This window comes from Adiantum capillus-veneris, chromosome 18, assembly GCF_014529385.1.
Source record: "Adiantum capillus-veneris isolate H3 chromosome 18, ASM1452938v2, whole genome shotgun sequence".
Classification (NCBI taxonomy): domain Eukaryota; kingdom Viridiplantae; phylum Streptophyta; class Polypodiopsida; order Polypodiales; family Pteridaceae; genus Adiantum; species Adiantum capillus-veneris.
The window spans coordinates 38,987,988-39,060,076 of NC_140948.1; the positions used below are offsets into that span (position 1 = coordinate 38,987,988).

Consider the following 72,089-nt stretch of genomic DNA (forward strand, 5'->3'; position numbering starts at 1 on the left):
AATTAGGAACGCTCTGTAGGGATTCATGCTCTTAATACATATGGAAACAATATTGAGAGCTTGTCTCTCAGGAATTTCCCGCATGGGAATGAATTGACCATCTGGAACGGAGGGGTTTTTCCGGTTCTTGTGCTTGTAAAAACATTCTCACGAATAAAGATTATCTTTAGGGGGGGGAAACCAGCCCATCTTCTAGTCCCAAATACTGTGTCAATCTTCTCCCTCGTCTCTTTTGGTTGAAAAGTTTATTTATTTTCAACTTGCTGATTATTCGTGTGCTCCCGTTTTTTACAGTGGTATCAGAGCTCGAATTCCTCTCTTTCTCTGGAAGGAGGACGATTCCGAGAAGAGGAACCGGAGGAACCATGATGAGCTACGGAAGAACCACTAAAGACGAGCTTTAGCAAGTACAAGTTCAACTTGCGGAATTGTAGCAACTTATTTCATTGTCAAAAATCTTGCCGGTGGTAGCAACCCGCAAGGGGAGAATGCGGAAAGTGGTGCCGAAGCGCCCAAGGGATCTCCGGATCAGGATAAACGGCCTTCCAAGAGCAAGGGCCACAAAAAAGAATTGTCTCTGATTAACGAAAGTAAGAATGTCTCTATCTCTTCTCCATCATACTCTCCTGATTATACTACTACATCTACTTCTTAAAGAGTATCTAAATCTTCTCGTAAGAAGAGAAGTCCTACTACTTTCCTACGTAATACTAAAGAAAAGTGGTGGAGAAGCTGACAGAGATAACACCTCTCAGCAGGAAGGCAAAGAAAAGTTGAAATCCAGCGTCGAAACTAAAAAAAGAGAGGGTTCATTAAGTTCGATGGACCTTGCTCGCTGCTTTGCTCTCCCCGCCTCACGCACCCCCCTGAGAGCCGCATTAGACGATGTGGTCAGATTTTGCGTGGTCGCTATGAGACATTTTGGTCACTTGCATTTGGACCTGGAGGTATCCAGGGAGGGGTTATGTATAACTACTGTGGACTCTTGGCAGCAGGCCATTGTGGGCATAGGTATTATTGTGCAAGGTAGGGCTCATGGATTACTGTGCATGTTTAGGGTTGCCTCATGGGTTCCCTTAACATATATGCACCCAATGTGGCAAGTGCACGAGCAGAGTTTTGGTCTCATATTGTAGAGTCTTTGCCGCATGCAGAGCAGTTGTGTGTTAGGGGAGACTTCAACGTGTTGGACAATCCCTTTGACAGGATTGGAGGTGGCCATGCTACTGTGCACGGGGCTGAGTTGGCAGCTTGAGCGTCTATGTACAACTTTGAGGGTTTCTGATGTTTGGCAGCATTTACGTCCCCTGACAGTTGTCCTTCTCTTGCTCTGACTGCAGAGTAGGAGGAGTGAATCTATCTCAGATAGATCGCTTCTACACTAGTGACCACATCTGTGACATGGGGAGACCTGTTTGCGTCCTCGCATGGAATACTTTCTCTGACCATGCGCTACTGATTCTGTCATAAAATCTAATATCTAATATCTAACCAACCCAAATGATTTTCTCATATTAAATTGATCACTTAATGTGGGAGAATAAACGGCAACAAGTGTTAAGATATAGACATGTGCTTATAGATCTATCTCAACACGGGACCAATGGTAAAGGGGCCCAAATGATAGATGGTCTATCAAAGATCAAGGCTAACAAATGGAGCATAAGACCTTATGGTTAGCTTCATTGAAGACCTCCAATAATGTGTGTAAAAGGCCTTTGACCTTAGGTAAGCTAGGGCTGATGAGCTTGAGGCGCGGGAACCCGACCCAGCTCGAGGTGGTTGTCTTGCTTGTTATGCTTGATGACTAAGGTGCTTGAGGTGCTTAATTATTGAGATGCTTGAGGTGCTTGACATGTTTGAGATGCTAGGGTTGCACTTGAGGCGAGAACCCAACCCAAGCTTAAAGTGCTTATGAGCCAAGCTTGTGGTGGGAACTGGGCCTATGCATGAGGGGCTTGAGGTGTCAAAAAGTCAAAGATTCAATCCCTACAAGGAGGGGGCGAGCCCTACATGAGGGGGGATGAGAGAGAACACCCACACACTCACACAAGGCATGCATGGTACAAATAAAGCAAAAGGGACACTTGTCAAGTTCCTCCTCATGTTGCCCTCATGGTGTGCCTGAAGCCTATTGGTTGGCCACCCAAGGGGTCCAATAATAATTTAGGAGATTTAATTAAATGATTTAGCATTTATCTAGCCCTCTCTCTCAAAGGGGAAAGGGGGACACTTGTCTCAAAGCTACCCTTGCTACTTGTAATGCCTCCTGCTTGTGATTGGCTAGGCCTGGAGGGGTCCAATGAGCTTCAAGCATGAGCTACAAGGGGGGGTCGACCCAAGCAAGCTAGGGGGTTGCTTAGGGGGTTTACTCACCCACACACACTCACAAACACTCTCATTGTGTGCTATGCAAAGTGCAAGAGCTCCCTCTCCTTCTCCAAGCAAGTAGAGGTTGAGAGCCTACACCAACACTCTTGGATATGGAGTGCAAATCCAACCAAGAGCCATGCTTCAATGCTTAAGCTTTCCATCTCCTTCTTCTTCATTACTATGCTATTATGTATGCTAGCAACAAGAGTTATGATAAGTGAGGAACTAATTCTTTCTCCTACCGAAATGTTTTTTCTTCCTCTTCCCTACCCTCATTCCCTGCTAGCTCTCTCCACCTTCGAAGGTGTTTGAGGTCTTGGGACTGAGGCTTGGGATAGTTAAAGATTTCTTCAAGTTTATGTTATGTTCGTGATGCATGAAGCTTTCCATCTTCATTGCATCACCTAGGTCACAAGGAACACAAAGATTGTATTGTAACAAGTCTCTCTTAGTGGGAGAAATCATAATACAAATGCCTATTGAAGGGGGGACCGGCTCCACATAAATCCGGTCCTCAACTGTTGTCATGTTCACTAAATTCTCTCTCTTGCAAAAGTATTGTTTATGCCAAGTTAGCTAATTGCTATGATTATGTTGCTATCTTCAATTATGTTCACCCGCTATGCTCACAAAGTTATTTCTAAAAAGTACTCTCATTAATTTCTGCTACTCTCAAATTAAATAGGCCAATTCTATTACATTGGTATCAGAGCATTTGGTTTCTCTTTTGTTGCTTAAGAAGAGAGGTCCTTAAGTAGCCTATAAATGGTTGATGTTGTTAATTATATTAGGGTAAGTGGAACAGGGATCTATTATCGTTTTTGTTGAGCCCACTATGTAGGGGATGGTGCACACCTCGGGAGCTTTGGACTTAATAATGGAGTCTTTTTAGACTTGCCTATGGCTTTACCATTATTGAGCCATAAGAAGTTCGAAAGGAGCTAGCCCTCGGCAAGTCTGCTATGTTAGACCTACTCCTCTACTCTCTATAATTAACCACTTCGAGCCGTGGGTGTAGATACCTAAGAGCCGATTTTCAAAGGCTAAGAGGAGTGGCAACTAAGGTTTTGAATTGCCAAAGCATACACTAAGTACATACATAAATTTTGTTAACATGGCTGACAATAATCAAGAGAGTAGAATGAACATTGATAGCTTTGATTTTGCACATGAAGGTGCTAATGATGATGCTCCCATGTTTGTGAATTATCTCGTCACTAGGATGGGCAACCCTGCTTTGCAAGCCGAAGTTACTCAACAACTTCGTGCTTATGGAATTTCCCTTCCTCTCCAAGAGGAGAGAGAGCTTAGGAGGCCCCTCGAAGAGACCCCCAAAAGAAGACTCTCTCCCATTCGAGAGGAGGAATCCAAAGAGCAAGAAAGCAATGAAAGTTTAAGTTCCTCTGAAGATGTGGCTCCACGAAGACGGCGGTCTAAACGATCGCCCACTCCTCCCAAGAGGAAAAGATCAACACATAGTCCTTCTCCTCATCACTCTGAAAGGCAAGAGAGTAAACAAAGGAAGCAAAGGGCTAGGAAGAGGTCACCCTCTTCTCCTTCTTCTTCACCTTCCTCCTCTTCCGACGAAAGTTATGGCTATTCCCCTAGAGAATACAAGAGGGGAGGACATCGCAAATCATTTCCTGCATGGCGAAGGTCACAAAAGCTAAAGAAGTTCAAGGAGGGAGGAAAGAGTATCTCTTTTTTCACCTATGATGGCACCTTTGGTGCTACTGACAAAGTGTTGGCCTTCATCCATCAATTTGATGCGGCCTTTGGAGACGAGGGCTTCACAGAGTCTTCCAAGCTACGCCATGTAGCTATGCACTTCCAAAAATCAGCTCATCAATGGTGGGCTAGCCTTCGTGGGAATGGTGAAGCCCCAAAGACATGGAAAACTCTACGAGTTTCCATCATGAAGCAATTCCTTACAAGCGATGCAAAAGAAAAAGTGCTTACTGAATGGCGCAGCTTGAAGCTTCTCTCTCATGAGTCTATTCACAAGTACGTAGACAAGTTTTGGGATTTACATCTCAAGGCTGCTGTCTTTCAAAAGATAGACTTTGCCGAGCAAAGGCAGCAATTTTGTGCGGGATTACCTGAAGAGATGGCCGAATAAATCAACTCTCAACGGCCTGGTACTATTACCGAAGTAATCCATCACACCATGGTTGCTTCACGCATCAATTTCCATCAAGGGGCTAGACGTAATGTCAAGCCCATGGAAAACAAAGACAAAAATGATGCAAAGGGGAAAACCAATGTTCAAAATACTTCCCAAGTCACTTCCAGCAAGAACAACAATCGGTCCAAGGAGAAGGGAGTTTACAAAGGTAAAAACAAACTCTCTCCTGAAGAGCTTGAAGCTTTTCGCAAGGACCATAAGTGTTTCAAGTGTGTGGAGCAAGGACATGGCTATCGTTCTTGCCCCAAGAAGAATACTCGCAATGAGACTCCTAGGGCTTCCACCATCGAAGCTCCAAAAGAGGATGCTCATTGCAAAGGATCATCACTTTCCTATGCTTGGGGAAAGGTAAGAGAGCATGATGCCTTCATCTTGTTTGACCCTGGCTCTACTCTCAACTTCATATCAACGGAGTTGGCCACCAAGTTGGACATTCAAGCTTTTGAGATGGGAGATATAGTAGTGGCTGATGCAGCTTTCAAGGGACAACAAGCCTCCGTTACTCCCTTGATTGGGAAGTTGAGGCTTCATGTCCAAAGCTATGTCGACAAAGAAGACTTATTCATCTCTCCTCTCCAACATGAGGATGTTATCCTTGGGGCACCATGGTTTGATCGCATGGTTGCCAACATGAAGTTCCCTGAAAGGAGAATCTACTTCACCTACAGGGCAAAGAACATGTATATAGATGCTAGTGATCGTTATCGCACTATTCCACTTGTAAATCCTCTTGCTTTTGATAAGTCAATGAAGAGCTCAGTTTTTGCATACATGATTTTTGTCAAAGAGTCTCTAAAAGATACTAATGTTTCATCAAATGTAAATGGTAGGAATCAAGAAGAGTTAGACTTGTCTAATTTTCTAAAAGGATTCCAAGATGTGTTCATCGATGATATCCCTATGGACTTACCTCCAAAACAAGGGGATGATGACTATCGCATTGAGCTCCTTCCTAGAAGCTCACCACCTAACAAGCCTCCTTATCGAGTCTCACAAGCTCAACAAGAGGAGATCATGAGGCAAGTACAAGAGCTGGTAGACAAAGGGATGGTGAGGCCTAGTTCCTCTCCCTTTTGTTATCCAGTCCTTTTAGTGCAAAAGAAAGATGGTACATACCGTATGTGTGTGGACTATCGAGCACTAAACCATATCACTATCAAAAACAGATTTCCCGTACCTCGGGTAGAAGATCTGTTTGATAAGCTACAAGGCTCTACCTACTTCAGTAGGATTGACCTTAAGAGTGGCTATCATCAAATAAGGATAGTGGATGAAAATATCTTAAAAACCGTGTTTCGCACAACGTTTGGTCTTAATGAATATCTAGTCATGCCTTTTGGCTTGACTAATGCACCAGCTACGTTCAATCGTTCGATGGAGAAAATTTTTAGACCATACCGCAAATTCACTGGAGTGTTCTTTGATGATATCATCATCTACTCCAAGTCTTTGGAGGAACATAAGCAACATCTCCAAGTGATTTTTCAAGCATTGAGGAAGAACAAGCTTTTTCTCAACCAAAAGAAAAGCGAATTCTTCCTTCAAGAGATTCAATACCTAGGTCATATTATCTCTAAAGATGGTATCCGAATGGATCCATCAAAGTTAAAGGTAATAAAAGCATGTTCTAACCCAAGAAATCTACATGAGCTAAAAAGCTTTGTTGGTATGTGTGCATACTATAGACGCTTTTTAACTAAGAAGAACGTTAAGTTTGTATGGACTGCTAAGGAGCAAAATGCTTTTGAAAAGCTCAAAGAGAATCTTACTTCCAACCAGTCCTCGTGCTTCTGGATCTCTCAAAGCCATTTGAGGTCCAATGTGATGCTTGTGGTGATTGCCTTGGAGCAGTTTTGCTTCAAGAAGGGCATGACATAGCATATGAGAGCCGAAGGCTCAATATTGATGAACAAGTCTTGGGCATTTATGAGAAAGAGATTTTAGTTGTTCTACATGCCCTAGACACATGGAAGCACTACCTATTGGGGACTCCATTTATCCTACGAACCGACCACCAAAGTCTCAAGTATTTTTATGACGCAAACCAAGCTTTCCGACAAACAAATGAGGTGGGAAAATTTTCTTTCGCAATTTAATTTCCATATTGCTCACATAGCTAGTAAGCACAATCAAGTGGCCGATGCACTTTCACGACGACCCAAAGTTAATACGGTGTCTATAGCTACTCACAATGATCTATCCTCTATGATAGATGAGTATGTTACTGACCCTGACTTTAGAGACATAATGTCAGCCCTTGCTTTGGGGAAGAAAGAGGAACCATTCACCTTGCAGGATGGTTATGTTCTCCACGGCAATAGGCTATGTGTTACCCATTCCCTTCGTGAGAAAGTTATGTATGAATCCCATGCTCCTCCATATGCGGGGCATAGAGGTATTCAACCTACTCTCCGAGGAGTAGAGACGTACTTCTATTGGCCTACCATGAAAGTGGACATACAAGAGTATGTTTCAAAATTTGTAGTATGCCAAAAGACCAAGTATGATAGAGGGAAGCAACCTGGATTACTCCAGCCATTGCCTATCCCAAATTCACCATGGGAGAGTATATCCATGGATTTCATCTTTAAATTATCCAAGTCTATCCATGGGAATACAGGAATATGGACAATAGTTGACAGGTTTAGCAAGCAAGCACATTTTATTCCTGTCAAAAAGACTATTAAGGCACATCAAATGGCAACTCTCTTCATATCTCAGATTTTCAAGCACCATGGATTACCCACATCCATCGTGTCAGATAGAGATCCTAGAAGGACCAGTAATTTTTGGAAAGGTCTCTTTGAAAATCTAGGAACAAGATTGAATTTCTCTTCGGCCTATTACCCACAAACGGATGGCCAAAGTGAGATAGCCAATCTTACGATACTCGATCTACTCAAGACTTATGTGACCGAAGTAGATCAATGCTCACAATGGGAAAAGTATTTACCTCTTGTAGAGTATGCCTACAATAATACTGTACATACTTCTACGGGAAAAGCACCTTTTGAGATCATTGAGGGAAGACCTAAAAGTCCCTTGCTACTCAAAGTACATGGGAAGATCTTCGCCGCCGATGAGTATAGCCGTGACCTACAAGAATCTTTTCAAAAGATTAAGGAGGCTATATCCATCTCTCAACAAAGGCAAAAAGTTGTTGGCTGATAAGCACAGAAGAGCCTTAATGTTCAAAGAAAATAATTGGGTCTTACTCAAGTTTCCTAAGGCTCGATTAAAGCAAACGACAGGCAAAAATCCTACAGGCCATCAAAAGTATTATGCTAAACTAGCAAAAAGATACTATGGTCCTTTCCAAATCTTGAAGCCCATCAATGAGACGGCTTATCAACTCAAGTTGCCCAACCATTGGCTCATACACAATGCCTTTCATGTAAGCCTACTTAAGCCCTACAAAGGAGAGCCACCAACTGAACCAGTTATTGAAGACCATCCCGAAGTTGAAGACCAAGAAGAGGTGCTGAAACCCAAAGCTGTCCTTCGGCATGAAGACAAGGTACTACGACATGGTAAGATTATCCGACGGTATCTTATTAAGTTCAAAAATTATCCTTTTGAAGATGCTAGATGGATACAAGGAATACAGCTTAAGGATAGTATGAACCTTGTCAATGCTTACAATGCTACATTAGAGTAAGCAAATGTACAAATTTCTTTTAAATGACTCATGTTTTTGTCTTATAAGACTAGTCCTCTTTTTAATTGTGCACAAATTTAACTAGCATGCATACTTAGATTCATGTTTGTGATGAGGACGTCTCTCAAACACTAAGTAGAATTTGTCACTCTACTTTGGGAGAATGAAATGGACTAAAGAGCAGACATGCTTACGGCGGCTATGTCTCCCAAGCACCAAATGGATTAGTCATCCATCTTGGAAAGATGTCGTAGGGTAAAAAGGGATTCTCTACCCAATAAGTAAAATTGACTAATGACTAAGGCTTTATCTCTTCTACCTCATAGTCGAGGACGACTATGATTTCAAGAGAGAGGTAATGTCATAAAATCTAATATCTAATATCTAACCAACCCAAATGATTTTCTCATATTAAATTGATCACTTAATGTGGGAGAATAAACGGGAACAAGTGTTAAGATATAGACATGTGCTTATAGATCTATCTCAACACAGGGCCAATGGTAACGGGGCCCAAATGAGAGATGTTCTATCAAAGAGCAAGGCTAACAACTGGAGCATAAGACCTTAGGGTTAGCTTCATTGAAGACCTCCAATAATGTGTGTAAAAGGCCTTTGACATTAGGTAATCTAGGGCTGAGCTTGAGGCGCGGGAACCCGACCCAGCTCGAGGTGCTTGTCCTGCTTGTTATGCTTGATGACTAAGGTGCTTGAGGTGCTTGACGATTGAGGTGCTTGAGATGCTTGAGGTGCTTAATTATTGAGATGCTTGAGGTGCCTGACATGCTTGAGATGCTAGGGTTGCACTTGAGGTGAGAACCCAGCCCAAGCTTAAAGTGCTTATGAGCCAAGCTTGTGGTGGAAACTGGGCCTATGCATGAGGGGCTTGAGGTGTCAAAAAGTCAAAGATTCAATCCCTACAAGGAGGGGGCGAGCCCTACATGAGGGGGGATGAGAGAGAACACCCACACACTCACACAAGGCATGCATGGTACAAATAAAGCAAAAGGGACACTTGTCAAGTTCCTCCTCATGTTGCCCTCATGGTGTGCCTGAAGCCTATTGGTTGGCCACCCAAGGGGTCCAATAATTATTTAGGAGATTTAATTAAATGATTTAGCATTTATCTAGCCCTCTCTCTCAAAGGGGAAAAGGGGACACTTGTCTCAAGGCTACCCTTGCTACTTGTAATGCCTCCTGCTTGTGATTGGCTAGGCCTGGAGGGGTCCAATGAGCTACAAGGGGGGGTCGACCCAAGCAAGCTAGGGGGTTGCTTAGGGGGTATACTCACCCACACATACTCACAAACACTCTCATTGTGTGCTATGCAAAGTGCAAGAGCTCCTTCTCCTTCTCCAAGAAAGTAGAGGTTGAGAGCCTACACCAACACTCTTGGATATGGAGTGCAAATCCAACCAAGAGCCATGCTTCAATGCTTAAGCTTGCCATCTCCTTCTTCTTCATTACTATGCTATTATGTATGCTAGCAACAAGAGTTATGATAAGTGAGGAACTAATTCTTTCTCCTACCGAAATGTTTTTTCTTCCTCTTCTCTACCCTCATTCCCTGCTAGCTCTCTCCACCTTCGAAGGTGTTTGAGGTCTTGGGACTGAGGCTTGGGATAGTTAAAGCTTTCTTCAAGTTTATGTTATGTTCGTGATGCATGAAGCTTTCCATCTTCATTGCATCACCTAGGTCACAAGGAACACAAAGATTGTATTGTAACAAGTCTCTCTTAGTGGGAGAAACCATAATACAAATGCCTATTGGAGGGGGGACCGGCTCCACATAAATCCAGTCCTCAACTGTTGTCATGTTCTCTAAATTCTCTCTCTTGCAAAAGTATTGTTCATGCCAAGTTAGCTAATTGCTATGATTATGTTTCTATCTTCAATTATGTTCACCCGCTATGCTCACAATGTTATTTCTCAAAAGTACTCTCATTAATTTCCGCTACTCTCAAATTAAATAGGCCAATTCTATTACAGATTCTCACTGTGATAGACAGACGGAGGAGGGGGGGAGGGGGTGTGATGCTACTTTGGACAGAGCGGGTGCAGACACTTTGGACAGAGTGCTTGGACACGCAGGACACCCCTGCTAGTAGAGTGGCCTTTGGATTGGCTGAGCTTCCGCTACTTCCTCTAGGAGTCTGCAGCTCGCTCGGCTGCAGGTAGGGAGGAAGAGAAACGTCTCCGACGGGGCATTGTTTCCTTGCAAGAGATGCACGAGAAACATCTAGACAGTCCTTGGTTGGAGGAGCAAATGCAACAGGCTAGATACGAGTTGGCATCGACAAGCATCTCAAGTGGGTGACACAGTTATTGTGGAGTTTTTTGAGATGGTGAGTCCAAGCCATGCGCACACCAGCGTCAGCCAATTGAGGAGACCCGACGGGTCAGCTGCTTCAGAACCCGAGGATATACGTGCAGTTGCTACTGACTTTTATCGTGATCTGTTGTCAGTTGAGCCTCAGTCAGAGCGTCAGGATGCATGCAGAGAGCATGTTTGGGCACAGATGCCTTGCCTTGTCACTAAGGAGATGTGACACAGACTTGAGCTTTCTCTCCAGCTAGAGAAGCTTCATGAGGCCCTCAAAGCACTCCCCCGAGGTAGTTGTCCAAGGGAGGATGTGTAACAGACTTGGACACTCCAAGTCAAGATTCAATCGCGACATCACCAAATAACCACTCCAAAACAATTCACAGATCACAATAGATTTGCACTGGCCCGGCGGAGTTCCGTGCCTAGAGATATTGGCCCCAAAGACTGGCGCCCCTTTCGGTATTTCTTTATGTTTTAATCAATCATCAAAGTACAAGAGAGAGGTTAGGGTTTCACTCTCAGACTGTACGTCCACATGCCCTGAGAAGTGAGGCCCTCACCACTAATTTAAAGGTTACAAGGGATGCCAAAAGCAGAGCCCCAAAAGCTTTCAAAATCAAAAGCAAGTGTTCTCTCTCACAAGCTATCTCTGTGTGGCTTTTAATAAAATAAAACCAAGTAATCCTTCTCTCTCTCTCTCTCTCTCTCTCTCTCTCTCTCTCTCTCTCTCTCTCTCTCTCTCTCTCTCTCTCTCTCTCTCTCTCTCTCTCTCTCTCTCTCTCTCTCTCTCTCTCTCTCTCTCTCTCTCTCTCTCTCTCTCTCTCTCTCTCTCTCTCTCTCTCTCTCTCTCTCTCTCTCTCGCGCGCCAAGCGTAGAGAAAAAGTAGACTTGCATCGCCCTTGCAGATGCTTTTCACCTCCGCAATTTGCACCGCAATTCCCAAAAATCCATACACTGCTACCACGTGGCACTGACGCCAGATTTAGGGTTTTTCAGCCACTTAGGGTTTCAGCCAGCAGCTAGGGTTTTTGCAAAATTAGGGTTTCTAAAAATTAGGGTTTCTAATAGATTTTAGGGTTTACAGGAAATCAGGGTTTTTTGGCAGAAATTAGGGTTTCTGCTGCCGGTAGCCACGTCATCACTTTGTGACATACCCCCCTTGAAAGCATTGTAATGGACCGCGATTACGCCTTCAAAATCGACAAAAGCCATAAACCGTCTTAGCAGACACTGACTGTTAGTACCTACGTACTAGGAACACACATCTAGCACATGTACCAAATCGACAGTCACATCACACGACATCACAGGACATCACATGACCATGATTTATCGGCAATGTAGCTAGCAATCACATCTAGGTCCAATCGGGACCTCATCAATGTCCGATTGACTAACCCCTATTGCAACCATGTCTATTCAAGATCAATCAGACCAAAATGCTGCAGTCATTTCGTCTATCAGTTCTTGCACTTAAAAGAAGTCAAGAAAAAATCAATATCATAATCAAGAATTCCATTTCATTAAGTCATCCAACAGAATATTGTCAGCTCTCAGTATCCCTGAAGCTCAAAGAGACATCAGTGACTTTAGTATCAAAATCAAGGCATTTGTTGACAAAGGAACGGAGTAGCTCCCCTCTTGTGCATCCTACTGCACCAGATCTTCGGCCAAGCTGAATTTCCGGGTTCCGTTTGGAGTAGACTATGCTAAACCAAAAGATCGAGGTAAAGTTTCACAATCTAAGGAGTATCTGCTAGGTCCTCCACTTCGCATCAAATGCAGGATAGTTCTTAAACTTAACCAAGAACCGCCTTCGGACTTTACCTTTACTTTTCGTGTCCTTATGTGCCAAAATCTGTTCAAGAACAAGGATCTCCTCGTTTTCTTCCACTTCGGGTTGCTCATCAGGCTCCCCATCATCAGGCCATCACCTTTAAAAGGTTTCAAGAGACTCACATGGAGTGCATTGTGAATCCTCCAAGTATCTGGCAATCGGAAGGAGACATCATTTATCTTTTCAGTGATCTGGAAAGGTCCGTAGTATCGCATACCAAAAAAAAAAAAAAAACCTCTCCTTTTCCTTTTCTTTCGTAGGCGTGCCTTCTCAAAACGTAAGAGCACCCAATCATCCTCCCTCAATTTCAAGTCGCGACGATGGCGAAGCCTTTGAAGCATCAGAGTATCCTGAAAAAGTATCAAACTTGATCGAGTGGCCATCTTCCTTAAACTCTCGGACTTTTCTTCTTCTTCTTCTTAAGCAAGAAAGTCCGAGAGTTTAAGGAAGGTGGCCACTCGATCAAGTTTGATACTTTTTCAGGATACTGACATGCTTTGAAGGCTTTTTTTTAACAGCAGTTTGACATCACCTTCATGAGAGGACGCTATTCAGAGCACTCCAAGATTCGGAGAGCGGCCTCTTACTTTAAGGGGAATGCTCGCACTTGGCGGTCCACGCTTCTTTTAAACAAGACTACGCCAGTTAAATGGCTGAAATTTAAGAAGCTTCTTATTTCCTCTTGGTTGACGCAAGAATATGAACGAGATATACGAGCTGCTTGGAACCATCTTCAGATGACCAAGAAAGATACAATCAATGCTTATTGTGAAAAATTCTGGAGCTCTTTTCTACCCGCCTCTTCATTCAAAAAGATCTCGTTCAGAGAACAGATTGAGCGGTTCACCTTGGGTCTACCTACAGAGATCCAAGATCACTACTTGGAACAAAAGTCAGCTTCTATCCAAGAGTTGACGAGTCATGCGTTGCGGGGCTTTGCCATTCACTCTGGCAGTCTGACCGACCCCACAGATGAGGCCATGACACAATGAGCCGAACAGACTTCTGGGAATGAAAGTAGAAAGAAAAAGAGCAACCCAGAGAAAAAGGATGCACGACCCAAGCTTACTCCTGAGGAGAGAGTTCGCTTCATCAGAGAGGGGAAGTGCTTTGGATGCGGGGAACAGGGACATATCTCCACGAAGTGCCCTAAAAGGCACAGAAAGAACAGAATGATAAAGATGATGACAGGCCTAAGAGTTCGAGAGCAGCTGATACGTTCTACTCAGGATCCCTTGGTACCACAAGAACTATGCCGTGGTTGACTACCGGGCCGAGAAAGCGACTTTGACAAATGAAGGGCTCAGAGATTGTACTTGATGAACTTCAGTTTTCTTTACTCATTCTTATGGGAGAGACCTGAACGATGGATAAAGGTTGAATATGTTTTGACCTGAACAAAAGAATGCCAAGATTTTTCTCCACACTCATGCCGATTTCTTTTTAGAGGGCCTAAAGATCATACCATTGATCTGATACCTGGAATCACACCACTGAATCGGCCACCTTACCGTGTGAGTGGAGTACAGAATGAAAAGATTATGAACCCAGTGAAAGACCTCTTGGAAAAGGGTCTTGTCCAGCATAGTACTTCACCGTATTGCTCTCCACTATTGTTGGATTTGAAGAAAGACGGATCTTGGAGAATGTGCATCGATTATAGAGCTCTCAACAAAATCACCATCAAGAATAGATTTCCGATTCCTAGGATCGATGATATACTCGACAGGTTACAAGGATCCTCGTGCTTCAGTAGGATTGACCTGAAGAGTGGATATCATCAGATCCGAATCGCACCGGAAGACGTCTACAAGACAGCATTTCGGACTACTTTTGGGTTATTTGAGTTTTTGGTGATGCCTTTTGGCTTAACCAATGCTCCTGCCACATTTAACCGGATGATGGACACGATTTTTCGAGAGTACAGGCTATTTGTTGGCACTTTCTTTGATGATATCATTGTTATCTCCAAGAATGAGGCAGAACACAGAGATCATCTGCATCAGAGATAAACTTTTTGGGACACTTTGTCTTAGTAGCAGGCATGGATCCAGCCAAGATAGACGCTATCCGTGATTGGCCCAATTTGAAGAACGTCCATGAAGTTGAAAGCTTCTTGGGACTGTGTTCGTACTACAGATGGTTCATTCGAAAGTTTGCAAATTTTTCTTTCCCTTTGCATATCTTGATACAGAAAGGAGTCCCTTTTCTCGTGGGGATCCACAGAGGTGACTGCCTTTCAGACATTGCCTACAGGACCAGATTTGAATTTGCCGGACTTGCAGAAGTCATTTGAAGTATTTTGTGATGCTTGTGGTCGTAGTCTGGGTGCGGTCTTGATGCAAGAAGGCCATGTCATTGCTTACGAGAGCCGATTGTTCTCTAGGCCGGAGATGACAGCGCAGATTTATGAGAAAGAGCTTTTGGCGGTTATCCATGCTCTTACTCCGTGGCAGTATTACCGACTCAGAGCGGATTTTACTGTCTTTACAGACCATCATAGGAGCTTCGAGGATATGGTCGATCAGTATGCCACAGATACAGATTTTGCAGACATTTTCGCACGGATACGGGATGGGGGGACAGTAGTTGGATACTCCCTTCGGGAAGGCTACTTGATGAAAAAGACTATGTTGTGCGTTACACAACCGTTGAGGGAAAAGGTTATGACATTGCGGGTCACCGCGGCATTGGTACCACCACAAAGGGGGTAGAGAGATACTTCTTTTGGCCGAGACTTAAAAAGGATGTGGAAGAGTTGTGTGCAGTATGCCAGAAGGTCAAGTTTGACAGGCATAAGGCACGGGGATTGTTACAGCCTTTACCCATACCCACCTGCCCCTGGGAAAGTATTGGAATGGATTTCATTTTTTATCTCCCGAGAACATAGAATGATCACGATGATTTTCCGATTACATGGCACGTCTGAGACGATTGTCTCCGACAGAGACCCCAGATTTATGAGTTTGTTTTGGAAGGCAATTTGGGAGAACATTGGCACGCGGTTGCAGTTCTCGTCATCGTTCCACTTGCAGACTGAAGGGCAACATGAGATTGCCAATTCAGTGGTTCTAGATTTATTGAAGTCTTATATCTCTGATCAGAAGACTCAATGGGAAAAGTACTTACATTTGATGGAATTTGCCTACAACCTTAGTGATGCTTTTTTGTCACCAATTGTATGAATCATCAGAGATGTCCATTTCTGATGGCTTTCTCAATCTTGCAAAACTACAGATCCTAACTTAACACTTAATAGTTCTCATGTGCACAAATTGAAATAGTCCTAATTTCATTAAATATAAACTCTGAAAAATAAAAAATAGCCAATTTAGCAACACAAGTACTTGCAATACACAAACAAAGTAGGAAACTCTGGGAAACTCATGTGAAAAACATCACCTATTGCTCATGGCATAGAAAGCAATCTCCGAATGCAAACTCGTTGCAAGAACTCGTTCAACCATCGTGCAGTCATCTCATCCTTTCGGAACTCTTGATGCACTTACACCAATATCCAGTCATCTCATGCATAGACATCTTGATGTACTAGAATCTCATTCAGTTCACTTAGCCATCGCATCGATTTGCTGATCTCTAACAGATGTTTAGATGCACTTCAAATCATTCATTTGATAAACGTGCAGCCATTTTATCTTTTCTCTACATGTCTCTAACAATACACACATGAAAGAGCACATGTTTTTAGTTCTATTAAGGAAATTTCAGTGCACTTCTGTTCATAAAGTCAATTTGAAAAATATTGTTAGCCTGTTAGTATTGAAAAATCTCAACGAGAAATTAATGACTTTATTCAATCTAGACAGTTTGTGACAAAGGAGTGGAGTGGCTTCTCTTTCATGTAGTCCGCACCACACCACATTCAACCTGTTGATTCATTGGTAACTTTTCACATAGACACTGCTAATGACCCAAAAGCCTCAAGGTAAAACTCTCTTTTAAGAGAATTTGTGAGGTTCTCCTTCTCCATCCACTTTGCATTGAGGGCCAAAAAGTACCCAATGACCAAATTATCCAGTAGACCTAGCTTACGTTTCTATTCTTTTCTTGTGCCCTGTGACCTATTGGCCTCGCCTTAGCATAGAACAAAAAGAGGAAGGGGCAACCCTGTCTGACCGAATGTGTGAGCAAGAATCATTCCCCTCTTCCCCCTGCCAAGAGCACCTGACTGTGCGCACGCCTGTAGAGAGCTGACATGCCTCTGATCTAAGCATCTGAGAAACCCATCCTGTGTAGAGTGCCCTCTAGGAAGTCCTAGTCAACTCTGTTGTAGGCCTTCTCAAAATCGAGAAGGAGTATCACCAGATCCTCTCCTCGGAGAGACGCGAGGGCAAATGCCTCCCAAAAACTGAAGGTGTTGTTAAGGATACTACGGTTCTTGACAAAACCTGTTTGGGTCCCGTGTATAATGCTCTCTAGTAGTGGTTGAATCCTCAAGCTCAAAGCCTTTGTCAAAAATTTGCAGGATGAGTTGAGGATAATGATGGGTTGCCATTGGCGAATCTCATCCAAGGAGCCTCCCTCCTTGGGAATAAGGTAGATCAAGCCCTCACTCATGCTGTCAGGCATCTCGCCCATGTGCAAAACGTACTGGAATGTGCTGCAAAGATCTGAACCAAGCAAGTTTCAAATTCCAATACTCCAAGAAGAAGCTAGGAGTCAAACCACCCTGTCACAAAGTGATGATGTGGCTACCGGCAACCCTAATTTCTGCCAAAAAACCATGATTTCTTGCAAACCCTAAAATCTGCCAAAAACCCTAATTTTCAAAAACCCTGACTATTGGCTGAAACCCTAAGTGGCTGAAAAACCCTAAATCTGGCGCCAGTGCCACGTGGTAGCAATGTACGGATTTTCGAGAATTGCGGTGCAGATTGCGGAGGTGAAAATCATCTGCAAGGGCGACGCAAGTCTGCTTTTTCTCTACGCTTGGCAAGAGAGAGAGAGAGAGAGAGAGAGAGAGAGAGAGAGAGAGAGAGAGAGAGAGAGAAGGATTACTTGGGTTTATTTTATAAAAAGCCACACAGAGATAGCTTGTGAGAGAGAACACTTGCTTTTGATTTTGAAAGCTTTTGGGGCTCTGCTTTTGGCATCCCTTGTAACCTAAGAATTAGTGGTGAGGGGCCTCACTTCTCAGGGCATCTAGACGCAGAGTCTGAGAGTGAAACCCTAACCGCTCTCTTGTACTTTGATGATTGATTAAAACATAAAGAAATACCAAAAGGGACGCCAGTCTTTGGGGCCAATATCTCTAGGCACGGAACTCCACCGAGCCAGTACAAATCTATTGTGATCTGTGAATTGTTTTGAAGTGGTTATTTGGTGCTGTCGCGATTGAATCTTGACTTGGAGTGTCCAAGTCTGTTACAGTGGTATGAGAGCACGACCGATTTCTCTTCTACGGGAAATCCGATCCCCAATTTTTTTTTTCCGCGGCACCTATGGCTTCACGCAAGGATCAGTCGACTCCCTCTGCATCTAGAGATGCGGGCACGGATCACAATGAAGATTCAGACAGAGAGTACGGCCTGCCTCAGCCTACTCAGGCAGAGCAAAGAGAGATGAAGCGTCGTCAATTGATCGGCGATGCAACATAGACGATGCTCAGTTTTGCGAAGGATCCGAAATTGGCAAAATATATGAGCGAGACTTCTTTCCAAGAAGTGCAGGCACAGTGGCAGAAAACCACTACACCACCCCTGAAACCCGCTCTCAAGAAACCTTCTGATCACAAACAGTATTCAGAGAAAGAATTACAAGAGGTGGTTGATGCACTGATTGCTCAGCTTTTTGACGTGCAAAAGAAAGCCAAAAAGCACGGCAAAAAGCATAAGAAAAGCACTGACTTCCCAGGATATTTGGGTCGTCAGTCGACTTTTGACAAGGCAAAGAAAAAGAAGAAGTGTCTTCGATTTGAAGGAGTACCTATTCCTAATGCATCACAAGATAGGTGATTGGGAGCATCGATTAATGATTATTCAATGGTCTGAGGAGGAAATCCAAACTGAGTAAAAGTTACGTATAAGATGCAAGCACATGAATGAAGATGGCTTCTGAGAAGCTTTCAAGAAATACATATGCTTTTCTATAAGAAGGTTGCTTTTTGAGTGCTTTTTGGGAAGGCGATTGCTTTCCCATAAAGGAGCTTATGTTTGCATTGCATTTGTGCATGAGATTGCATCTAGGGACACCAATCAACCTCTCTATCCTCCTTTCTTGGCATGGGCTTAAGACGGCATCCCTATCTGTCATAGGGTCCCTGTTCCCTTTGTTTCTGGCAAGGCCTATTTTGGTTGGCTCCTAGAGTTTATAAAACAAGTTGGCACACACAATCCTGGAATCTTTTCACCAAAAGCAAAGCATCCCTACTATGAGAAGAGATCGAAGAGACTCTACCGTGACTACACCGCAACTCCATGCAACGAGTTTGCAATAGGAGGATGCTTTCCGTGCTGACGTGGCAAAATAGTACGGATCTAATGTGATTTCGCAATGGCTGATGTCGAGGCATGCAGACCCGAAAAACGCAAAAATAGGCTGACGTGACAACAAAGTACGGCTAGTAACTTTGACGCAATCTGAGGCTCGAGCTTTTGGAATCTGGATTAAGTGTTCGGCCTCCCAAATAATATGTGGGCAGCCATTGTATTACAAATTGACCAAAAACTGGATGGAGCTGTTAAGTTAGGAATTGTAGCTCTACAAGATTGAGAAAGCCATCAAGAATGGACATCTCTAATGCGTCATACGATGGTCGACATAAAGCATCGCTAAGGAGTTGTTATGTAAGTTCAATGGGAGAGACCAAGTAATGGATATTTCTTATGCAACACAAGATGGGTGGTGGGAGTATCATTCAGGGAATATTCTAAGGTCTAAGAAGGAAATCCAAACAAGGTATGAAGATGCAAGCACATCAATGAAGACGGGCTGCTTTGAGGAAATGCATGTGCTTTATGAAAAGCAAGTTGCTTTTTGAGTGCTTTCGGGGAAAGCAGATGCTTTCCCGTAAAGAGGTCCATGTTATGCTCTGATTGCATCTAGAGACTCCTGGAGTGTGTTTGTGTCAGCAATGTTTTCAGTCAGAAGTTTTGAACAAGTTTGTACCATTTTTTAAGTTGGTCGGCTGCCCACTTAATACGTGGGCAGCCAACTCTAAAATCGAAGCCAAAAACAAGGCGCCCTCTCCACGCTGCTATTTCTCGCAACAAATTGAATCCAAGAACTAAGCAAGGAGGCTTCAGCCTATGCTCTGAGTCAATTTGGTGGAGCCATCATGATTTGGGAACAAACCTAAGGAACACTGAGCCAAGAGTTTGTCTCTCGAGTTCCCGAACAGGAAGGAAACTATCATCAAGTCTAAGATCTAGAACCGAGGGGTTTACAATAGTTCTTGTGCTTGTAAAGATTCTCCATATTAATAAAGATTCTCTTTAAGGGGGGGACGGACCCATCTTCTAGTTCCCAATACTGAGTCGATCTTCCCTCTTTTCTTTCTCAAGTGCAAGAGGTGCCCAAGTGCACAAGGGATCTTTGGATCACAACAGCCGGGTAGCCAAGAGAAAAAGAACTCTCTCTCTCTCTCTCTCTCTCTCTCTCTCTCTCTCTCTCTCTCTCGAACGATAGTAAAGATATATCTATCTCCTCTCCATCATATTCTCCTAACTATACTACTACTACTATTCATACAGCATCTAAACCCTCTAAGCATTTACTACTACTTTGCATAATTCTATCGAGACTCAAGTTGAAGAAGGTCATCCGCGTTCTTAATTTATTGCAAGGTTCATGTACTGTTTTATTGAGTCTCTTATACCTCCGGAACATCCGAAAGATCATTGTATTGATCTCATATCGGGGAACTCTCCTCCTAATCAATCCCCATATAGGGTGAGTCGTGCTCAACAAGAGGAAACTAGGCCCGTATTTCCCAGCCTAGTGATCAATTTGACTTGGGAAACTAAGCCATAATTGTCGCATTTATTGTAGCATACATGCTCATGATATAGGATGCCCACCATAGTTTAACAATACATGTCAAACATGTGTAGAAACAATATACGCAAGAGAGTTCCGAAATGATAAAATCTACTGTAATGGACTTGATTGAACATCCAGGCCTTGAAAACATGCTCACAAACTTGCCTTTACACAATCATATAGATTTAGTAGATAAACATCGGCTCACAAGACATAAACGTAGCATGTCCATGTGGCACATAGAGCACGACATTTGGAAGTGCAATTGACTCGATCATGGTTGCCAAGAAACCTGTTTCTTGCACAAAAAATCTTGGGGAAACGTTTATGAATCTTCACGTTTCTTTGGAGACCAAAATCTTCGATCAGATGGTTCCCCTCTATTCTATTAGAAGTTTCAAGTAGCATGCGTTCTTTAGCACATAATACACAGATGTCATGCAATACACATAATCGTTTAGTATACATAGCCATATATCAACATTTATCTTAAGTTTTTTGAGCATCCTAGGGTTAGCGTTATTGCACCTCTAGGGTCGAAGGGCAGGAGATCTCAGCCGTCCAACACGCTTGCATTACTGAGCACCAACAAGCTGACCGGAGGCACGTCAGCAGCCAGAACGGGCTGCTGCAACCTCCACTCATACGATGCCAAGTCAGCGAGCGGAAGGAGCTAAGCAGCCAACACATCAGCGAAGGTAATTTTCAGACTGTCAGACAATCAGTGGTTGGCACGTCAGCACCTGGAAAATGCAGCTATCATCAACTTGTGTGCAGTCTGTCATCAGCTGTGCAGTGTGTCATAGCAGGCCCGTTCTTGGAGCGACCTTTGTGTACAGCTGGTGCATGGTGATTGGCCCTCCTCCCCCCGACTCTTGACGGGAGGGAAAGGTCATTGGCTGACCTTTCCCTGCAATCCACGCTCCCCATGGCTCCCAGCATCCACCGGTCACCATGAGTCGCCTGGATTACAGGGAAAGGTCAGCCAATGACCTTTCCCTACCCCATTCCCATTGTAATGCTGCTCCCAAGACTGGCTTCCGGCTTCCGTCGTCGGCACCAGCTTAGCCGCAAGCATTACTGGGAATGGACCATTCCCTACTCCTTATAAGTAGATTTTTCATGAATTGATCACGCACGTTTCCTATTGGATTAGTGTATGTGCCCTTTGATTGATACCTTCTTTTGTGCTTTGATCTTACATCTTAGAGTCTAATTGTTATTCATCAGAAGTAATTCTCACATTGTGACTTACCTCAACATCATGAGCTTCTGTGAGGGAGGCACTGCATACCTAGCTAGGTATGCGGTGCCTCTCGAGCAGAAGCTCATGATGTTATGCATCGTATGAAAAACACTGAAAAAACTCCATTTTCCTACATGAGAAAATTTCTAAATCTTCTTGTGGGGGAAGGGACCATTCCCTACTCCTTATAAGTAGATTTTTCATGAATTGATCACGCACGTTTCCTATTGGATTAGTGTATGTGCCCTTTGATTGATACCTTCTTTTGTGTTAAAATGAGAAAACCACTTCTATTGAACTCTTAAGTGCTAGATTGACCATCCAGACTTGTTGGCCCACTTCAATTTTTTTTGTTCTACACCTTTAGTACCTAAGCTTGCTCAGTTTGCACTTGTATAGGCTCCTTGGCAATATTGCTACCTATTCCTCCATAGACATTTAGTTTTTGGTTTGGCATCTCTTTGTCATCCACACTTGTGAACCTCTTGCTCGATTGAATCTGGCTATCAGATCTCCCATGAACACTTTGGTAAATTGCTCATTGTCCCATCGTTGCGCCTTGATAGCTCTATCTTGTAATTTTTTGAAAATTTCTTCTTGTTGCTACCCATGTTCTTGACCCTTTGACAAGCTCTCTACTTAGGGCTAGAGATGCATGAATCTACATTCCGGTCTTGGTCATCCTCTAGGCTTTGATCTTACATCTTAGAGTCTAATTGTTATTCATCAGAAGTAATCTGCAATCCCCCAATCAAAGGAATTATTAAGCTAGCATTCTGATTGTCATCTTCATTTTCAATAAACTCCAAGCCTTGGGTTGATGTAGGCTAGCTTTGATCACCCTCAGAGCTAGAGTCTTTTGAAGGACTAGACCTTCTTGACGTTCTACTAAGGTGAGCCACTACCTTAATTTCTTGCGGCCAACACAATTAAATGCTATGGAAACTTGTCTTGAGCCCCAATGGTTGCATCAACAGTTTGTGTTAGGGCCAGAACGCCGCACTGATTTTCTTTGCTTTTACCGACGATCACATCTTTTTTTGCCATCCTCTTCTGCAAATCGAAAAGTAGGCATGTCCCATGTCAAATGTAAGAGCTTTCTAATTAAGGTGTTGCACCATTTACTCATTAGCAAGTTGTATCCCTAAATTTTATCTTTTTGGGTAGGATAAGTGAAAGTGATGAATATGCATCTGAGAGACAAGAGCCAGCTCTAGGTATTGTAAATCTTTCCATGTTGGCCTTCTGGTGGTGTACTCCTTGAAAGTGCTCTTTTGGGGCTCTTTCAGCTCTCGGTGATGAGGAGCAATGTGAGTTAGAGTGTGGTTTTGTTGCTTAAGGTGTAGAGCGTCTTCCATGAGGGATGGATGAGATCCACTTTCCTTGGATTGCACTATGGTTCTTCTTTGGTGAACAAGGTTTTGGAGGAACTTGTACCATCTTTCATAATCACAATGGAATTGAGCTTGAAGTACTCCTGTAGACCAAAAATCTCCCATAGTTGGTCTACTTCTTCATATGGATCATTGAGCTCTCAAGTTGGGTTATCACCTCCTCATGTTGGGTCCTCTCGACTCTCTCTCTCTCTCTCTCTCTCTCTCTCTCTCTCTCTCAAGATACTTGCCTCCTAGTGAGCCATCACCTCAGCATCAATACACAAGAAGATTTAGAAATTTTCTCATGTAGGAAAAGGGAGCCTTTTTCATTGTTTTTCATACAATGCATAACATCCCGAGCTTCTGCTCGGGAGGCACTGCATACCTAGCTAGGTGCGATTGGGGGCAGGGGACCGCCGGCCCAGTGGTTGGGCCGGCGGTCCCCTGCCCCCAATCGCACCTAGCTAGGTATGCGCCACTGGGCCGGCGGTCCCCGGCCCCCAATCGCACCTAGCTAGGTATGCAGTGCCTCCCGAGCAGAAACTCATGATGTTGAGGTAAGTCATAATGATTGTGAGAATCTGTCCAAAACTTCTTGTGATATAACAATCTTGCACATGTTTATATCTCTCGAAGGGCTTCACTTGGGACTATGGTTCATCTCCTTAAGAGGGTGATGAACCATAGTCACTCTATTCCTACTCTCGGATGTGCTCTCACTTTGTCCTGGAAGTGTACTCTTGATGGTTCACTTGTAGGAGAGCTAGTATGTCAAGTTTGAGCATATTTCATAAGCTAGAATTTCCCAAAAATTTACCAGAGTTTGATAGGGTATGCCACTCTATTAATGTTCTCAAAGAATAGTTATGCTCTCTTCTTGCCTCACTCATGTGAGGCACATAGCCTCAAGCACCTATGCATTCAAAAGTAAGCATGGCTAAAGCCCTGATATAATGTTAAAAACACCCTCTTGGGTTCCTAATTGTAAGGAAACTAGGAAACTTTCACCTCCTGCTACCACAACACACTGCCCTGCTGCAATGGAGGCACTCTCGGTATAACATTTCATAACTTTTCATCATGACTGCACCTTGGACGCATTCCTAGGGTAAAGAGGCCCCTCTTACATGTCAACTATGCCAAAATTTTCAAATTTTACTTCTATTACTCCCTTCTGGCTCAATTTGTTTCATATCTTGGCATGCTAATTTTCATCATATAAAAGTGTCCCATGCTTCAAGCTCCCTATTGGACACAGTATATACCATTCTACTGGTATCTTTGATATAGTTTTTACACATCAAATTTCTCATCCATATCCTTGAATTGTTTCTAGCTATATCTACTACAAGACCCCTTCCAAGCTTGCAAGAGGAATATGGTCCCACTTTCAAGAAATTTGCTTTCCTTTTTCTCCCTTACGCACTTTCGTTGGACTTCTTGCAAAAAAATCAGTACATTTTTAGCTCCTACTACTCTAGTAGTCTAAACTTACCCACCTTCATCGAAGGTTGATCTCCTTGATCCATTTTTTGCTAGTCTCCTTTTGGTACAAGTCTTGATCATGTGCCTTTCTTCCCCATGATAAAAGGAGGTGTTGTCCCAACACCATTGAAAATGGTGCATGGGTCGAGTCAAACACAAATATGCCTAATTCTGGCCCTAGATAATGCAAGACACAAACTTTGAGTGGCATGTTGTGCAAGGAAGGGGAAGAAAAGAAGAAGGCCATGTGCTATCAATAATTTTGTTAACTTTACCACATCCAAAGATGGTGCTTAATCGGGCACTTGTATTCTAGTTTGGAAACTTTTATGATCAATGCATAAAGCAAGCCCTTTCCATTTGCAACACTATGCATTTTTTTCCTCAAATCTTATTTGCCCCATTGTTCTCATATGGATTTGGCTGCTCTGGTTATCCCTAGTCTAGTCAAAATGCCACTTCTGTGAGATCATTAGTGGAAATGTTTACGTTAAGACACTTAAAGATAGATATCTATTATCGAACAAAAGCCAGCAATCCAACCAACATTGGTACAAGGGTGTTATTGTAATTTCCACAGATTTCTGGGGTTTTTTGACTATTTTCCTTTTTCCTTCAATATATGTACTCATTCAAGATGCTAGGGAAGTTGCTTACTATAAGACAATGTTGGAATTTACTGTGCTTGTTCTTGCAAGGATGCTATTTTGTAAAACAGTGAGAAATTTTAGAGGTCTATCCGAGGAGTCTTGAACTCAAGACTTGATACTCCAGAGGGAACTTTGAGAGAGAGAGAGAGAGAGAGAGAGAGAGAGAGAGAGAGAGAGAGAGGGTTTGCTGCTTCGAACGTGCGCAATTAAAGGTCCTGAGTTAGACCTCCAAGCACCTTGTCATCATCTCATACATGCACAACAAAATGTGTTACCATTACCATGTGGCCTAGAAGAACTTAGATCCATCTCAATATGACAACATAGCCTCATGACCTAAACCTCATAGACCATGCCCACCTCAAGTAGCCTCTCTTGAGGTATGATCAAAGCAGCACTGGGTCTCCTACAATTCCTTTTAAGCATGTTGTACACATGGTTGACCAAAAACTTCTTGGAACCTGGTGAGCTTTTGCTTGCCCTCACCTCTGAGTTTCCAAGCAAGTAGACAACCCCTGCGTCCTTACACCTGGCTATAAACCCTAGTTCCTCTGCAGCTTCATCGTCAATGGTAGCCTCCTCACATGCTATCTCAACCTCCTCACAAGCAAGTTTTGATCCTTGTTTCTTTAAATTCTCTAGCTTGTCATCACCTTCAAGGCCACTCAAAGAACAAATGTGTGAGTTTTCCAGACCGCCGTTGCGCTGCATCGATCCTGATGCGTCGCATTGCTTAGTGGCTATACTTAGCTTGGAGCAACATCCTTTCTCAAGCTCCATCGCACCAGGAGATATTGCCTCTGCTTCGGCTTCGGCGGCAATAAAGCCTTCCAGATTTTGCAGTAACTGTTGCTCAAAGCTGTCATTTTCCTGCCTTACATCTTTGTATCCATATCTTGCTACACATCTAAACATGTGGATCTCTCTCCTACCCACCCGCCGTATCAAAAACCTCTCATGATCCATGACTCGGGTCACCGGCAAGAACTTCACACACACAAAGACCACAACAGCATGCAATGCCGGGAGGTTCTTCACCGTGTGAGCAAAAATGCAGGGTATTCCACTGGCAAGCTCTGTATACACAAGCGCAATGCCAGGAATACGTGTAGCCGGACCCACAAGATCTTGCACCGCTGATTCTGAAAGCTGGCGCCTTAATTCAAAGTCATGTTTCCATGCTGCTCCATAATGCCATACATACATAATAAACAGAAGCCCGGCTGCGAATGCCAGAGGTAGGTACCCTCCTTGCTCAAACTTGAACAACACTGAGCTGAAATAGAGAAAATCTATAAGCCCAAATACTATCAGGAAGGCAAGGACTGTCCATAAGTGGGTCTGCCATATCATTATCATAATCAGCGTGAGAAAGAATGTGGTGACAACCATGACTCCAACAACAGCGATACCTGCAAAAAGAGATTACATAAAAAGTATGAAATATCTCCTATGTGCGCACACATGGGCGCATGCACACAATCACAAGGTTAGTAATTTTTCCTTTCAGCAGATGAGCTCCCTGGGGATTCATCCAAAAAAAAAGGCATATCACATGAGTTCAACAGGAGGGGCGTATTAAATGGAGAGAAGTTATACAAATACATGTACAGGAGAGTTTGGAGGTTGTATGAGAGAGGAGAAGCGAAAAGACACATCAAAATCTGGGTTTTGGAGGCAGAAATCACTATATTGTTCATATATTTCTCATTGGTGTCAGAATTGCACACAACCCAAGAGTATGTTTTGGGGTTTTGGCATGCTTCGGATATGACCGTCTATTTAGATTTCACAAATTTTGAATGTATAATTTTTGGCAAGATCTTGTCGAGCTAGAAAAGAAGAAATGCCGCCCATTTGTTCTATGAGTTTTTTCTGTGTGTTGTAATTCATGAGACAATTGTTGATTAGTAGAAAAAATTGTAAGTTTCTTAAGAAAGAGGGATCATTTTATCGATAAAAGTATGTATGTGTGGAGGGATTTTTAACGCCTCTTGAGCCCGCGTGATATACACTTTTTCTAGGTGAAGCCCCTATGGGTTGAGCTGGATAATTCCAAACACACTTTCTACAACATTACAGAGCTTATGTCTTTCATAGGAAAAGAAGCATAACGACATACTAAACAACAAACATTACAGAGCTTATGTCTTTCATAGGAAAAGAAGCATAACGACATATTAAAAAACAAACACATCATAATGACATACCATATGCATTGCCGAGTTTGTTGGTTGTACGAAAAGCGGCTGTTACAATGATGGCAGCTGACATCAACACCCAATTTACTTCTGGGACATAAACCTGGCCTGCAATAGTTGCAGAAGTGTGTATCACTTTAACAGTGGGGAAGCAGCAAAGTGCCACAGACTGTTTCACAATTGAGAAGGTGGCAGAAACCATGGCTTGGCTGGCAATAATCGCAGCTGCTACTGCTATAGAAAACATTGGCCAATAGACTTGTTCTGATACAGCAACATGACAAAAGAAATCACAGCTTGTCAATAAGTGTTTCCAGTTTTTAACGTTGTTGCATAAGGTTTGTGAGGCTTTCTCGTTTGGAAAGCAAGCAAACCTTTCCAGACAAGCAAGCAAAATGGAGTTGATGCACCTTGATGTATGGTGCCCTACAAAGACTACATCTATCAGTGGATGCAAATTTTATGTCATGCTCATTGTTGTGAAAGATTCTAACACTTACGCACCCTTAGAGACATTACGTGTTCATGCCTCTTCCAACTAGAGAATTCAAGAGCCAAGAACCATTAGGCAAGCACATAATCATCAGGCAAGTCCCCCATAAAACACAACTTACGAGTTTCCTGTAGAGGAATTATGAAAGTAGAGTTAGAAAGAAGACTATAGTAAACACTCCTAAAAAACTAGACTTGTCAATCATGCAGAATGTACTTGGCATTCAGGAACCTCAAAATTAAGGTCAAAGGGCTCCTCCTCTTATATTTAAAATTCAATACCATAAGGAAGTCAATCCAAAAACAGAGATAAGGGGATGAAAGGGCCAGGACTAACCTGGAATAGACTTGTAAAAAGTGTTAGCAACATCTCGTGGGTTGCTCATGAGATAAGCAGCTTGTCCCAAATAAGCCAGCAAGCAGCAAGGATAAACAACGAGCCCAAATGCAATCTGCAATCAAGAAAGGACCCTCTCTCTCTCTCTCTCTCTCTCTCTCTCTCTCTCTCTCTCTCGCTCTCAATCTCAACAGACTTCAGAGCCCACCTATACCTATTAGTTGACAGAGCCATTGAGCTTGGAAGAGCTAGGTACCCATGTCTATGAGGGCGACCACGACATCGATAGAGGCTCCATCAGACGATCAGGACCGCCTCTTAGCCGAGGCAGAGCCAAAATAAAGCCTTCATGCCTTCATTTGTAAAGCCAACGGTTTCCCCTTGAAATGAACAAAGGCCAGAGATAGAGAGATCCACCCATTCTCCATGAGAAACCACCATGGCCAAATGACGTTAGATAAGGAGGCAAGACTAGCTATCAAGTTGGAACATAGACACCTGGCTCGCAAGCAAGAGCTATCCCCTAAAGACTCCAAAGACCTAGACTTTATTAGGATCTGTTGTGTTTGACATGCCGACGACTTCTCACTGGAAATCGTTGGTCTTCTAGAGTTGATTTATGAAAATCTAGGACGTATCACTCACTTTCCATAATTTGACCTAAACCCTGAAACAGGCTCCGCAAAATTCACGAAAATAGCTGCAGGGACAACGGAATTCCTTGGTACGATTGTTTAGAGACTCCCAGCTTCAAATACTTGATTTTTGCGAGGGTTAGAGAAGCATCGGAGAATAAAGCACCGTATCCATCTCGCAGCTCCCTACCAACGCTCCGCTATCTATTCCAAGTCAGAAGACCTGGGGAAGAGTATCTTAGTTTGGTAGCTAACGAAGAAGAGAGAAGAAACAGGAAGTTTACGGAACACAGAGCTTTAACTAGCGGAGACTCTGAAAACGGCAAGGGTCAGTTCTTAAGGGAGCGTATTATAAAAGACCGCCAAGGACACTTAGTAAAGATCAAAAGAGATAGTCCAGGTCGGAGCAACATGCCATTAGATGTTTAATAGGCAGTCCTATGATTAGACGAATCATTGAGTGTTTGGATGTCTTGATTAGATACTTTTAGAGCACTAAGAGGTCAGAAAAGCTTTAAAAAACAGGGGCGCTGGCAATAGGCAGGATCTCTTAGCAAGTTACTTATACACATTTGGGCGCTCATGAGGAGAATATTCTAGAGACTTCGGGATTGGGATATCCTCAGCTAGAAGGCATGTCCAATCTACGTGGCCCGTTTAACAGATGTCAGCGACGAATACATCGTCAATTGGTTCGCGAGCGTCGCAATAGGTTTTTTGTCCTACTATAAGTGTCGTGATAACTTTCACTAAGTCCGAGCGATTGTCAACTACTAGATTCGTTGGTCTACCATATTTACCCTTGCCTATAAATCTAAATCCTCAGCGTGAGAAAGAATCTCAAAGTACTCCAAAGACTTGCATATAGTAAATGGAAAAGGTGAGACCCTTGCCAAGTTTCCAGACAGCATAGAGCTTAGGAAGCTTAGATCAGAGTTCCTTACGACAGAGGGTCTAAACAAAGGGGACGCATACGAGACCTTAGATTAGGTGTACATATGATATTCCTAAAACGTGACTACCGGTCTAAGCTATTATGCGGGAAGGAAGATGTAAGGAGGACCTGGTGTAGATGCGCTATATACGCAAGTTGACTTGGCTTGAATATTATTATTATTTTGGTAATGCAATAAATTTGAGGCCAAAAGTAAATCTCAACGCATCCAACGCTTGGCGTTTTCCCTTTTGCAGAGTGGAGTGTCCTTGGCCTATTTTAAAGTAAAGAGAGCTGCTTTTGTCTAGGCTTGCTTTCGTCCCTTCGATCCTCCTTTTACCTTTTAGGACAGGTTAAAGAAAAGGAAATTGAATATTCCTGTGTTTTCCAGGACGGAGCCGTATGACGCGAAGGTGTCACATACGGTTCTTTGAAGGGTGTGGATACAGCTATCGGGCTAAGGGCTACAGAGCCGCGCCCTCACTGTCCTAGTCTGTGTACACTACCTCTCTTGGGAGGTTGGAAACTCATTTTAGATCTTCCCGGTTTCTAGGAAATCCCAAGCTCAATCCGGTTTGGTATAAAGATTATTTTATTTCCGTTTGTATATATATGGATTTGTGCAGCATTTCTATGACATCGTTATGATTAACTAACGAGACCTGGACGGAAAGTCTTCCTGCCTTTATCATTATCTCGGGTAGTTTTTGTATTTGGCGCTTTAGTAGCCTTTGATTGGTTACCTTAGAGAATGAATTGAGAATATCATGATGCTAAAAGAATGGGGTTTTGGATGCATGACCTCTTCATCAGCCAAGCACTCGATTATAGCATCATCAAGCCCTTCTGCTTCAACCACCTACTCCTCAAGGTCAATCAGCTCCGCTTGCCTGTCAGCTTCAGCTGCTTGCAGTGTTGCACTTCAATCACCTCTTCTACCGCTACATCATGCTCTGTCAAGGTAGAGAGAAACTTTCCCCACACTGCATCATCTTGGTCGTCATCCATAGGTAAGGTCAATTCATTCCTTGTAAATTTTGCACCCTTCCTATCTGCATACCTCCATTCGTGGGTAGACTCCTTCACTTGTTCTCCATCAAGCATAATGGCTTGCTCTGTTCCTTGCTCTTCTTTCACAGTGGCTACTACCACATCATCAGCTAAACAACAAGGCATCCTTACCTTTACCAGCACCGGCTCATCAGACTCCGTTTCCTCGCCATAGGATGTGGACTCATCCGATCTATCCTCTTCACTTGTCTCCCAGAAACTCGAGCTTGTATCTTCATCTCCCACAGCACCACATGCCGACTCGGTATCATCATCTTCATCCGCTGCTGCTCCGCAAAAGCTTGATCATCTCCATGGATTTGCAGACTTTCTTCATCTACTTCCCATCTTCAATCCGCTCTAGAAATCCGACATTCTCTAGCTCTTTTGCACACTGGTTCACTTCGACAAGGGGCTTATCCTCGTTGACAAGCTCATCCACCATTGGCACAGGCACATCAGAAACTGAGAACCTCCAATGAAACATGATTGACCAACGGCCTTACCTCAGCAGGCTCTGCACTTCGAACAACCGGCGCCGCCTTCAGTCGAACCATAGAACTCTCCGCTATTGTCACAACAGGCACTTAATCTGCAGGCCGCAACAAGCCCAGCTCCAGCTGTCGCTTCACCTTTTTGCTCTTCACCCTGGCCAGATACACCATGTCTTCATAGGTATCCGCCGCACCATACTCGACCTTGTCTCCGATCTTCGGATGCAAGCACTGTAACAACTTTGATAACTTCAAATATTGATTGCCTTTCATCCCATTAGCAATCTCCAACTGCCTCCAACAAGCTTCAAATTGATTAAAAAAAAACTGAAAAGTCTTGACTTACATCTTGGCGTATCGCTTTCAGCTTTGTACCAGCCTCCTCCGGAGTAACCACCCTTCCAAATCGCTTCAGGAACTGACTCTGTAGCTCCTACCATGATTCTCGATCTGCAGACTTCAATCCATCGAACCAAAGCTTGGCTCGTCCGCGCATCAGCAGCGGCACCGTCTGCATCTTTTCTGCATCAGTCAACATATGCATCGACAACATCCATAGCTCAAAATCTGCTAACCAATCTTCAGGGCTTCAACACCTATAAATATGGGGCCAAAACTTGGCTCCACCATCTCTGCTATCTCCAAACTCGACCAACGAACACTTTTTGACCATCCGCCAACTGCTTGTTAGTGTCAAACATCATCATCAATCTTCAAACCGGAGCATCAGTGCGGCATCAGTGCGCTCCTCCATGGGGGCACCAGAAGATGGAGAGGGGGAAAGGGGAACACACCTGGAACACAACAAAATGCCTCCCTATAGCCCACGGTACACACAACACCCCAATCTACTAGAGTTTACTTTCAAAACTCACACAACTCACAAACAATCCGCTGTGTGCACACAACCATACGCACCCATGCGTTGCAACACACCAAACAAACCCGATCATCCCTTGTTAGGTGCAGCGGAATGAATGTTTGAACTTTGCTCAAGATGAGTGCTCCGAACTGTGCTCAAGGTTCCTTTTGTTCTTATGGAAGGGAGAGCCTTCCGTTCTTAATGAGAGAGTGCAATGATCACAAACAAAGTGAATGGACACTGTGCGTGCAAGTGTATGAGACTGAGAGATAGAGAGAGAAGAGAATACGACACCAGAGATGTTGTAAAACCCTCCTCCGAAGGCCCCACTCTCGTCGACGAGAGTAGTCTACTATTGATTGCACAAATTGGTACAAAGTGTATGCATGAAACTGACACAAGTCTAGGCTATGTCGGTGTCGTCGACGGGGGCAACGAGGCCGACGCTAGGGCTGAAAACTGAAGCTACTTATCTGCTGTCCAAAAACGCTGATAGGCTGAATTCTGCTGCGGCTGAAAACGCAAGAGAAAACGCTGCCTTTGCTGGTCTTTGTGGCTGAAAATCTGCGGTTACATGGGGCTGAAATCTGAGGGTTCTTAGGGATGAAAACTGATGATCTTTACCTGCTGAAAATCGCCACAGTTGAGGGCAATTCTAACATGCTGAAAGCGTTAAGGCTGCAGATGCTTGGCGATGATGTGCCTGGAGCAAAAACGCTAGGCTAAGGTCTTCTTTGGCAATGAAGCCTGGATCAAAAACGCTAGGACTGTGGGGTCTCCGGCAGTGAAGCTTGCTGATGGAAACGCCAATGCTTGGGTGATGCTGGCGATGGGTCTTCTGATGAAAACGCTAGGGAAGTGGATCTTCTTGCTTGGAGGGAAAACCACCAAGGGTGCTTGCATGAGAAGTTCCCTCTTGAGCGGTGGAGGTCCTGCCGCCGCTTCTGCCAATTAGTGCTAGTCTAGGTTTGCTTACGTACAAACTTACTCAATTTTCCCTACCTACTTTCCATCAAAAGTCACTTAAAAATAGTAAGTGAAAAATGTCAAAAATAGGTAAAATAGGCTAAATGCACTGGAAAATTCCGTTGAAGGATTCTGATGGATTCTAATGGGAATGCTTATGATCATGCTGTGTGCAACCAGAGGATATGCATCTACACTAAGTGTCTGGGCATGCACGGTCTGTGAACAGACTCACAAAAGTGCCAGATCACTTCTAAATCTAGATTGACTGGACTGACTAAACCCTTGTCGTGTTGTAGCTTGTCCACGGACACATAGGGTTGGATGTGTCACGTGATATCCCCTCCTTTTCAAGTGAGGTATTGGTACCGAACCATATGGCGTTGTCAGGAGTTTTTTCGAGCAAGGGATTGCGCATATGTACATATACATGCATGGTGCATCAAATAAAGAATTGCCCGTTTTTCAGAGCCAGGTGGTTACGTGGGGCCCACATGTGTACAGGTAGGACAAGGTGTACATAGTGCATCGATTTTCACTATTACCAGTACCACTGTGTTTTTTCTACAATAAGGAGTTGGTAGCGCGTAAAACTTCTCGAGGAAGCTATCCGCGGGCCGACGACATGAGGTAAGCAGGTGCGTCAGATGGCATCGAGTGGCGTCAGGAGGTCGAAAGGGGTCAATACTTTCACGCGGAGAAGTATGGACACGACGTGGGTGTTTTCTTGTGATACTTATGCAGAAAGGTCATCATGAGGACCACTTTTTGGGGCCACTTCACGTGGTTGCGGGATGCATTATTTGGAAAAACTGAGTGCTAGGTGTGCGGATGATGCAAAAAGGTGACAACTATGCACTGCGAGGTCAGTTTTTAGCCTGTTCGGGGTCCGTTTGAGGTCATCTAAAAGGCCAGGGGTGCCCAACTAATAAAGCTAAGTGTGGGAACTGAAAAAACTGAGAGAAGACCAGAAAAAATGTGGAGAAGAGAGGAGGAACAGCCGCAAGTGTGTTTTTGGAGCATTTTTTGGCCCTAAATTGCTCATCCGAGGTCGGATTTGAGCACTTTGACATTGTAGACTGGGGTTTTTGGGCGTTCCGGACGCAATGGCGCTGTCCATTTTGCCAAATTCCTCACAGATTTTCTGCTGTTTTTCTGTGTAATCGTCTCCAGTGAGTGAAGCCTCTGCTTAACTTGGTGGTTGTATCTGGTGTATTTCCTCAATACTGTGTAAACTATTTGCCCCATTGGTGTTGGGCTGAGCTTCATTGAGTCTAAACAACAGCAATTTTCCTTCTTTGAGCTGAATTGAGAGTGTGTGTGTGAGTGTGTACGTGTGAGTGTTGAGTGGGCAAGTGGGAAATCTCTCTCTTCTCACTCCGTCTGTGTGTTTCCTGTCTCGGCCAGGTTGGTTGTGTAAGCCGAGTGGTGCCCCATAATGTGTGTGTATATCATTCCAACAGTGTGTGTCGGGTCATTATAGAGGCGTTGTGTGTGTTTCCATCCCGCTCACATTCTTTTGGCGCCCCCACGGAGGATCTTCTTCGAGTACCTTCTGCTTCAAGCTTCAAGCTTCGAGATTCGGGCTTACAGGTTGCAGGTTGCAGGTTGCAGATTACAGGTTACAGGTTACAGGTTACAGGTACAGGTGATTCACACAGGTACAGGTAGCTGGAGTACAGTGATATACTAGCAGTGATGTCACTTGCAGTTGTTGTGGGTATGCATCATTTGGCGCCTGTTTGAGCGCATTGTCTGCTGGATTGTACGTTACTTGTGGAAACTGCCATTGTACGCATTTGTGGAGCCATACTTGGTTTTATTTGGCAGTCTCAGCCATTTCTGAGACTTGGTCTGGGAGATAGTCATTTCTGAGACTTGACTATACGCGATTTGCATTAGCCTTCGTGTGAGGGTCGATAGCGTGAGGTTTTTATTGAGCTGGGGGATTCTCAAATGTGGAGATCCTTTCGGTGATACAGGTAGCTGGAGCACCCTTTTTGTGACCTTGCCATAGGCTATGTACTAGTGAGTCCTACTTGATGCTCGGGTTCTATTGTTGACAGTTTATGCATACATATACAGTCTATATTTTGGGTTCCTACTGCTCTATTTCTGGGGAAACTCTGCCAAAATTTTTTCAAGTTATGATGGCTGGTTTTTTGGTCTTTTGAGCCATTTATGCTGTTATGCTGCTGAAATTTTGGCAAAATCAGAGGTTAAGTCAGGTGTGCCTTCTTGGGAGCTTCATGGTTGGCTTTAATGGATGATCAAAATGGCCCTCAATTCACTCCATTTCATTTAACTCAAAGAATCGAGACAAATGTTCATGTGTCCAGGAAGATTTTTTTCCAGCAACGCATAGTCTTTATGTTCGGGCCAAGAAGATTACGAGAGATCTTGGAATGTCCTTTGCCTGTTGTAATTCGGATGATCAACTATGAAAACTCATTTGATGTGCATGTGTTTGTCTTTATCTAAAGTTGAGCTCCATTGAAGTTTCTGGGGATTGGGTAGTCAAAAGTTTTGGGTTCTTGCACGTGTGTTCAAAGGGGTTCTCAAAGCATTGTAACTTGGGTATCCATGGCTTTCTCTTATCCGGAGTTTCATGGAAGAAGTGATGAGGGGAAGATTTTTTGGAAAAGATGGAGGTTGCCTGCATTAGCAACCAGATTCATGACCCTGCACAGATGTTACGTCTTCTCCAAATTTGTTTGAAGAGTGATGCACGAGTCTGGTCCAAAACATTTGAAGAGGAGTTGCGTGCAGCGGATCCACCTGTAAGATTGAGTTGGGACAATCTAAGGCATGGGTTGGAAGTGGAGTTTGTGAAGATAGAAGATCCTGACAAAGTGTGGCAAGAAGTACAAGGTTTGGTGCAAAAGGAAGGTGAGCCAGTAGATGCGTACATACGTAAGTTCTCATTGGCATGGGAGCGGATGTGCAAGGCCTTAGCACCACAGGTACCCCCGCCTGACATGATGAAGAAGGACAGGTTCTTGGCTGGTCTTTGGGAGAATATACGTTGGAGAGTGGAGCTAAAGAAGCCTAGGACATATGAAGATGCACTAGAGGTAGCAAGGAACAAAGAGTGGAAGTTGAGGAAAATGAGCCAGTTAGGGGTGGAGTCTTTGCCCATGAGGTCTGAATTTCAGCCTATAGAGTCTTTACAAGGTCGCATGTCAGGGGTTCATCATGAACGAGTGGTTCCTGTTACTACTCAGGTTATGCCAGCAGTGGTCACTACATCGGTGCAAGATGATGGGCTACGGCAAGACATGAGGCAAGTGGTAGATTTGATGAAGAATCTCAGCGTAAACATGCTAGGTCAAGTGGGAAATCATCGAGGTCGAGGGAGGTTTGCAAATCAGCCAGGAGGTGAAGAAAGGCCTAGGAATGGTGTTGGACAAAGCAATGGTAGGTTTTGGAGGCAGACGCCCACATGTTATAATTGTGGAGAGTTGGGTCACATCAGCCCGCAATGTGATAAGCCACCAAGGATGGGGGGAGACATGTATCCATTGCCAAGACAGGTGCTAACTAGGTCAAATGATCATGGCATCGAAATTAAGGGAGACGAAGGAACCAGTGGACTGACCCAGGAGGAAAAGGGAAAGACAAAAGTGCTAAGTGTAGTCACCTTGGAGAAGGCATCAAAGCTAGAGGATACATTACTGATGCCTATTGGGAAGAGGACCACAGAGGATAAGAAGGAAGAACTGCCCCAGGTCCTAGTAAGAAGAAAGGAAAGAGCCATGAAGGCGAGGATGTCAAGGCCAAGAGGAAAAGGAGAGCTCGTCGAAAGTTTCATGTTTCAGATTTTCCACTAGGGGATGGGCAATTAAGCTATGACTTGGACCTTTTCCATTGAACGCATCGTCAAAGAGCGAGCGGACAGCATTGTGCTCAATGCTAGGAGCTCGCTGCTGCTGTTGCGCTACCCACTCGCCATCGCAACCTCCCCCTGCCCCTCCCCCCCCTGCCCTCGCGCGCCACCGCTGGCCATTCCCCCCCTGCCCTCGCCGCCCGCACCTGCTGCGCGTACGCCAGCGCGCTGCCAGCCTGCCCGCAGCCCTATGCCCGCCCTGCCCACCTGCTCGCCAGCTTTCCCCCACTCCCGCCTGCCGCCCCGTTTTCTGCCTCAGCCCCCCAGCCCCGCCTCCCAATCCTTCTTCACGACGGCCATCTTGCTCGTCGGGCCTCGCCAGTACCAGTGACGGGTTCGGTCCTGCAAAAGCTTCGTTTTTCGACTACGTTTCTCCGTCCCTCCCCTACAGCAGCAGACACAAATGGAGGCTCCAGCTTCACCACAGAGGGACTCTGATGAAGCCCCCTCGCCCGACCCCGCTGAGCCCACCATTCGACTTGCTCTCTCACCTACAGAGCAAGCGAGCCTTGCCGCAGAGGTAGAGAGATTGCAGGCGACTTCGGTCATCTGCAAGGTTCTCGGCACTCGACCTAGCAGAGGAGGGATGCGAGACCTTCTCCAGGCCCGCCTTCTCTCAGAGGTGGGCAAGATCTTGGATGTCCAGATTCTCGGACGGGGGTACTACCAGATTGAGTTCGAGACTTCCGAGATGGCTTCCAAGGTCATTGCTATGAGTCCACTGGCCATCCGAGCATCACGCGCCCACTTTCGACAGTGGCGACATGGTTTTGACCCGACTTCGGATGTGCTAGTAGAGGAGGCAGACATCCCCATCTCAGTCTGCTTTCCGGGTTTACGGAGGGAGTACCTTCCACTTCTCTCCAGGATTGGCTCCGCCATCGGGACAGTCCTGGAGACACCTCGTACGGCAGCATCAGTAGCTGCCAAGGCGGCTGGCATCCCTTCAGTTCGAGTTTTGGTCAGAGATACCCACACGCTCCCGAAGGTCATCCTTTTGCCTCGGGTGAGTGGGGGTTGGTTTCGACAGAGTGTGGAGTACTCGGGTCTCCCGAACCAGTGCTTCATTTGCAGACAGATGGGCCACCTAGCGAAGGCCTGTCCACGGAGGAGACCACGACCCGCACCCCAGCCTCAGCCCCAACCTGCCAAGGCTGGGCCGCAGCCACAGCCAGCGACACAGAGCACAGATTCAGCGCCACCCTCCGAGCCTAGGGCTCCAGCGGAGGAGGGGTGGCAGCAGGCCCGTGGCCGTCGACGCCAGGGGCCACAGCGTCATCCTAGCACTCAGAGTGGCCCCCAGGTGCCTACTCAGCAGCAGTGGGTTCCCACGGGAAACCGCTTTGGGCCTCTTGAGCAGGAGGAGCCTCCTTCGCCAGCCTCCACCTCCGCTTCACCCTCGCCAGCCGCTCCGCCTTCCGATCTCCCCTCCTCCTCCTCATGCCCTCCCCCGCCCTCTGCTACCGCTCACCCCCCACCTCGCCCCCCCCATGTCTCTGCCGCCCCACCCCGCTTCTCCTCTCCCCCGCCCCCCCCCAGCCCCTTCTCCCCCTCCTCCTGCTTCAGTACCTCAGTCGACTCAGGAGACTGGACCCTCGCCGGCGGCTAGGAGATCTCTTGGCAGCGCCTTTGCCACGAGTCGCCTAGCGAGAGAGGGTCAGCCCTTCATGCGGCCCCCTCTGCAGATTCAGACATCTTCTCTTGCAGCTATCCCGCGTGGTTTGACGAGCATTGACCTCCGACGCCGCTGGGATTTCTTCGATTACGGGTTTACTCGTTTTCTTGGCGACTCCGCAGCAGACCATGAGGCAGCCTGCTTCAGAGTCCACGCTTTGTTCCTCGCCGCTAGGGGGACAGAGGCCTTGGACTCAGCAGTTGGTTTCTCCTTCCCCCTCTGTGGCAGGACTGAGACAGAGTGGTCCCTCCACTCAGTGGTGGGATGGTTGCATACACAGGTTCTCGAGTTCTCTCACCACATGGGAGAACTTGGCGTTACAGATTTGCTGCAGACGTTGTGGCCACTGGCCAAGTTTGCGGTGACACCCCCAGACTCAGCAGGATGTAGACACATTGTGGTGTACTTTTTTGCTGATACGCAGTGTTTGCCTTGCTATGTATTCATTCATGAGGACTCCTGGACAGAGGAGGTTGCTTTACGCACGGCTCGCTCTGCTTGGGCTTGGACCAGGCACTCACTGCAGTCTCGCCTATCTAGAGGACGCTCGGATGCGGATTACTCCCCATCCAAGCCTGCTTCGAAGATAGCTCGTCTTGCTGCTGCGGCAGCATCTGTTCTCTCTCGCTCCCCATGAGGATCGTCTCGTGGAATGTACAGGGACTAGGTGGGCCCCAGTTTCAGCGACAGCGGGGCCGATTGCGTCAGGAGCTTCAGCGTTGCCTTGTGGGAGGAGAGATTGATCTCCTTATGCTTCAGGAGCACCATTTGTCTGAGAGCCGCATTCGGCGATGTGGTCAGATTTTGCGTGGACGCTATGATACCTTTCAAGAAAATTTTTTGTCCGAGGTTATATGGTTTCTGACATCTTCCTTCAGAGTGCAACTTCTCGCAGAGTGGGGTATCCTGAAATGCTTGCCATGGAAACCCTAGCAGATTATAACTTGAAGTTTCTCGACATCTCCCAGTAGATGTCTCTTCACGAGCAGATGAACTTGGAGACCGAGTGCGATTGCTATCTTGGGACTACCATCGCCGCCAAAGAAACACTGTTTGTCCAAGAGCTGATGGACCATGCTGTGCTCGGCTACCACCTTATGGAAGAAACCTAACCCTAATTTTTGGTGCAGGTTTCAGGATGGAAAGTCAGTTGACTTTTCGAGCTCGATTGATGTCTAGATTGCTTTTTAATTTTCAGTTCTGTTTGAGCTTGTTTGGTGATCCTGTTTGGAATTTGTTTGAAATGGATGGTATCTGTTTTGAACCTGTTTTGGTGCCGATTTGAATTGTTTGACTCTGGTTTGATACTGGTTTCAATGATTGGTGATTTTACTCCTGGGTAGAGAAGTGAGAAATACTGTTTTGGTATTGTTTGAACCTCGGAACGACGCAGGCCAATGCCTGGGGAGCGTTTCGTTGTATGTTTGAAAACCTCCGAACGACGCAGGCCGATGCCTGGGGAGCGTTTGGTTGTATGCTTGTAAAATAATTGTTGGTGTGACTCCCGGCCCGGACCTGGATGGTTATGCGGGAGGAGTTTTAAGAAGTCTGAGCAGTGGTTACTCTCAGCACCTCCAAACGACGCAGGCTGCGGTCTGGGGGGCGTTTGGTTGTAAAAGGCCTCTATATCTCCCGGCCCGGACCTTTTTAGGTTATGCGGGAGGACTGATGAGGGAGTCGTTGAATATCTCCCGGCCCGGACCTTGTTAGGTTATGCGGGAGGAGTGTTCATCGGCGGCTTTATGTTTCTATGTCCTGTAACATGCATATGTGAGCATTTGTGTTGCATTGTGATGTGCCAACCACTGAATATTCCTAATTGGATGAGATTGCCTGGGTATGTAATTTTAGTGCATCAAGACACTCGAGGAAGATCAGTACGGTCTGGGTGTGATGGCTAATTTTACTACGCCGGAATATCAAGAGTTCCGATCTGGACGAAAGGAGAAGCTAACTCCTTGATCAAAACAACCAATAGGAGCAACTAACTCCTTGATCAAAAGAGCATAAAGGAGAAGCTAACTCCTTAATAAAAAGAGCAAATTGATTGTCCCTCGGAATGACCCTCGGAAATTTTTGAACTAACTTGAGTTGTTTTGCAGATATGCTGTAATCGCGGACGATTACTCTCTTTCAAGAAGGGGAGATGTGACAAATTGTTGACGTGTCGACCTACTAAAGAACGGAGCTACCGGCCGAGGGGCCAAAACCCTAAGAAGAACAAGCAACAGAGAAAGTGTCACAGAGTGATGACGTGGTTGCCCGAGTGCAGAAAAACCCTAACCCTAATTTCTGCCAGAAACCCTAATTGCTGAAACCCTAATTCTGGAAACCCTAACCCTAAAATCTGCAAACCCTAATTTCTGCCAGAAACCCTAATTGCTGCAAACCCTAATTCTGAAAACCCTAACCCTAAAACCTGCAAACCCTAATTTCTGCCAGAAAACCCTAACCCTAACCCTAAGGCAGCAGACAAATTCCGAAAATTGCACTGACATGATGACGTGGCAGGCTGTACGGATTTCCGTAAATTACGCTGGCAGCCTTTGGCATTGCTTTTTGGACCATAAGCTTTTGAGTTTGAAAGTTTTTCATGTAAACTGCTTTTTGGACCAGAAGCTTTTGAGTTTTAAAGGCTTTTTACTATAACTGCTTTTCAGGCCAAGGGCCTTTAAATATGAGGCTAGGGCTCATTCTCTGGCATGCTTCCTAGAGAAGGTGCAGAGTCTGGAGTACCGGCTTGTACTTTGATGATGCAATATAAAGAAATACCGAAAGGGGCGCCAAGGTTTGGGGCCAATACTCTCTGGGGTGGAATTCCGCCACTCCGTGTCGCGTGTCGTCTCTCTCTCTCTCTCTCTCTCTCTCTCTCTCTCTCTCTCTCTCTCTCTCTCTCTCTCTCTCTCTCTCTCTCTCTCTCTCTCTCTCTCTCTCTCTCTCTCTCTCTCTCTCTCTCTCTCTCATTGAAGTGCTTCTTTCAGTCTGTTCTTTTTCTATTGGCAAGTGGTGCCCGCATTTGTGACACCCCCCCTCGTCAATCTATCGCGCGCCCCCCCCTCTCTCTCTCTCTCCCTCTTTCCCTTCACCCCCCCTATTTGTTTATGCGCCCCCCCCCCCCCCCCCCCCCCCCCCCCCCCCCCCCCCCCCCCCCCCCCCCCCCCCCCCCTCCCCCCCCCCCCCCCCCCCCCCCACCTCTCTCTGTCTATCGCAAAAAAACACCCCCCCACCCCCACCCCTCTCCTCAGCCCATCTCTCTCTCTCTCTCTCTCTCTCTCTCTCTCTCTCTCTCTCTCTCTCTCTCTCTCTCTCTTCTCTCTCTCTCTCTCTCTCTCTCTCTCTCTCTCTCTTTTCCCCCCTCCTCTGTCTAACGTGGAAAAACACCCTCCCCCCCCCCCACCCCTCTCCTCAGCCCATCTATCGCTCCTCGCTCCTCGCTCTCTCTCTCTCTCTCTCTCTCTCTCTCTCTCTCTCTCTCTCTCTCTCTCTCTCTCTCTCTCTCTCTCTCTCTCTCTCTCTCTCTCTCTCTCTCTCTCTCTCTCTCTCTCTCTCTCTCTCTCTCTGATTCGTTGGGCCTCACCGGAATGGATCCACTTGAAGAAGACCCTGCACAGGACACAGAAGCCGCCAATGTCTCACCTGTTTGCAAGCCGCGAGCAAAGGCAACCTTCATGCTCACGAATAAGCGGATGGTGCAGATGGAGAGGGAAATGAAGGAATGGAAAACAGAGATGGAAGGATGGTGGAAGGAGAAGGCCAACCTCCTTCAGATGGTCTTCAATGAAGGCGCACAGTGGAAGAAGGAGAAAGAGAGCCTTAACGCAGAAATACAGACACTCAAAGAAGAAGTATCAGCCCTCAAACAGGAGAACCCAAACGCCGAGATACGGGTACTCAAAAAAGAAGTCTCAGCCCTTAAACAGGAGCTTGCTGATAGAGTAAGCAATGGACTAGAGGAAGGCGAATTTCAACCCTCGGTAATTGATGAAATCAACGAAATTAAGGAACAGGTAAGGTTGATCACAGAGGAAGAGAAGCTGAGTGTGGCAAAGACATCTTCATGGGCGGAGATGATAACAAGGACACAGAAAAAGGCGGACGAGGCTGAAAACTGGATCAAGGTCGCCAAGAAAGAGAAAGGTCAAGAAACTCCTTGTACACCGACGCTTATTAACATGACTCTCGAAGAGGAACAAAGAAGGCGGATGCGAGCACTGCATGTGAGAGTGACCGGTCTCAAGGACAAACAACGTGGAGAAAAGAGGTCACAAGCCTTACATCCATGATGGGGATGGAAAAGCCTTTGCACACAAAGGCATGGAGGGTAGGTAAGAAAAGTGATGGCCCGGGAGAGTCTTCAAAGGGGAGAGCTCTCATACTATGCTTCCCCTCGTCGGAAGAGAAGAAGGAATTCTTGAGGAAGAGGCCTACTCTCAAAAAGACAGGTATTTTCCTCGGTGATAACCTGACCCTCTCACAGCTCGCACATATGAGAGAGGTAATGCCAGAGATTATAGCGGCAAGGGAGAAGGGAAAGATAGCCTTCTACAGAGATGGACGGGTGGTGATTTTAGAGCGGCATACTGCATGACGGTGCGAGACCTATGGGACCACACTGAAGATGGCTACCTGGAACTGTAATGGGTCTATGAGGTTGGACGTGGGTGCATTTGAGGAGAGTTTCAAAGACAAGGATATTGTGTTCTTCTCAGAGACTCATCAAGCCCCTGGACAGGTAATGCCACATGTGGTGGGATACAGATGGGAAACAGCTCACAGGACAAATGCGAGATCTGAGCACGGGAGTAGAGGTTCATGAGGAGTAGCAGTGCTATTCAGAGAGGAACTACAACCATTACTGCATATTGTACGAAGAGATGATCATGCTAGATATATGTGGGTGAGACTGAGACCTGACACAGGTCGATTCCTATATATTGCCATATGTTACTTTCCTCACAGTACATCAATGTATGCCGCATCCAGAGGGCAGTCGCCTTCTCTATCCTAGATGATGACATTTGGGAGTTTTCAAGGGATGGTGATATCATTCTCCTAGGGGACTTCAATGCTCGAACGGGCAACTCGCAGACAGTCTTCTATGACACCTCAGATGAGGTGCTTCAAGAGCTGGATGCAGGTGAGTTGGGACTTGACAGATGCTCAGATGACAGAGAGCAAACGGAGTATGGGAGATACCTCATGGAAATGACAACCACACATGGATTAGCCATACTTAATGGCTTACAGCGATTTCCTGGAGCAGCCGGTTTCACATGCTTTCCACATAGACATGGGGCCAGTACAGTAGATTATGTTATGACACAACCGAGCTTTATCCCCTGCATTCAGGATTTCACAGTGGGAGCCAGGCCAGTGGGCATAGCAGTAGATCATGCTCTATTGACACTGTCCGTTAAATTTAAGTATAGTACAACCTAGACACCAGGAGGCAGGCCACACACCCGCTACATTTACACAAAAGACTGATTTCGTTTATACAGAGGAGATCTGGGACCGTCTATTGGAAGGCACAGCTGGCAGAAATGGTACACGCCTCTCAGTGGAGGAGTGCACCAATATACTGACTGAGACACTGCATGGGGCTGCATCAGTGGCATATCCACACACTCAGCCGGGTAAGAGACGACATGCTGGGAGCATGCCACAGAATAGTTGGTATGATGAGGAATGCAGAGAGATGAGGGCACAGCTTCAGAGGGATCATCTGTTAGGAGTCATCACTTACAAACAGTCTCGGATTGCTTTCCGACGCCTTGTGCAACGGAAGAAGCGAGCTTACCTAGCTCAGATGGAGCGAGACTTATATCAGATGTTCTTGAGTAGGGACTCCGGAGAGGCATGGTGAATCTTCCATGAGCACTCTCCTCCCCCAGTGATTACTTCACCTGATGTGTGGGGTCAATATGCGACATCATTATACACGGTTCCGGGACAGGAACCCCTTCCAGACCCTACCAAGCCTTGCCCAACTACGAGCACTTTCTTTACGCCTGAGATGGTACGAAGGGCCATCGACAGGATGAGGACCGGGAAGGCATATGATCATGACGGTCTAGTTGCGGAGCACTTTATACATGCCAAGGATATGCTGATGGAGGTTCTCGCAGTGTTGTTCAATCGTGCCATGTGTGAGGGATTACCTGAGACCTGGAGGTTGTCTAATATTGTGCCCATCTTCAAGGCTGGTGACCCTACAGAGCCTGGGAATTACCGCACTATTATGGTTGGACACACATTGGCACGACTGTATGCATCTATTCTGGAGCAACACCTGAGTAGCTGGGCAGAGGGCGAGGGTGTACGAGCAAAGGGTCAGGCCGGCTTCAGGAGGGGTTTCTCCACTCTTGATCATATTCTGACACTCAGGGCCATCATTGAGGAGGGCAGAGCACATGGGAGACGGATCTATTGTAGCTTTGTGGATTTTCGCAAAGCATTTGACATGGTACCAAGGGCTCGATTGATGCGCAGACTGCAAGAGATGGGGGTGCCAATAGAGGTAATTTGGGGGATAATGGCTTTGTACAAATCAGTAGTGGGACATGTACGCACTCCAGAAGGGGTATCTGATTTAGTTCACTCTACTATTGGAGTGAAACAAGGTTGCCCATTGTCTCCTACTCTATTCGGTATGTATGCGGATGAGGTGTCTGATTACATTGACAGAAAGGGTGACAGGGGTGCCCAGCTGGCAGGGACGTGGATCCCATTGTTGCTTTATGCTGATGATATTGTATTGATATCTGACTCACCAGAAGGTATGCAACGACATCTGGACGCACTACGCAGTTTTGCAGAGGATAGTGGCCTAGGTGTAAACCTAGGTAAAACAAAGGTTATGGTGTTCAACACCACACCGCAATGGGTCAGGAGATCAGTACCTACTTTCAAATATGGTCAGGAGATTGTGGAGTATACAGATGCATACACTTACCTGGGGGTAGTCTTCACGGGGCCGAGATTTTCTTTGAGAAGAGCAGCACAGACTAGACTAACTAGAGCCGGTGCAGCTCTGGGAGGAATGGAGAGGATGTGTTCACAAGTTCAGTTCTAGGAGCCTAGGACAAAGTTATGGCTCTTTGATACTTTGGTAGCCTCTACTATGTTATATGGGGTGCAGGTTTGGGGACCTTCTATAGGCCAGGATGGGTGGAGGCGTATGGAGAAGCCCCTGGTATCTATGATCTCTCGGCTAATTAGAGCCAAGGTTTCTGTACCACATGATATCATTCGAGCAGAATTAGTTGCCCCCCCTATGGAGATTGAGGCGCTCACAAGATCAGTCTCCTTTGTACACAGTCTATGGGATATTACCAGAGACATATATGCCAGGGTGGCTCTAGAGTCCTCCAGACAATTAGCTTTTAATGGGGACACATCATGCTGGTATGCTCAGATGACATCATGGTTTCAGACACATGGTTTCACCATGGATAGGTTGCCTCCTTTTCAATACTCTCTTCAGGCACCCTTGAGGTCTCTGACACAGGTAGAGATTAACAGACTCATCCGTCAGGATTTGATCCAGTTGGACACGAGGACATGGATAGAGCCGTTACAAGAGTTGGGCACAAAGATGGCTTTCTATAGAGAGCATCTTCTCCACCTCACGGGGGATGGGTTTGTGATTCGACCTAGCTATATGGACACACATCTTTCGCATGGTTTGCGTTGTGCCATTGGCCAGATACGCACGTCCTCACATCAGCTCGAGATTGAGATTGGCAAATTCAGAGGGACACCGGCAGATAACAGAATATGCCGCTTATGCCATCTAGAGCCAGAGACAGAAGTACATTACATATGTCATTGCACAGTATACTATGAGATACGAGGTTGTTTTCATTGTCTATTCAGAGAAGGTTTTGGGCCTCTATCTAGGGTCATGAGTTACGAGGATCAAAGATGTCTTGGGCTTTATCTACTTGAGTTACACAAGCATAGAGGAACCTTACTGAGGAGAGGTGAAGAGAGACATCCCTAGAGACAGATCACAGATTTCTTTACACTAGATACTGTACACCCAGAAGAACAGACAAAGGAGCAACCAGCGACGGTGGAGAGGTCTACCCGCACTACTGGCATTCTCATAGACCGAGCATTGGAGCTAGGGAGATCTAGACGACCCCGAGGGAGGAGAGGAGCTACACAATTTCAAAGGAGGCTACGGCAAAGGATTCAAGCCATACTCTTTCGTCGTCCAGAGTGCAGATGAAGATGGATCTCTACTCCCCTCCCATATTGTCTTCACATTGTACTGCTTAGTTTAGGATCCCGCAGTATTTATATTTTGTTATCCTAGTTTAATTTATTTTGTTAATCTGACTTTGTATCAGATACACCGCATTGTAACTTTCTGGTCTCATAGGTCACTTTGGCATTTTGAAGACGTTAATATAACATTTCATTTCATTTCTCTCTCTCTCTCTCTCTCTCTCTCTCTCTCTCTCTCTCTCTCTCTCTCTCTCTCTCTCTCTCTCTCTCTCTCTCTCTCTCTCTCTCTCTCTCTCTCTCTCTCTCTCTCTCTCTCTCTCTCTCTCTCTCTCTAACACATGCCTGTATAGATGGAACTGAAAAGTGGCCCAAGTCTGCAAACATTGCTTCTGCACCTGCAGCATAACATATTAATCCATTAGCTCAAGGGAAGTTGTCGAATTCCCACGAGTTCACCTACAGCTAATAGAAAATAAAGTTGCAAACAAGATCTATGCATGATAAACTTGAGCTCCTGCTTTTAAGAGACCTGTTATACAAAGCACAATGCCCCCAAGTGAGATCCAGGCTTGCTTCAAGTTTCCATGAAAATAATCATAGATGCACTTTGGATTGAATGCCCTGATTATCAATGGATCATATTTGATAATGTTGTACAAGCCAATGCTTCCAATACATATAAACCAGATCAGAACAACTGGAGCAAATGCAAATCCCACTTTGGTGGTTCCAAATTTTTGCACCGAGAAAAGGGCTATCAGCACAAGAATCGACAAGATTACCACTGCATCTGCAATTGAAAAGGGACTTTCTTTTTTGTAGGAAGCTCAAATATACAGAAAAAAAACTTCTTCCATGAATAAAATTTACAAAAGGTTACTTTGATGTAGCTTTGATGTGGCTGCTTGGATTCCAGATACAGCAGAAAGCACTGCAGAAAACTGTGAGGCCTGCATTAGTGAGGACAAACTATGAATACCTTCATGAACTGAAGTTATAAAATGTGTAATTTTCAAAGAGTTTAATTTCTGTGTAACTTTTTTGCACCTGAAATGGCTGGAGTGAGTACTCCATCTCCAATCACCATACAAGTTCCCAATAGTGCCATAAAAAGCAGACAATTTTTTGCACAGTGGCTACTCTCCAATGCTCGTTTTAACTTCAAGGCACGGTTCAGCTGTCTACTTGGCATCTTAAGTTTGTAAAAGGAAAGCTCTCTGTCTTCTGCTTGCTGGTTTGGCAGCAAGCTTACATTCGCACCACGACAAATCAAAGAATATAGTGCGAATGTCCCCCCTGCCATGTCCACGCACAGTGAAAATAAAACCAAATGCTCAACTCAAACACTCTATATCTTGACTAAGCAACAATTGCCCTTGATGGAGTTCTTCTCATGGTCTTCATACATGTAACTATAGATATAAGACAGCAAAAGAGATTCATGGATCACGCGATCTTCACACTTTCAATTGAAAACCATAATTGTTTATTTGCAAGACTACAACTATGTGGGCAATTTAACTAACACAAGAACAAAACACATCAACCCGTACCATCTCCATTGTCATTCGCCCAAAGCACAATGCATACGTATTTGATAAGAGGAATCAAAGTGAGTGTATAGATAATTAGAGACAAAGATCCCAAAACATCTCTACTGTAATGAACTGGATGAAGCCCATCTGGAAAAGTACTCGTGAAAACATAGAGCGGTGATGTGCCAACATCACCATAAACTACTCCAATGCTTTGATAAGCCAATTGTAGAATACAAGAAGTTGAGAGCACCTGCCAATCATTAGCACAAAAATGTATCAATAGCAAAAATTATGGAGTTTTGAAAAGCTGCATGGTTTATGAGTCATTTCCTAGACCAATTATGTAACTAAGTCTTGTAAGTTTTGAAAGACAGTTATCTATTGTGTTCAATTGTATGTAACTCAGAACCGTGGTCAATCTCTTGAAACTTGCAGAAATAAATCTCTTTTCCAAATCTCAAAGAAATTTACATATTTTAAAGAAAAGGGCTCATTATATATTCCTTGAAAAATTCACAGATAAGGGATTTTAGGAAAAGGTGCTGAATGCACGCGATATAGGAGTTTCACATAGAGTGACCTCCCTGAGACATTGGCCCATGTTTGACTGCAAAATGCGATCAAAACTCCTCATTTCAAAATAGACAAACTGACCGCGGTTCTCAATCCACATCCCCTTACTCAAGCAAAGTCTAATGACTTAGCCATACAAAAATAATACAGATAGGCATGGGTGAATCACTAGGTGACTCTGAACAAGGACTTGCAACTTCTCTTGTCTCAAGCCTGAAAACCTCAAAAGCAGTGAACAGATGCATAAGGCTTCATAATATGCATATTGACTCCATTCAGAATCCTTTCTCATTCACAAAAGAAGATATCCTTCAGAAGAGGCTGTACCTTTTTCCCAAGGGGCGGCATTCCTGACACATGCGTAGATTCTGCTTCAAGTGATGTGAGGCGACAAGGGGGAAGGCCAAGTTTTGTGGAAGCCATTGAGGAACAACCAATAGCAGAATTGCTGCCATGGGATCCATGTAGATCACTTAAACCAGCATCAATCTCATGAATTTGCGTGTCTTTAGAATTGTTCCTTGGTTCATGGGTCATCCTTGAATGCGCTTCTTGACCTTTCTATAGCATAAGGAGCTTCAGGGAAACCCTAGACAGAGTCCACAACAGATTGTTTGCTCCAGTTTAGTGAAACCCTAGGCAGAACCTAAGGACGCAATTTGAGCATTTCCCTTCAATACTGAGGTGGAAGTCACAGGAAAAAGCTTGCAATTCGTATCCCTTTTGTGTGAGAATGGTCAAGTGCCCATCATCTCTTCTGTCTGGAAGTTGATAAGCAGCTTGCAGGCGAAACGGTGAACGACTATCCAAACTGTTTTTTGAACTCGGCGTTCACACTCAAAGACCGGTCAGATGAAGAAGGTTTTGGTTTGTGTGTTTGTGTGTGTGTGTGTGTGTGTGTTGGGTGGGGGGTGGGGGGGCCTCGTCTATAAATAACACGGGATGGGAGTGGAGGGATCAATGGCGGGGCGCCTTTTCGGGGGGGGGGGGCTTTGGACCGTCGGATCCACGCAACAGGGGAGGCAAGGTTTTATAAGTGCGAAGTCGCAATCCCTGCACGAATGCGTGATAGGTGGGTTGGATTAGGCGTGGGAGTCTGGTGGAGCAGGTCGAGGGCTCGAGTAGCGTGCGCAACGGTGGGCACCCATCTTTTGACCCCTTGCAAATCTGATCAACGGTGGATTGAATGCCCGCTATTGATCCCTTGACTCCATCCCATGTTCTTTATAAACGGGTGGGTGGGGGGGGGGGGGGGGGGGGGGGGGGGGGGGGGGGGGGGGGGGACACTAAATACCATGGGGATCCATCTTTCTACTCTATTATGGAGAGCCTCTTTCAGGCAATCCACGTGGCTGTAGCTACAAAAAACAGGAGCGAGGGTGGTGATCCAAGAATACAGAAAGTTGACGCGATTGGAGGCGAGAAGTGAACAGGCACAACATCTCTACCTCGATATTGGGAGGCAAAGAGGCAGGTGGGGTGAATAGTCAAGAAGGAGAGGTGAATCATCCAAAACCTAGAGAGAGAGAGAGAGAGAGAGAGAGAGAGAGAGAGAGAGAGGGGGGAACTATGAGTGAGTTGTTGTTGTTTAGAGAGAGAGCGAGAGAGAGAGAGGCCCTCCGCCTTCCTCTTCTAGTTACCAACCAGGATGCTCCTAGCACTCTCACCTGGAGCTGCACAGCGCTTACCTTAAGCACTACCAACTACTCGGCACCCTGCTCTTGAATTGCGTCCAATGTGGGTTCAAGAAGGAGCTCCACGTGGCTGCATGGAACATCTACAAACCCCCTCCCTTCTTCCCATTTTGGGCCATCCCTCACAGCCAGAGATATGGTAGGGCTCACACAGAGTGTAGGTCTTGAAGTTCTAATTCAAGTGTAGGTTGTGTGCAGGGAACTCACAGTTTTGGAGTCGGAATCACGACCTACTCCCACTCTGCACGAGCCCAATGATCATCAAGGCTCCCTGAACTGCAAGATCCAATGAGCTTAAACACCATCCCACTTCCCCCCGCCAAGAAAACTACTATTGTAGCTACATTAGTAGGGTGTGACACCAGCGTGAATAGGAAGAGCTCCACATTTTAGGTTGTTTCTAATTAGTTTTTGCAAGTTGCTTATATATATATATATATATATATATATATATATATATATATATATATAGAGAGAGAGAGAGAGAGAGAGAGAGAGAGAGAGAGAGAGAGGGTGTACGTAGAGAGAGATAGAGAGGGTGTGTGTAAAGAGAGAGGCAGGGGTAGAGAGAGAGCCAGTGAGGAGGGGGTGGAGGGAGAAGAGAGAGTGGAGGATGGGGTGGAGAGAGAGAGAGAGAGAGAGAGAGAGAGAGAGAGAGAGAGAGAGAGAGAGAGAGAGAGAGAGAGAGAGAGAGAGAGAGAGAGAGAGAGAGGGGGGGGGGGGGGGGGGGGGGGGGGGGTTTGGGTGGAGGTGCAAGAGAAACAGAGAAAAGGGGGGGTGGAGGAGAAGGACAAAGGAGCGGGGTTAGAGAGAGAGAGAGAGAGAGAGAGAGAGTATTAAATGGAACAATTCAAAATTTCTTGAAAATTTAGGGGAGTAGAGATGAATGTATCACACATGTGTGTCCATGGAAGTAGACATTTAATTAAAAAACCTACATCCATAGGCAAAGTGAGCCAACAACTTGGAGAAATTTTACAATGGTTTTGATGATATTGGCGATGGGTGTCCATCATGCACATGCATTATAGAGAGGAGAGTCCTGTTACCTGCCACCATCACCCCAAAAAAAAACAAGAAAACGTTAGTTCATAAGGTGGAAGGCATGTGTCGTATGAAACTCCTACATGTTATTGATGTCACTGTAATAAATCATGCGTGAGACAACACCTAATTGAGAGGGTCCATGGTGTAGGCTTGGAGAGTTGCAGGAAGTACATCACTTGGTGAGATAGTATGATATCCTCTTGCAATGATCTTTTTGGGAGTCTTGTCCTTATATAGGTTTCTCCAAGTTCTTGGTTCCCTCCAAATAAACTCAGCCATGCAAAGTAAAAGGGGGGAGGAGTGGGAGGTCTTTTTTATTTGTGTTTTAGGTGAGGGCAGTGGGGGTGGTTAGTTATAGGTTCGCCTTTTAATGAGGTTACCGCTCTTCTCTTTCCACCCACGTTCTTTGTAGGAGGTGTTTTCTTCCAAGGCTCTTTTTGTGGGTTGAGTTATGTTTTGGGACGGGTGTGTTTTAAGGGGGGTTTTATAGCAAGACTTGTTTAAATGTTGTTGACATCACGGGGAGAGTCCCTTCTCCACCCACACTAGGAGGTATGATCCTTTTTTATTTTTATATTTTAGAGGGCACTAGGCCCCCTAAGGGTCCTAGTGCCCCCCAATTTTAAGGTGCTCCAAGACATCGTTGATTAAGCATGTCTATGAGGATGCTATGTAGTTTTGCAAGTGCCCTCTAACCAGTCGCCACCATAACTTTGCGCGTTCAAAACTATTGTTACAGAATGCTTGGATGAGATGTTTGATGTCTTTTGCGGCTTTTAATGGGTATGTGTTACAAAATAGAATGGGTTTTAGTTGGGAGAGAATCACTTTGTGGACCCATTCTGTAGGTCTATTACTAGACCTTTGGAGATATTTGATAGGTTTGTAGGGTAGGCCATCCTCTTTTTTGAAGAGTTTTTTGATTTATTGGTTATCAGTGATTGTTAGTTGGAGGTTGAGAAATTTGTCTTGGGTGCCAAAATTACTATCAATGCTTAGGCACTCAGGGTATATGGTGTGGTTATTTATGAGCTGTAGAGGGTCCTCTGAGTTAATGATGAGGAGGTCGTCAAAGTATCTATAAGGCGTACCAAATTTTGCCAAGATAGATTTTGGATTAGGTGAGTTAAGGGTTTTTGCACGGTAATCATATTCTAAAGCATGAAGGCAGAGATTGTACCATAGGGGGGAGCATGCTAATCCCATGGGTATGCCATTGGTTTGCCTATACACACAGTTTTGCTGTTGGATAAACATGTGGTTGATGAGCCATGTGTTAAGTTCAATCACTTGTTCAAGTGAGAACGAGAGGCCTGATTTGTAGGGGTATGCAGACCATGTTCCTTCGGTACATGAAGAAGGGAGTCTTTTCAATGATATGAACGGTTGGTGTGCAATAGAGAAAGCCACAGAAAAGAGGTATGTGATATGGTGAATAAGACCTTGAGATCTGTGGTGGGGGATATTTTCATGACATCTCTTTATATCACTTGGGTACAATGTTTTTGCTTCTTTTGGTAGATTAAGGGCACACTCATAAATAGAATCCACTATTCACCAAGATTGAACATGTAGGTTGTGGCATAGGAGAGCCTTGAGGTCAAGTTTTTTGGCTCGTTGTTTGAGGTAAGGGATGCATGTCTTGAGGATGCATGCCATAAGCAGAGCAATTTCTGTGAAGAAACAGTTAGAGCCACATGTAATTCATCGAATTGCCTCCTTGTGGCTTTTGTAGGTTGTTGTGAGAAAGGGTAGAGAGTTGTTTTTGACTTGCAATATAGGGGTGAGAGTTCTACTTATGTACGATAGGGTGTGGTCGACTCCCATGGTGTATGGCTCGAAGTCTAGTCCTTGGAGCCTTTTGTCGGCTTCCGAGATGATTAGTTGTTTGCATATAAGGACTGGGTTATTGGCTACTTTAGCAAGACATGTGATGAAGAAATGGCTTCTTAGCTTATCGATCTCAGGTTGGAGATCGGAGTATGCTCTGTGTTGCCTTTTTAAAGGGGCGTATTTGTTAAAATACCCATAGAGCACTTGGTGCATGTTTTCTCGAGAGAGCCCAAGAGGGTGACTGATAATGTTACTTGAGGTGAGGAAGTCCGCGACTTTACTTAATTCAAGGATGGCTTCTTCAAGTAGTGGTGGCCTAGAGGGTATGTGTCCTAAACCATAAGAGCTTAGTGTGGCAAGCTCTAGGCTAACAAATTTGCTTATGTTTGTAGAGATAAGGTGCCCCCAGGTCTTGTTAAGTTCCTTAGGTAAAGAATGACATTCACAAGTGGACAAAGGATCATGCATACACTTCTCTACCATTACATAGTTGAACTTTTAAAGGGGGAAAAAAGGCCCAACTGAAGAGACATTCATCCCAGGTGGGGGTGATGTCCATACAAAGTCCAAAAAAGAAAAAGCTTAGGAAAGCCTTTAGGTTAGGTATGTCTACGAGAGGGTTTACAAACAAAATTGGCACGAAAATGCCTTTGGAGGAGGATCTTTTTTGCAAAAAAAAGGCGACCATGATCATCACGGAGACCTACAATTTTTAAGAAAACACCTTTTTAGTCATAAAGTAGGGCCTAGGCACTATTAGCACATTGAGCAATAAATGCAGGGTGGGTACGTGAGTTCTGCACAGAAGGTTGTGCCGATAGAGGGGGTTGTGAGGAGAAGGCAGGGTACGATGAGACTCCTTGTGGTGTGAAGCAACTGCTAGAAGAGTCGGCCGGTGACCCAGTGGTTTGCCTAGATAGTGAGGTGGAGGATGTGATTGGGCGTTGTGGCGTGTAAGGTTGCCACCCACGTCCTCTAATGTGTTGATTATGTTCTGACTTGCATAGATTAAGCTACCAACTTCCAAGTTGGGGTCCACAGAGGGGGCATTTTGATCGGACAAGATAGTATATTTGATGGCATCTTTTAGTTTCTGTTTGTAGAGTAAGTGAATGAGCGTGGCTTTGATGGGCTCCTGTGCTTCTTTCTTGATCCAACTTAGGAAGGAGATGGTTGTCCTCTTTAAGCTTCAACCCGGGAAGAAAATAGGAAGATGGTACCTGACCATCCAGAGTGCATGGTCAAACCATAGCACGTTCCCGTCTTTGCATGCATCTCCCTGTCCCACATGCTCGCAACCGCATTTCAAGAAGGGCATGTGGACATTCCGCACTTGAGTGTGTAGTTGGTTTCCCTCCCAGTGGTTGAGATTACTCCTTTCACACCAATGATGCATCCATAGGCTGCTTTTCACCTTGTTGTGTCAAACTTGGACATGGTGAAGGGGGCAACTACCTATGAGAGAGTTTCAAAGAGGGTAGAGGTGTTGGACTCAAGTACTTGCTGTAAACCAATCTTTAGGGCCTTCTTGTCCTTCCCGTTGAGTAGTATGAGGAGGAGACCTTCAGACAAAGGTGCCATAAGGGTGAAATTACCCATTGACCAAGGCTTATGATGTGCATTAGCTAACAGAAGCTCCAACAACCGTCCTGGGATGTAGGGTCGGTGTATGTGTCAAAGGGCTTTTGATTAAATCTAGGGGTGGGGCTATTGAGAGTGAAGCTTCTGTTTGCGAGAAGTAATTCCTCTTCATCCAGATCTGTGGGGATTAGAGAGCTAGTGGCCTCGGTTGGTGATGCAAGGGTGATCTCGTCAAATCCATTGAGCAGGTGGCGTTTCTTTTGTCGTGACAGCGGGCATGTGCTTCCATGAAGCGCTTCATAAGGTTGGGTGAGTGCTCCATCCATTCCTTCTACTCACGCTCATCATCCTCAGCTATGTCTTTTAGGCTTGCTGCAAGCTCTTTCAACCTTTGTACTCCTGCCCGCTGGTTCTCCTGAACTAGAGAATACATTCTGAACCATGCAGGGAGGTCCAGTAAGTTGAGGAGGAGAAAATCCGTGTGCGCATCTGTAGCAATGGCTACACTGTCCATCCCAGTGAGGGTCGCATGATAGGAGGGGTCCTTGATGCAAAGCAGAAGCCCCTGAACAATCGGAGGTGGTGCTATGGTGAGGGGGCCATAACCCAATTGCAGAAGTGCAGGGTCCCAGCATGCGTCAATAGCACATAAAAAAGTATGGTTTAAGTACCATAGCTCCTAGATATTTTGTAGCATAGACTTAGTCCGACTTTCTAATCAGTGTGTATTAGCAGCGTGTACTAATCTGTAGCATGAAGACTTTACTCTGCATCATGAAGATAGATTTTTGTGGTGGTACCATAAAACTCTGTAGCATTGCCTTATCAAGCCTCATAATATAGTATAGAGCATATCTGTAGCATAAAGACGTTATTTTATAGCATGGAGAGACTGTATGGTGGTAGTACCACAACATTCTATACCATAGCCTTATCAAACCTCACATCATAGTATAGAGCAAAACCCGCATTCTGTAGAATAGAAAGACAGCAGATCTGTAATACAGGGAAGGGTACTCAAGCTTGCAGAGAAGAGCGCAGAGGAGATAAAACTCCTTATCATGCTCTAATTGTTGAATGACTTATACATAGATTAGAGGGGTAGTACAGAAGGGAGCTCAAGTTGTTAGAGAGGGACTGCCGAACCGCGCGTCTTTCTTGCTTTTTGCAAGCTTGGCATAGCGCTCAAGGGAGACATAGCGTGATAACGCCATCATAGCTAGTGCATGCCTGTTTTTCTCCATACCTAGGCTTGCAATAGTCAGCTAAGGAGAGGTACTAGCGGTTGCAAAAAACCTCAAGTGCAATAGAGACACTTGTGCAGTGTGTATTAGCCTTGCCGAGGAGACCGCAAGTAGGGTGAGTGACTCTCGGGTAGAGATGTTGAGTGAGAATGAGCCTGCAGAGGCCATGGGAGTCAGAGTCGGGCTACCACTTTTGGTAGGTGGGCTTAGTTGGCTATAGATGGCTTCATGTTTCATATAAAATATCTCTTCACACATTGCTAAGGCCTTTCAGTATGCCCAATGGGGCCCAAGGGTATCTCGAAAAAAAGGAGAATAAAGAGGTGTCAAGGCTAAGTAACCTAGAGGGGCCATCGCAACCCAAGAGTTCAACACCCAAAGGGGCCAAGTAAAAAGGTCATAGCCCGATGGGGATGAGTCCAAACATCAAAGAATTTTGAATTGTTTGAGGCTTACAGATGCTAGGTAGACTTGCGTAGCCCGAGGGTACGATGCCTACTAGGCCGAGAGAGAGAGAGAGAGAGAGAGAGAGAGAGAGAGAGAGAGAGAGAGAGTATTAAATGGAACAATTCAAAATTGCTTGGAAATTTAGGGGAGTAGAGATGAATGTATCACACTTGTATGTCCATAGAAGTAGACATTTAATTAAAACATCTACATCCATAGGCAAAGTGAGCCTATTTTAGAGCAACTTGGAGAAATTTTACAATGGTTTTGATGTTATTGGCAATGGGTGTCCATCATGCACATGCATTAGAGAGAGGAGAGTTGTGTTACTTGCCACCATCACGCCAAAAAAGAAATAAGAAAAAGTTAGTTCATAAGGTGGAAGGTAGGTGTCATAAGAAACTCCTACGTATTATTGATGTCACTCTAATAATCATGCATGAGACAACACCAAAATCATTCAGTTGGAAACTTGCAAAGCTAATCGGGTAGTCCAATTTATGTTCTCCTGGTTGAGCTAAAACACCCAATAGCAAAGTTTGTCGCATCATTATGCACATGGAAAATTACATTCCAATCGGGCACTTGCAGGATTGGAGCACTTGTCAGGGCCCTTTTTAATAATCCATAGGCATGGTCACACTCTCGGTCCAGTGAAACTCGATAAGAAGATTGTACAATGGGCGAGCTATCTTAGCAAAGTTTTAAATAAACCGTCTATAATAACCAACATGCCCATGAATCTTGGGACTCCCTTATAGTTTGTAGGTGGTAGTAAATTAGCAATGGCCTTAATTTTGGTTTCATCTATGGAAATCTCATTCTTGGACACAATGTGCCCTAAAATGACTCCATACTTAACCCAAAATTCGTATTTGAAAGGGTTCAATGAGCTGGGATACAATCTGCACCTTTCAAACACTTCTCGTAAACATGATAGATGTTCTTTCCACGAAGAATAAACACAAAGGTCATCTAAAAAATCTTCACATAACTCCCTTAAATATTCCCTAAAAGAAGTGTTTATTAATCTTTGGAATGTAGTAGGGGCATAGTTAAGCCAAAAGCCATAACACAAAATGCAAAGACTCCAAATTTAGTTATAAAAGAGGTTTTAGCTTGGTCCTCTAGCACAATCGTGATTTGATTGTAACCAGAGTATCCATCCAAAAAGCTATAAGCTTCCTTTCCTGCAACTCTCTCAAGCACATGTTCAGAATATGACAAGGGATAATGGTCCCTTCTAGTGGCAAGATTAACCTTCTTGAGATCCACACACACTCTGATTTTCCCATTCTTTTTTGGCACAATACTATTGGAGACACCCATTCTAAGTGCTCAATAGGATATATGAATCCACATTTGATAAGCTTTTAAAGTTCTTCTGAATAATCTTCACATACTTAGGATTCATTAAGTAGGGTCTTTGTTGGAATGGTTTAGCAATGCTAATCATTGGAATTGTATGCTGCACTACAGAAGGTGGAACGCGCTTCATATCGTGATATGTCCGAGCAAATATGTCCTTGAATTCCTTGAGGAGCTCCTTAAGTACATATTCCTCAGTCTTTGTCAGGTCTTCGGCAATGAAAATAGGTTTGGAGTCCTCACTTGGGTCTGCTAACTCTATTTCTTTAACTATCACCGGACCATCATAGACTCCATTACTTCCATTAGTAGGTGTTCTTTGGGACTTTGTATACACAACCTTACGCTCCTCCGTGGTGTAGGATTTGAAATGATCAAGTGCAGGGTGTAAGTCCGTGGGATCTTGTTATGTTGTGGACTGCACTTTTGCTTCCACTTCCTTGAAGTGTTGAGCTAACTCTTGGTTTTGGCGTCTCCTTATAGTACGGCTTAGCTTTGGATTCTCTGAGGCCTCTAGCTGCGCAATGTCAATGGGTTGTGGATTGCACCATATGACGCTTTGAAGGTATTCACCCCAATTATCTACCAGCTTCCAAATGAGCATCTCATGCCCCCATATAACTGAGCCAATTCTACGGTAGATTTCTTTTTGTTTATCTTAGCACATACATTGGCTCGATATCATCGCCTCTTATATTGCTTACTCCTCTTGTCTATTTTTTTATTATGGCCAATCCATTAGGAAGAGGATGGGTTGTAGGAGGGCCTCTTTATTTGCCATGAGCTTATGGAGGTGATTAACATTTTGACGAATAGGTGTACGCCATGTGTGCAAGAATGCTGGGTGTGTAAGAGTGTTCAAAGGATGCACTTTTCCCCCAAAAAAGGAAGTGGATAATGTCATGATTGCCGGACTTCCATAACTCCCACATGTGATCTCCGATTTGAGCAGAGATCATAGATTTGCAATCTACACGTCGAGCTCTTTCCATAGATATGCTACATGGTATGGTTTTACCTGCTAGATTTTAAGTTTTATTTTGGAGGAAAACTTTGAATTCAAATAAACTAGCCATTTTGCATGTTTGAATTCAAAAGCTGTCCTTTGATTACTTTCTTAATACTAAAGGTTTGACTTCCTTAAACTACCAAATAAAGAGGCCCTCCTAGACCCCATTCTCTTCCTAATGCTCTAGTGCAAAGTCGCTAGATGAATCGCTACTTGCGTCTTCTCCTCTCTAAGATAGATTGTCATCTAGGGTATCACTGGGCCTTGAATGGTTTGTCCCCACATTTGCACCAAGATTTAACTTAGATTCTTTGTCCTCAGAGTCAATTTCAATTGATGATTCCGACTTCGAATCATGTGGGCTAAAGTCTTTTGAGATGCTATTGGTTCCAATATCAGTCAAGCCTTCATCTTGTAGGTCATCAAAAGCTATATGCATTGCTCCTATCATATTTAAAGGTACGAGTTGTGGCACTTCGTCCCCCTGAGGTGTTACCCAAGTTGTCCCTCTATTTCCCCAAGTGTCTATGGTTGCCGCTAGGTGGACTCAGTCCACATTGTTAGACTCAGCCATTCCATGTAGAACATCCATATAAGGGGAATCTTCTCCAACATCAGTGTCTTTTTTACACGTATAATAATACTGGGGCCAAGTGAATTGTGGTGTCAGATTGGTGGTCAATTATAAATCTGTTTCCTAGAGAATGTGCTTGACCAATCACAAGATCAACTCGAATGATAGAGTCTTGGAACTATACACATGGTTTTTAAACCAGTCATGCACCATTTTTGCTTCCCTCATAAAAGGACGTCCTAATATCATCTCAGATGGCATCGTGTGCTTGGAAAAATCCATAACAATGAAGGTGTGCCTTACCTTCTGTCAAAGAACCTTTATCTTGACATCTTCTAGCATCCCAATAGGTTTAACAATGGTACCATTGGCCATCTTTACCACTATGTTTGTAGTCCCAAGGTGAGGTCTCCCCATAGATTCCCAACAATTTTTAGTAACAATGATAACCCCAGCGCTCCCATCAAGGATTACCTCATCGTTAATCCTTTGGTAGTGATTCGTAGGGTCTCATTGGATTCATTGCCTTTAAAATATTGTCCCAACTTGTTAATAGGTATTTCAACAACAGAGTTCTAATCCAGGTTGGTTTGTGGATCTAAGCTTTCCTCCTCTACTGGCACTTCATTAGACCTATCTATCGATGCAAATTGTGGTAACCCGACCTTCAGTTCTCCATTGAGGAAAGCTCGAAGAGCTAGGAATATCTCAGGGTCTCCATATAGTTTAGACATGATGGTGGTTCTAACTTCTGAAGCAATGAAATCCATCAATTTGGAAATATTTAACGGAACTTTTTGGCCTTCGGTCCCTTGACATGGGGAAGATGGGATATCCATTTCTTCAATAGGGTTAGGTAATCCCTTTGTAAACATTCTCTCCAACAAGAAGGGAGTACACCCACTTCCCAATGCCTTAAAGTCACTTTCTTCTAGGATGACACTAGGTATGGCTAGTGGTCTATGTTCTTTGTGAGGTTGATTTTGTGTAGGAAACATTGTGTCTGTAATTTGGATCTTACTAGGTGTTTCCTAGGTGTTGGTTAAAGCTCCTTTTGGGTCTCATCTACCAAACTTCTTAATTGCTTAACTCGCTTAATCTCCTCTATAGGTTTTGGGTAAGTTCATATCTTTTTCCTATGTTCCATGGGTTGCATCCATTGTGGCTCATCATGATCCTCCTTTCTTTTTTCTTTTGTAATTGTCATTTTAGTCTCCATGGTTTCACCTAAATCAATCATTTTTAGCATCGTTCATATACACGGGCTCATCACCAATCCCTATGTTAGTCTTTGAATTGGGGTTTGACTTTGTTACCTTTTGTGATATGTTCCTTCATGTTTTCTTCTTCTTCTTGGATTGGGCGATCTTTTTATTCAAGAATGTAATTTTTGTTTTGGAGCATCAATCGTGTGTGTACATTTACTGCTACCACTGGTGTACTTTGTGATGGCGCCTCAGTAATCTCAATTAAGTTCAATGGCGTCATCTTGGTGCATTCGGATTATTAGGACATTGGGCAATCAAATGATCTATGCCACATTGATTACACATGAGTAGGCATTATAGATGTGCTCTCTTGATTGGTATGCACTAGTATGGCATTCTTTTGTAGTCTAATAGGACACTTAGCTACACGATGCGGACCTCGACAGTCATAACATTGAAGAGGTGGTCTCTTAGCAGTGAGATTGATATTTTAGCCTCTTGCTGCAAGAGCAGCTACTTGATAAAAAGGTTTGACTTGTCCCCAGTAGTCCTCCACAAAGTATTGTGGACACTCTTCAAATGCATCCATCCCATAGGAAAAATTAGGGTCTATATCTTCCTCACAACCTTCCAACAAGCACCAGATTGCTCGCAACCCATATAATCATAGGGGTGACTCTTGGATGCGAGGGTTGCGTTCCTACCAATGGAGGTGGTAGTGGTGTAGCTTGAGCAACATTTTGGGCTCTAGGAACCATGTGTTGTGATAGTTGTTCAATAGGTGGAACATGCATCAATGCAGGAACCCGAGGTGAATCTGTCCAGGCCAAGGGTTGTCTATTCGCCGTCACACGTTTGAACATTATAGAATCGTTAGCTTGGTGACCGTGCCTACCATATGCATTGCAATTCCCATTGAATTTTACTCTAAATGTAGGGCATTCACTAGTGCTATGTGGACCAAAGGAAATTGAGCACCATTGTTGTTCCCTTCTTAGATACTATGATTTTTTTGTGAGGCACGATTATCTCTAAGGCTTTCTTGAATGGCCTTGGTGAGATATGCTAAAGTCATCTCAGATATCTTTGGCTCTTTAGCAATATTCTTTATGGTCATTGGATCAAGCCCCGATGCCTGCGAGCTAGTAGATTTAGGCTCAATAGACACTCTTTCTCCTTGAATCATTAAATTGTCCTCCAATTGGATCGCATTGGTGTGACTGCTTCCCAAGTGGTGATGCCTCTAATGACTAGGCCATTGTAGATATCCTCTTGTCGTAGTCCCCTAATGAATCTATCAAGCAATTGGTTATTATTGAAGCGCTCATTTGGATTACAACAAGAATTCCTTCAAGCGACTAATAAAGTCTCTCACAGACTCCCCTTCCTCTCATTGGGTTTTCTGGAGCTGAGATGCTACACCCCAAAGCACTCCCTCTCGTATGTACTCTTTCAAGAACAGTCTCCTAAGAGTAGGGTAAATCGTTTTCTCTTCCATCCTTAGGGTCATATACCAATCCCCATCCTTCCCACTCAAAGTCGGGCTTAAAGCATTGCTCTTATGTAGTTGGTTGTGTTCTCTCAAGGAATCGCATATATGTGCAAATACTTTGATATGATTTCTAGCATCCCCGTCCCCACTGTATTTTGGTGTGAGCTTGGCCACTTGTAGTGCCTTACTTCTAGGCTCTCTATCATGCGTGTTACGCATATTTTCAGCAATAGATCGACCGATAGCTTGAGCAAATGTTGCCAAGTCACCCAAGTGAGCAAGTATAGTGCGGACTGGCGCTCTTGGGACTGCATATGGAATGGGGGTTGGCATCAATTTAGGCATATTCATGATCCTCGGGTCCCAAGTTGGGCACAATGTTGTGCCATGTGATGGCCCCAAGTTCATATGTGTGGCCCTAGGCATAGCAGACATAGGATATGACATGTTAATACTAGTTGGTATGGTCTCACTAGAATGAGTACACGGATAGGGTGGTTGTGGAGTGTAGGCTGTTAAGTCAATCGAGGGTGTGGAAGCTACATGGGTATGAGGGCCCATAGGTACATATGATTGATGTACACTTGTAGGTATTGTTGTGGGCATTGTGCTACTATGTAGCGGTGCTTTACTCACGAATGAGATCTAAGGTGCACTTTTTGGTGGGACAAGCATAGTAGCCGTAGATTCTTCGAGGGAAAGATGAGCTAAATTTGGGAATGTGAAACTACTGCTTGTGGGTTCATAGTGTATCAAGACTCCAAGTGAAACAATATATGAAGGATCAATGGGACTCACTGAGGGAGTCTCCATTTGTGATAGGGTTGGTCGTTTGGCCTTTCTTGTATCCAAGAATCTCATAGGACCCATCGACAAAATGTTAATTCCCTTGTCTTTCCTCCCTAGTTGGATGGCACCATGGATGACATCACAGATCATCTATTGCTGCTTCTCTAAACTTGTGGCCCCAAACATGGATTGTACCACCTCTAACCACCCCACAGGGTATGTGCAGCCAGTGTACAAGTCGATCAACATCTTAGTTTGTAGGTCATACTTTCAATTTTTTGTGAGAAATATCCCCTCTAAGCTTGGCATGCTGGAGGTTCCCTTGAAGTGGAAGCATTATGGCTTGCCATCACCTGACCCTCCGTGACTGTTATCTTGGGAGCACTCGATTGCTCCGCTGGTATGGTTGTTGTCATAGGGGTCTTCATTTTCATGGCTCGGCTTTGTTCTAGCATTTGTAGGTTCTCAATTTCCCTCTCCCTTGTTGCCTGCATATATCATTCAATCTCTTGCACTTCGGCAAGACTCCTACCATCGGGTAGTATAACCTCAGGGTGATGACTCGGTAGGGTCTTTCATGAGCAGAGTAAGTAGGATGTCAACATGGGAACCCTTGGGGAATACAAGGTCTACATGATAAGTGAATGGAGAATCTACCTCCCCATTGCCCTAGTTCACTTCACTAGTTGTGGGCTTTGAAAGGGTGGCTCACACGAAGGTCTCTTTTAAGCGGCTAAACATGTTAGACCCGTGCCGTGGGCCAAAGGCATGCATGCATATCTCTCCATCATGTCTGAGTTAGGGGAAGAGTCACTAGCTGCTAGGTGGGGGTCTTGAGTAGTACTTCTCTGCCTTCCTGCTGAGAGCCTAGAGCCTAATATGGAGGGATAATGGGCATAGGTGCATGTGACCTTGGCACCTTAGAAGTGTTGATGAGCGCTCATGAAGGTCAATCACCTAGTTTTTTAGGTGTTTTGCAACCCGATTTTACTCTCAAATTTTGGAAAAAAAAATTGTCTATTTTTCTGACCATGCTATGGAATATAGCGTGTGATAGCTCAAAATGAGCGTCTCGGTTAGAGGGACGTGGCATGCATTACAACCCTAGATTTGGCTACTTTACTTCCTCGGAATCCTGGAAATAGTCTTTTACTAGTTGGGCACAAGGCTCAAAGAAGTCCAAGGGTGCAAGTGTAAAGGGGAGGGAGGAGGACTTATCCCACATGCCCTCATTCCTCTTGGGGGAGTAGACTATATATATAGTATTGAGTCTATACTATATCATAAAACTAAGGACTGAGGCATGGGCTTGGGGAATGGGCTGGGGTATGATCTAGATCCTCATCCTGATGCGTGATTTTTTTAATTTATTTTTGTTTTTGGATTGCTTTTTTATTTTTGTTTTTGTTTTTTGTTTTTTTATTTTATTTTATTTTTTATTTTTCTCTTTTTTTTCAAAAACTCAAAAATTTAATAAAAACAACAAATTGCAAATTTCATATAGTGAGTTGCAGCCCATGCAGTAAATTGCAGATAAAGCAGATTTTACATTCTAAACAATGTTGGAAATGCAGACAATGCTAGAAATTACTATAAAAAAAAGAAAACTACAGAAAGCGCAGAACTATAATGCAAAAACAACAGATCTAACCTTAACCCTAATCTTTCCTTAGCCAAACAACAAATCTGCAGAAAGCATCAAAAAATACCAAAAAAATGCAAAAAGGACAATAAACAATTGTGTCGTTAGCTAAACGCACAGTGCCTCCCCGACAGCGGCGCCAAAAATATATTATCTCAAGGGACTTGATATGCACTACGTGTGAGCCGTGAGCCAACAAGCCCAAACCCATAGCTCAATAATAAAAACGAGGATGACCAAAGTTAACAAGGGCTAAGAGAAATTCTAAGCCCATGGAAACTAAAGATCAAAATGAGCCTAGAGGAAAGAACAATGCTCAAAGTTATTTTAAGGAAACTCTAGCAACAACAAAAACAAAACCAAGGAGAAAGGAGTCTACAAAGGTAAGAATCAAGTCTCTCCCGAACAGTTAGAGCATTTTTACAAATACAACAAATACTTCAAGTGCGGGGAGCATGGACATGGCTGTCGCACTTGCCCCAAAAGAAATGCACACAATGAGCCACCCAGGGCTTCTATGGTTGAAGCTCCAAAAGAGGATACTCATTGCAAAGGATCATCCCTTTCCTATGCTTGGGGAAAGGTGAGGGATCATAATGCCTTTATCTTTTTTGACCCTAGCTCCACTCACAACTTCATATCAATGGAGTTGGCCACTAAATTAGGCATACAAGCTCATGCGATGGGAGACACTGTGATTGCCAATGGAGCTTTCAAGGGGCAAGAAGCCGCAATTACTCCCTTGATTGGGATATGAGGCTTCATGTCCAAGTCTATGTCGACAAAGAAGACTTCTTCATCTTCCCTCTCAAGCATGAGGATGTTATCTTAGGGGCACCATGGTTCAATTGCATGGTTGTCAATGTAAAGTTCCCTGAAAGGAGAATATATCTCAAGTACAAGGAAAAGAACATGTACATAGATGCTAATTAGTCGGGTTGTACTATACCCCTTGTAAATAAACTTGCTTTTGATAAGTCAATGAAAAGCTCGATTTCCACGTACATGATTTTTGTTAAAGAGTCTATAAATGATCCGAATGTTTTACTAAATAAAAATGGTAGGAATCAAGAGGAATTAGAGTTTTCTAATTTCCTAGAAAAAATTCCAAGATGATTTTATCGATGATATCCCAGAGATCTACCTCCAAAAGTAGGGGATGATGATCATACAATAGAGCTTCTACCCGGGAGCTCACCACCTAATAAGCCTCCTTATTGAGTTTCACAAGCTCAACAAGAGGAGATCATGAGGCAAGTACATGAACTAGTAGAGAAAGGTATGGTGAGGCCTAGCTCTTTTCCATTCTGCTCACAAGTCCTTCTAGTACAAAAGAAAACGGAACATACCGCATGTGTGTTAACTATAGAGTAGGATCACTATCAAAAATAGATTTCCCGTGTTGTGGGTAGAAAATCTATTTGATAAGTTACAAGGATCTACCTACTTTAGTTAGATTTGACCTTAAAAGTGGCTATCATCAAATAAGAATAGTCAATGAAGATATTGCAAAGACCGATGTTCGCACGACATTCGGTCTTTATGAATATCTTGTCATTCCTTTTGGCTTGACAAATGCTCCGGCCACATTCAACTGCTTAATGGAGAAATATTTCAGGCCCCACTCCAAGTTTATTGGAGTATTCCTTGATGATATTATTATCTACTCCAATTCTCTTCAGGAGCATAAGCAACATCTCCAAGTAATCTTTCAAGTTCTGTGAAAGAATAAGCTTTTTCATTAATCAGAAGAAGAGTGGTGCAAGAGATTTAATACTTAGGTCATATTATTTCTCAAGGTGGCATCCGTATGGATCCAACAAAGTTAGAGGTAATAAAAGGATGGCCTAATCCAAGGAATCTACATGAGCTATGAAGCTTTGTTGGTATGTGTGCATACTACAGGTGCTTCATAGAAAAATTCTCGCTAATAGAAAGACCACTACATGAATTAACAAAAAAGATTGTTAAGTATACATGGACTGGAAAAGAGCAAGATGCTTTTGACAAGCTCAAAGAGAAGCTTATCTCTCAACCTGTGCTTACACTATCGGATCTCTCAAATCCATTTAAGGTCCAATGTGATGCCTATGGTGATTGCCTTGGATCAGTTTTGCTTCAATAAGGGCATTCCATAGTATACAAGAGTCGAAGACTCAACTCCGATGAGCAAGTATTGGACATATACAAAAAAGAGCTACTAGCTATTCTACACACCCTAGACTCATGGAAGCACTATATTTTGGGGACTCCATTCATTCTACGAATGGATCACCAAAGCCTCAAGTACTTCATGATGCAAACCAAGCTCTCTGACAAAAAAATGAGGTGAAAAAATTTTCTTTCGCAATTTAATTTTCACATTGCCGGCAAGCACAATCAAGTGGATGATGCACTATCAAGATGGCCAAGAGCAAATACGATATCTATAGCAACTCACAATGATCTATCTTCTATGATAAATGAGTACGCTAATGATCCCAATTTCAAGGATATAATTTCAGCCCTTGCCTCAGGGAAGAAAGAAGAACCATTCACCTTCCAGGATGGTTATCTTCTATATGGCAATAGGCTATGTGTTACTAACTCACTCTGTGAGAAAGTAATGTATGAATCCCATGCTCCTCCTTATGCGGGGTCATAGAGGGATTCAACCTACTCTTTGAGGAGTAGAGATGTACTTCTATTGGCCTACCATGAAAGTAGACATACAAGAGTATTTTTCAAAATGCGCCGTATGCCAAAAGACAAAGTATGATAGAGGGAAGCAACCTGGATTACTTCAGCCATTTGTAATTCCTGATTCACCATGGGAGAGCATATCCATGGATTTTAATTTTGGATTTCCCAATTATATCCATAGGAATATAGGATATGGACAATAGTTGCAAGGGTTAAGCAAACAAGCACACTTTATACCTATCAAAAATACTATTAAGGCACATCAAATGGCAACCCTATTCATATCTCATCTTTTCAAATACCATGGCTTGCCAACATCCATAATGTTGGATAGAGATCCTACAATGACCAGTAATTTTTGGAAGGGTCTCTTTGAGAATTTAGGTACAAGGTTAAATTTCTCCTCAGCCTATCACCCCCAAACGGATGGCCAAAGTGAGATAGCTAACCTTATGATTCTAGATCTACTAAAAGCCTATGTTAGAGAATTAGATCAACTCTCACAATGGGAGAAGTACTTACCCCTTGTAGAGTATGCATATAATAACATTGTACATACTTCTACAAGAAAGGCACCTTTCGAGGTCATAGAGGGAAGATCTAAAAGTCCCTTACTACTTAAGCTACATGGGAAATACTTCACTGTTGATGAGTATAGTCGAGATCTACAAGAATATTTTCAAAAGATTAAAGAGGCTATATTCATCTCAAAGCAAAGGCAAAAAGCTAATCCTAACAAGCACATAAGAGCCGTAGCCTTTAAGGAAAATGATTGGGTCTTGCTAAAGTTCCCCAAGGCTCGTCTAAGGCAAACTACGGGCAAAAATCCTACAGGCCACCAAAAGTATTATGCTAAACTAGCAAAAAGATACTATAGTCCTTTTCAAATTTTTAAGCCAATCAACAAGATGGCCTATCAATTAAAGTTTCCAAACATTGGATCACACACAATGCTTTTCATGTGAGCCTACTTAAGCCTTACAAAGGAGAGCCACCAAGAGAATCGATAATTCAGGACCCTCCCGAGATCGAGGATCAAGAAGAGGTGCTCAAGCCCAAATCCATCCTTCAACATGAAGACAAGGTCCTAAGACATGGTAAGATTATCCGATGGTATCTTATTAAAATTATCCTTTTGAAGATGCTAGATGGATGCAAGGAGCACAACTTAAGGATAATATGAACCTTGTCAATGCTTACAATGCTACATTAGAGTAAGAAAATGTAAATTTGCTTTTAAATAAACAATGATTTTGTTTTATAATACTTTCTCTCTTTCTTTTGTTGTGCACAAATTTAAGTAGTATGCATGCTTAGAATCATGTTTGTGGAAACGATGTCTCCCAAACAGCAAGTAGAATTTGTCACTCTACTTTGGAAGAATGATATGGTTGAGTCTCTCAAGCACCAAATGGATTAGTCATCCATTCTGGAATGATGTCGTGGGGTACAAAGGGATCCTTTACCCGCTAGGAAATCATGGACTAATGACTAGGCTTTACCTTCTCTACCTCATATTCGGCGACGACTATGATTTCAAGAGAGAGGTAATGTCATAAAATCTAATATCTACCTATCCCAAATGATTTTCCCATACTAAACTAATCATTCAATATGGGAAGATAAAAGGGAACAACAGTTAGGATATGGATATGTGCTACTAGATCTGCTCTCAGCAGGGGACCAAGAGGAGAGATAAAAGACCTTAGGTTAAGCTTCATTAAAGCCTTCAAAGGTTAGTGTTAAAAGTTCTTAGGGCCAAGACCAATGGGCTAGTCTATTGCCAATGCTAGGTAATTTTTGACCTTTGAGTTTGTGCTCTAAGGTCTCCTAGTGGGTGCAAGTGGACAAGTGGATCTCCCACTTACAAGGGGTAAGTCATCCTTTTAGGAGGATAAGAGAGAACACACACACACACTCACCAAGAGTCATATTTTCACATAAGGCATATAGGACACATGTTAAGCTCATAGTCATGTTGCCCCCAATGAATCTTAATTCCGATTGGATGGCCAATGTGAAGGACCAATGAGAATTAATCTTTATAAAAACAAGCTTAAACCTTATTGGATGGGCCATTAAATGAACCAATAATAATTAGGACCTCCTTTATTCCTATTAGACTGTGTACGAAGGGGTACAATGAGAATTGAGCAGACCATGTGCAAGCTTAATTCTTATTGGAAAGTTGACCATGAGAGCCAATAAGAATTTAGCTTCATTTAATTAATGAATTATGCACTTTCTCAAAGGGGGAAACAGGGACACTTGTCACAATGCTACACCCCTTGCTTGAAATGATCAAGGACTCCCATTGTCTAACCCCGAGCTTGAGCCAATGAGCTTCAAGCTTGTGTATTCAAGCTAGGTTGATCTCTCTCGCTCTCTCTCTCTCTCTCTCTCTCTCTCTCTCTCTCTCTCTCTCTCTCTCTCTCTCTCTCTCTCTCTCTCTCTCTCTCTCTCTCTCTCTCTCTCTCTCTCATTTGTAGCTCACGAACCCTCACACACACACACTCTCATTGTGTGTTAAGTAAAACGTTGTCTCCTTCTCCAAGCTTGATAAGTAGAGAGCCTACACCAGCATCTCTTGGGTATGGAATGAAAATCCAAGCAAGAGTCAAGCTTCAAAGCATGTTCATAATCTCTTCAATCTCAATTACTATGCTAAGCTATGGTCTAAGAGCGATAATATGTGAGGAGACTATCCCAAGAGTCCAAGATCTTTAAGGTCTCTTGGGATAGTTTCCTACTACATTAAAATCCTCTTTGGTGTGTGTGTGTGTGTGTGTGTGTGTGCGCGCGCGCATGCGCTAATAATTAGAAGAAAATGGTAAAGCCTTTCTATCACCAAGATTTGGTTATGGCATTGCCCTATTGAATAATGGGTCTTGAGTTCAACTCTCCTCGTCGAATAGATCTTTAAGGTCTCTTGGGATTGTTTCCTACTGAAGGAGTACGAGCGGAAGTGCGACGCGAGAGAGAGTGCGAGAAGAAGAGCACGACGATATGGTGAACTCGCTCTATTGTAATGTGTAGAGCATAGTGAGTTCTTATTAGGTTTTCACAAAAGAATATGTGTACATACATGGCGGCCCGCCCACTTACCTGGGCGACCACATTGGGCTTTATACCCCAACAACCTCCCACTTAAAGTCCAATGTGGTACTTTAAGTGTGAGAGAAGCTACTATACAAGCTAATATACAAGAGATGTAGAGAAGTGATGTACTACCCTACACCTAACTGCTTGCGAAAATGCGCAAAGCTCTCTGAGGGAAGTCCTTTTGTAAGTAGATCAGCAGGATTTTCTGTGGTGTGAACTTTGGCAAGCTGAAGTTGCTTATCCTCAAGCATTTCCCTGATGAAATGATACTTCACATCCACATGCTTTGTCTTTGAGTGATAAACTGGATTGTGAGCCAATTGTATAGCACTTTGACTATCACAATATAACACAGGCATCTCTTCTTTTATTCCCAAATCTATTAGTAGTCGATTAAGCCAAATTGATTCTTTGCATGCCTGTGATGCTGCAACATATTCAGCCTCTGTAGTAGACTGAGTAACACAATCTTGTAATCTAGAACGCCATGATACTGCTCCACCAGCCAATGTAAAGACATACCCTGACGTAGACCTTCGGTTGTCTAAGCCACCTGCATAATCTGAGTCTGCAAAACCCTTTACACTTAGCTCCTGACTCCCATAGCATATACGCATACTCTTTGTAGCTTTCAGGTATCTCAATATTCCTTTCACTGCCTCCCAATGTTTCTTGCCTGGGTTTGACATGTATCGACTTACTACTCCCACTGCAAATGCAATGTCTGGGCGAGTAGCAATCATTGCATACATCAAACTACCCACTGCAAACGCATATGGAATCTTATCCATTTCAGTTTGTTCTTCCTCAGACACAGGACAATCCTGTTTGCTAAGTTTCACATATGGTGGCAATGGAACACTCAGTGCCTTTCCCTTCTCCATATTGAAACGTTGCAAAACCTTGTCAATATACTATGTTTGAGATAACCAAATCAACTTCTTTGATCTGTCTCTCTCAATGCGCATACCAAGTATATGACTTGCCTCACCCATGTCTTTCATGTCAAACGATTTTTCCATCTTTGACTTCAAAGCTGAAATTTCTTCCAAGTGCTTGCCAGCAATCAACATGTCATCCACATACAAAATAAGGATCAGCCAACTACCATCCTTAGCCTTCTTTGTATATAGACAGTGATCGAGCTCACTACGTTTGTAGCCTTGAGAAAGCATAAACCTGTGGAATTTATGGTACCATGCCCTCGGTGATTGTTTTAAGCCATAAAGACTCTTTAACAACTGGCATACCCAATCTTCTTTGCCTTTCTCAACAAACCCTTCTGGCTGCTGCATGTAAATTTCCACATCTAAATCACCATGCAAGAACGCTGTCTTGACATCCATTTGGTGCAACACCAAA

The 72,089-nt window shown here is 44.2% G+C and overlaps 1 protein-coding gene and 2 pseudogenes across 1 annotated transcript; 1 reads left to right on the plus strand and 2 right to left on the minus strand.

The window, feature by feature from the left end:
- Positions 1-25,376: 25,376 nt before the first annotated feature.
- On the minus strand, positions 25,377-49,818 carry LOC147435525 (potassium transporter 5-like). The gene is made up of 9 exons (XM_086487977.1): positions 49,343-49,818; positions 48,458-48,692; positions 47,952-48,200; positions 47,785-47,835; positions 47,434-47,694; positions 47,247-47,299; positions 28,168-28,282; positions 27,348-27,602; positions 25,377-26,549 (listed from the first exon to the last, which is right to left on the minus strand). The coding sequence occupies exons 1-9, from the start codon at positions 49,550-49,552 to the stop codon at positions 25,474-25,476; spliced, it is 2,505 nt and encodes an 834-aa protein (XP_086344103.1). The 5' UTR covers positions 49,553-49,818; the 3' UTR covers positions 25,377-25,473.
- LOC147435526 (uncharacterized) lies at positions 45,836-46,998 on the plus strand (annotated as a pseudogene).
- Positions 49,819-55,214: 5,396 nt separating the features above from the next.
- LOC147435527 (uncharacterized) lies at positions 55,215-56,006 on the minus strand (annotated as a pseudogene).
- Between the last annotated feature and the right edge of the window lie 16,083 nt (positions 56,007-72,089).

What these genes read in the sequence shown, in the direction of transcription:
- LOC147435525 (XM_086487977.1), bottom strand. Translation starts at nt 49,552, where the DNA reads ATGACCCATGAACCAAGGAACAATTCTAAAGACACGCAAATTCATGAG. An exon ending in ACTCACTCCAGCCATTTCAG is followed by an intron (nt 47,836 to 47,951) that starts GTGCAAAAAAGT and finishes AGTTTTCTGCAG; the next exon opens with TGCTTTCTGCTGTATCTGGA. An exon ending in TTTCAGTTCCATCTATACAG is followed by an intron (nt 28,283 to 47,246) that starts GCATGTGTTAGA and finishes TCTTGATTGCAG; the next exon opens with ATTGCATTTGGGCTCGTTGT.